Genomic DNA, 72,089 nt, shown 5'->3' with positions numbered 1-72,089 from the left:
ACGTGTCCCAGCTCCTTTCCTGGGCCCCTGGCTCAACGCAGTGCCCTCTTCTCAGGCAGGAATCTGGACAAGGTAATGAGAGAGAGAGAGAAAGGGCTGCCTTTGTTTCTGCCCAGAGACCATCGCCTCCTTTCGTCTTCATGCGAACATTGTTATAAAAGGCCCCTCCTTTATTTCAAAGATGATTTTGCAGAACTGATCTCAGTTGGGTGTGTTCCTGATTCAGCTTCTTTTTCCAATTGAGAGAATTGGTTTACATCGATGTAAAACAGACCCCTTCCATCCCCTTTGTCCCTTAGTCTCCTGTGTTGTAGATTTGGTTCATTCCTTCATTCTCCAAAATGTTGTACCTGCCAGGCATTGGACATGAGGACTCACCAGGAACACCAGCAGCTAGTCCCGTGCTGGCTGTTTTAGTCTGTACTTTACCTGTCTATGCACATTTGTAAGTCCTCAGATATATTGTAAGTTCACTGGGGCAAAGCCTTGCTCTTCTTTGATCTCCGACAGTGCCGATAACAGTGACATATAGACATGTGACAGTGCCCACAACACTGACATATGCATATCGGCACTTGTGTGCACTAGGCATCTCCCCACTTAACTGCTGAGTAGGGGAGAGATAGAAAGAATGAGTGCCTAGACCCCAGCAGACAGTTGGTCTACGCTATAAGATGAAATCAGTGTCCCAAGGGGTGGCAGAGTAGATCTTTTGGTCTATACAAAGTGGATTTTTGACTGTTTCTCATTTAATAAGCCAAGCACTCAGACAAGAAGATGTGGGCCTGAGAATGGATCCCAAACCACTGGAAATGAATTCTCAGATGCCCACGTCACCTTGGGAGCATGTCACATAGAATATCGGAGCCGGACCCCTGCCCACTCTAACTAGTGATCTTGGGCACATTACTCCCTTTCTCTATCCTTCTCTTTTTTACCCTAACACGGGGATATCAATAATCCCTTCACAGAGATCGTGGTGAGAATTAAATGGAACGATGTGCAGAAGAGTCGGCATATTACATGTACAGAAGCAAATTAATTCTGCGATTTCAACTATATGTGTATAGCAGAAAACAATTTTTAAAGAAGGGCATGGAAAGAAAAAAGCTTCCCAAATTAATATAAAATACAATGAAAAATATAATAATATAATTCTCTGGAACAGGAAAAATAATTTAAAAGTTTAGATGGAAGAATAAATATTCAAGAATTGCTAAGAAAATTTTTGGAAAGTCATAGTGAGGAGGAACTTGCCCTAGGAAGTATTAAAACTTAGATCTGAAGGCACTACAATGAAAATAAGTCTGATTTTGCCACCAAAGGAAAGGTGACATTTCAATTCAACGGGTTGAATAGTTTATTTACTAAATGGTGCCCGTATAATTGGCAGTACACCTGCATTGAATAAAGTTAAGTCCTTTCTGTACACTGTCTACAATAATAAATTCCAGATGAATTAGAAACTTAATGTAACAATTAGAAAATTAAAATAAAACGTAGGAGTGGGAAGTATTTAATTAGATAAGGTATGACACCCAGAAACCATAAAGAAAAGGAGGGACAGATTTAATTTTATTAGTGTTTGATTTTTCTCTATAAAAAATGATGCTACTAACAAATTTGAAAGATGAATACTATACTGGGAGGATGTTTTTCTAACACATATGCTAAATAAAAGTGTGCTTGTAAAGATCTCCTACATATTGGAAAGAAAATGACAAACAACCCAGTTAGAGAATAGATGAAGAAGAAGAGACTTCCATCTTCAGAAATATTTTGGAACAAGTATTCAGAGGAACCCTTCTCAGTATGTACAGATCTAAAAATGCATGAGAGAGTATAAGTAATTTTTTTCTTTTTTCTTTAACATCTTTAATGGAGTATAATTGCTTTACAGTGTTGTGTTAGTTGCTGCTGTATAACAAAATGAATCAGCTGTACATATACGTATATCCCCATGTCCCCTCCCTCTTGCGTCTCCCTCCCACCCTCCTTATCCCACCCCTTTAGGTGGTGGCAAAGCACCGAGCTGATCTCCCTGTGCGATGCAGCTGCTTCCCACTATCTATCTATTTTACATTTGGTAGCGTATATATGTGAGGACACGGGGAGGGGGAAGGGTAAGCTGGGACGAAGTGAGAGAGGAACATTGACATATATACATTACCAAATGTAAGCAAAATATTTTTAAAAGCATGAATGAGCTGGCAGTAAATTCAGAGAAGCAGTGAGAGGGTGGGAACTATAAGAAAATGCTAACCAGAGGGTAAGCAAGTGCTGGAGTCAGTGTTTATTCAAAGATTTCTTAAAAAATGAAGAACAGAACTACCCTATGACCCAGCAATCCTGTATCTGGGTATAAATCCACAAGAACTGAAGTCAGGATCTCAATGACATGCCTGCACTTCATGTTCATTGCAGCATTGTCCACAATCGCCAAGGCATGGAAGCAACCTAAATCCATCAACACAGAAAGGGATAAAGAAAATGCGGTATACACATACAATGGAATACTATTCAGTCTTTAAAAAGCGGGAAATCCTGCCACTTATGACAACATGGCATAAACCTGGAGGACATTATGCTATGTGAAATAAGACACAGGACAAAAACTATATGATACCGCTTATATGGAAAATCAAAAATAGTCAAACTCATAGAAGCAGAGAATAGAATAGTGGTTGCCAGGGGCTGGGGGTTTTCGGGGGGAAGGTGTTAGTCAAAGGGTGTAAAGTTTCAGTTATACACAATGAATAATCCCTAGAGCTCTATTATACCACATAGTGTCTGTAGTTAACAATAGTGTACTGTATACTTAAAAGTTTGGCACATCTACTGTTGTGTTCTTCTCACAAAGAAATAATAATAATAATATAAAGGGTGGAAGAAAACTTTTGGAGGTGATGGATATGTTTACAGAATAGATTGTGGTGATGGTTTCACAGATGTATACTTATTTCCAAACTCATCAAATTGTATACATTAAATATGTGCAGCTTTTTAAATGTCAACTATACCTCAATAATGTGATCTAAAAATAAAATATTTTTTTAAAAACATCTTTTTTATTCCTGGTGGTTAAAGCCTGAGTTTTAACAGGCCAGGAGGTGCGAAGGACGGACACAGAGCCTGGGACACAAGGGGTAGGGAAGTCACATTAGAGACCCCAGATGAAGTCAAATTCCACAAGACAGTGTGTGAACTAGAATATACCTTAAACATAAAGACACAGAACATTTAAATGAAAAGAGTGGAAAATGATAAAATATGCAAATTTGAGCCAGATAAAGACTGATGTGACTATACCTCAAAAACTATAGGCCAAAGAAAGCATACTTTACAACAAGAAGCATTTCCAGATAGAGGGACATTATGTAAGGATGAAGGGGTAAATATACGAGGAAGGTATTACAGCCCTAAATCTATGTGTCCTCAATGTCTTAACTTTAAAATGTAGAAAACACAAATTGATAGGCCTTCAAAAATAATAGGAAGAGACAAACTCACAATCATAGCAAGAGACTTTAATATACTTTGCTCAGTTCCTGATAAAACAACCAGACCAAAAAAAGAAAAATTAAGAATATAAAAGATTTGAGAAATACATTTAACAAACATGACCCAATTAATCTATTTAGAACACGGCATCTGACAGTGACCAAATCCACAGATTGTTCAAGTACATGTGATACATTTGCCAAAACTTACTGTATGCTGGTTCATTAGAAAAAGCCTCAGATTTTTTCAAAAGATTGAAAACATTTAAGGTACAGGTATATTTGCTGATTACTATAGAATTAAGCTAGCAATCAATAACAAAAAGATAACTGGAAGATTACCAACTGCCTGGTAATCAAACAATATATTTTTATAAGTCAAAAAGGAAATAGCAACAGAAATTAGAAAATATTTTTAAATAAATTGTATGATGGTTAACCTTCAACTTGACTAGGCCATGGTGCCCAGATAGTTGGTCAAACATTATTCTGAATGTTTCTGCAAAGGGCTTTTTGGATGAGATTTCCATTTAACTTGGTGGACTTTGAGTAAAGCAGATTACCCTCCGTAATGTGGGTAGACCTCAACCATTTAGTTAAAGGCCTGAATAGAACAAAGACTAACCTCTCCCAAGCAAGGGGGAATTCTGCTAGCAAACAGCCTTTGGACTTGAACTGCAGCACCAGTTTAGGTCTTCATAATCACGTGAGGCAATTCCTTAAAATAAATCTCTCTTTATAAACATACACATATCCTATTGGTTCTGTTTCTCGGGGAACCCTGACTAAAACAATGACAATAAAGATAAGGCATATAAAATGTGTGAGGTAAAGCTAAAGAAATGCTTAGAGGAAAATGTATAGACTTCAATGCATATATTGAACATTAAGAATGAAATCAGTGGTCTAAGCTCCTATCTCAATAAGATAGAAAAAACAGCTAATTAAACCCAGTGAAAGTAGAATGGAAATAATAAACACAAAATCAGAAATCAATGCATACTCAAAATCGAGACAAATCGAGACGAATTAAGACCAAAATGGTTTCTTCGAAACGATTAATAAAATGTTTAAACTTCTAGCAAAACTGATCGAGAACAAAGAGAGAAAACAGAAATTACTGACACGGTTGACCCTTGAACAACACAGCTTTGAACTCATATGTGGATTTTTTCAATAGATACGTATCACGGGACTATACCATCCCTAGTCTGGCCGAATCCCTGGATGCTGTACCACATATACAGACGGCCGACTGAAAATTGTAAGTGGATTTTCAACTACACTGGGGGTCAGTGCTCCCAACCCCCTGTGTTGTTCAAGGATCAACTGTAAGACACAAAAAGGATGACATCATTGCAGGTTTTACAAACCTTAAAAATATAGGAAGAAGACATTATAAACAACTTTACTTTAGTAAATTTTTAAAATTTTGGTGAAACAGACAAGTACCTTAAAAATAAAATCTTGCCAAATGACCAAAGGAACAAATAGAAATTTTGGATTGTTTTGTATCTGTTAAATAAATTTAATCTGTTAGTAAAAAATCTTCGCAGAAAGAAAACCTCGGTCCCCAATGGCTTCATGGGAGAATTCTTTCATATGTTTAAGGCAGAAATAACACGAATCTTACATAAATTCTTCTAGAGAGTAGAAAAGGAAGAAACACTTTCCAACTCATTTTGTAAAACCAGCGACACTTGGATACCAAAAACTGAAAAAAAAAAAACTTAAAAAAACCTATAGATAATTCTTATTTATAAACATACATACAAAAATCTTGAAATAGTAAATCAAATACAGCAATACATAAAAAGAACAACACATCGTAGACAAGAGAGGTTGATTCTAGGTATGCAAGGTTGCTTTAACATCTAAAAATTGATCAACGTAATTTATCACATTGGTAGACCAAAGGCGAAAAAATTAATATGACCACCCTGATAGATACATGAAAATCATTTGATAAATATTAATAATCACAATAAAAAATAAAACTCTTAGCAATCTAGGAATAGAAAGGAATTTCCTAATTTGATAAAGGGTAGCTACAAAAAATCTACAGAGAACGTTATACTTAATGGTGAATGTTGGAGGACAGAGAAAGGAAAAGTGCTTACCGAACTGAGAAGGCGTACTGAGACCGAAAAACGGGGCGGGCAGCTCCACAGAGCAATGGGTCAGTTTATTGTAGGGTAACTTACTCACAGGGTGGGATCTGGATTAGGCAGACAGGGATCCAGGAGCATTCCCAGCTGCACTCCGCACGGCCAAGGGGCCACTGGGACAATTTTCTGGTTAACCTAGGGTATGGGGGTAGGTGCTTGGAAACAGGACATGCATTGCTAAGTCAAGATTTACAAATGGGTAACTAGTCTCGTGGGTGCCGGGAATATGTCAGGGAAGGTTTTCTTCATTGTGTGGGGACTAACAGCGTAGAGGCCACCTAGTCCTAATGATTATTAAACAATATCTATTAACTCCAAAGCGCTTGATGACAGAGAAGTGATTTACCGCACAGTACAGTCCTGGGTAGGGTTAGTGAAAGGGCTGTAAGGGCCCAAGATGTCGTCAGTTATGCTACCAGCCATTGAGTGAATTATTATAGTGAATTATTGAAAGCTTTCCCCTCTGAGAACAGATGTAAGTCAAGGATGCATGCTATAGTCACTTTTTCAACATTGTATTGTAGTCAACATTACACTAATGCTATAAGGCAAGTAAACAAAATAAATGATGTAAATATTGGAAAAGAAGACATCAAACTATCATTATTTGTAGAGGATATGACTGCATATTTAGATAATCTAAAGACTCTATAGCTAAACTATTAGGATTAATTAGTAAGTTTAGCAAGGTCACTGGATTCAAAGCTTTTAATACGAAAACTCAATTATAAATCTATGTACCAGCAACAACACACAGAAAACAAAAAATTTTAAAGTGAAACCTTTTAAAGTAGCACCACAGAACATTAAATATCTAGGAATAAATTTAATAAAATGTGTGCAAAACCTTTTCACTGAAAACCATGAAAAATTATTGAAATGAATTAAAGATGTAAATATTGCAATGATGTCAATTTTCTCTAATTGATCCAAAGACATGTGAAAAGGTGCTTAACTCTGTTATCAGGAAATGCAAAATAAAACACAATAAGAAACTATAACTCACTTACCAGAATGACCAAAATTTAAAAGATAGACAATATCTACAGAGCAAACAGAGCATTTATACATCGCTAGTGCGATAATAAATTGGTGGAACTACTTTGGAAGACTGTTTGGCAGTATTCACTGAAGTTGGACATACACCCATCCGATGACCCCCAAATCCCTTCCTGGATAGATGCACATGTTCACCAAGAGACATGTGCAAGTATGTTATTAACAACACTATTAATAAGAGCAAAATACCAGAAACTACCCAAATGCCCACCATTTAAATGAGTAAATAAATTGTGGAGCATTCACCCACTATGGAATATCACACAGCAATAAGAATAAAAGAGCTCTTCCTACACGCAATAGCTTGGATGAAGTTCGCAGCATGATGAACGTTGAAATAAGTCAAATCAGAACTGGGGAAGATAGGAAAACAGCTCTAGATTCGGGGAGACTAGAGAGACATAATGGGCAAATGCCGTGAAATCCAATGGAATTTCTGATTTTTTAAAAAGCTATAAAATACGTTTTGAGGATAACTGGAGAAGTTTTTGGATGGGCTGTATGTTGGATGAAGTTATTGATATAATACTCATGTTCTTAGGTGTGGTAAAAGTGATGAGGCTGAATAGGAAGATTCTTGGGAGCTGCAGGCTGAGGTGTTTAGGGGTGAATACCATGACGTTTGCAACTCACTTTTAAATGGTTTGGTAAAAGGGAAGTGTGTGTGTGTGTGTGTGTGTGTGTGTGTGTGTGTGTGCGTGCGCGCGTGTGTATTTATATAGAGAGATATGGCGTCAGTGTGGCAAAATGTTAACAGTTGGTGAATCTAGGTGAGAAGGTAAATGAGTACTCATTGAATTATTCTCTTAACTTTTCTAGGAGCTTGAATTGTTTTTCAAAAGATAGTTAAAGGAAAGACGAGTGCAATGCCTACCAATTATAGAAAATGTGTAAAATAAAACATAAAGAAAAAAGAACAGAAAATCCAAATAGACTTTTTATGGTTATAACCTGAAAATAAATTGCATCAGTAGAGCAGAATATCTGCTATCCTTGTCTTTATTTAATATTGAATTGGAGGCTCTAGCCACTCAGTAATAAAAGAAAAAAGAAATAAAGATTGAACAGGAAGAAACAAAATTATCTACACAGAAAACTCAAGACTCTACAGACAAATTATTAGAACTAAGAGAGTTTGCCCATGATTGCTGCATATAAGATCACTCAGCAAAAATAAAATGCATTTCTATATCCTAGCACCATAGAGCTAGCAAAAGTAATTTAAAAAAGATTCCATTTATAATAGCAACAAAAATAAGTAAGCAAAAAAGAAATCTAGCAAAAGATTTACAAGTTGCTTTATGTAACAACCAGTGAGACTTTATTAAAAAAAAAAATTAAAGAGGGCCATAGTAATAGAGAGATAAGCTTTTCTCAGAGATGGTAAGATTCAGCATCATAAATATGTCAAGTTCCTCCAAATTAATTTCTAAATTTAATTCAATTCCAATCAAAATCTCCAAAAGGTTTTTCATTGTACTTGGCAACTGGATTCTAAAAATACATATAGGAGAGTAAGAATAGCCAAGACAATTTCAAAGTTAGTGGCGTTTGTCCTGGCAGGTGTTAAGACTTAATATAAGGCCAGTATAACTAAGATAGTGCAGTGGGCTTCCCTGGTGGCGCAGTGGTTGAGGGTCCGCCTGTCGATGCGGGGGGCGTGGGTTCGCGCCCAGGTCAGGGAGGATCCGACTTGCCGCGGAGCGGCTGGGCCCGTGGGCCGTGGCCTCTGGGCCTGCGCATCCGGAGCCTGTGCTCCGAGACGGGAGAGGAAAAGATAGTGCAGTGTGTTAGGTGCAAGGATAGAAACGAGAACCAGTGGAACAGAATAGTGAACCCAGAAACACATATGGAAACTTTATATTCCCATCTGAATATGGAAACTTTACACTTGACAGAGGTGGCATGGCAGATCAATATGAAAAGGACCGGCTAGTCAATTAATCGATTATCTTGATGGAAAAAATAAAGTCAGGTCCCACCTCCAATCAAGCACATCAGTAAACCCTGGTGAACTCATGACTTAAATGTGGGGGAAGAAGTTTGAAACTCCTGGAATAAAATATTTATAAATATATATAAATTATATATTTAAAAATATAAAAATATGGTAATGTGTTCATTATTTTAGAATAGGAAAGGTTTTCTTAAGCAATTCACAAAAAGTACAAACCATGAAAGAAAAACCTTGACCATCTTAACATTAAAAATGTTTGTGTGCCCAGAGTCACCACAAAGTGAAAAGATGATCTCTAATTGGGAGAGGGAATCTGTCACACAGCTGACAGACACAGAATGAGGGTCAGTGACACATGAACAACTTCTGTGAAGCAGTAGGAAAAAGACAAGCAACCATCAAATGGGCAAAATCCACGAAAAGATTCTCAGAAGCATGAAAATCACCGATAAAAAGATGATCATCTCATTGGTCATTAGGGAAATACAAATTAAATCGCATTATGAGTTTCCATTTTCCTCTCATTATTAGTAAAACTCTAGAGTCAGATCACACTCTATGATGGCAAAGATGAAGAGCCATGGAAAATCTCATTTGCCACCATGGGTACAACCTTGTCAGACAGCATTTCTCAATAATTTAAGGGGTGCATATCTTACAAAGTTGCCGTCCACTCTCGGGTACATTCTAGAGAAACTTGTGCAGAAGGAAGACATACAAGAATGTTTAAGTCAGCATTATTTATCAGAGCAAAAACTGGAAACAAGTTCACTCTTCATCAGCGGGAGAACAAACAACTACTTTTGGTACACTGGAAAAATAAACTATTACACACCAATAAAAATAAATGAACCAAGGCTATAAATACAGCATGAATAAATCTCACAAACATAAAATTGGGAAGAAGCCAGAGTTAATAAAAAATGCATACAATCTAATAATATTTATATGGAGTTTTAAAATTTGAAAAACACTATAAATGGTTTATGGATACTCACATATGTGGGGAAAATACAACAACACACATGAAAATAATAACCATCAAATCCCAGACTTTCCGGATTCCCCTTGGAGGGAGCAGAGGGCTTGATTTGTATCAGTAATGGTTTCTCTCTTATCCTGGGGGTGGGAACACAGATGCATATTATATTCTCCTCTGTACTATTTTTGCTATGTCAAAATATTTCATAATAAAAAAATAAAGAACATAAAATAAAACACAAAACCTGATAGAAAATGAACAAAGCTACTTGTAAATGGTAGAGACTGGCTCCACCCTGAAGGGCATGGAGAGGATGCTGCAAGATGACTGGTCCCTCCTTGGGCAGGATGGGGGCAGGAAGGAAAATGAAGAACACACTCTTCATCTGGCTCAGGTGTTTGATGCACAGGATGGTGGTGAGCCCTGGGATAGCGGGAAACTTCTGTTACATCACGAAGCTCAGCCACCTACCAGAAGTCGTGAACTGTTTGAAGTCCTTTCCGGGCCCATCCCAGCTCCAGGGAATCTTACCAGCCACTTATTCGCAATTATGACAAATATTTATTGACTAGTCACTATGGGACCAAGAAAGTGGAGAAACAATAGAAAGGGAAATGGACACAGTTCCTGCCACTGAGATGACAGGCTAGAGGCCGAGATGGGCCTTAATCTAATGGTCACAGAAATAAATATGTGTTTCCAGGTTGTGATAAGTGCTATGATGGAAAAATCACAGGGTGCTATGAGAAAGTCCACAAAGTCACCCCCATATAGTTTGGGGGTCAGAAAAGCTAGCTGAGGGAGGGACATTGGAGCTGAGATGTGAAGGATAAGAAGGCATTAACCCAACAAAGAACAGAGTAAAGGGATCGAGGCAGAGGGTTTCAGGCAGGACGAAGCACCTGGAGATAGATGCTGGGGGAAGGGCAGCGGGCCTGGAGCACAGGCCACAGAGGGGTGAGGCCAGAGGAAGCAGGAGAGGGGACACAGCAAGGTCGGGCAAGGTCTCCTAGGACATGTAAAGATCTTTAGCCTAAAAGCAATAAAATGACATTAAATTATTCTGACATAGTCAGATTTGTATCTTGAGAAGTTCGCTCTGCTGACAATACCAAGTGCTGGCCAGGGTGCTGGGCACCGAGAACCTTCCTCCATTGATGGTGGGAATGCACAATGGGTGGGGCAGCTTGGCCGTCCTCATACATGTAGCACATGACCTAAGAGAAAGGAAGGCTTATGTTCACACGAAAACCTGTACATGGATGTTTTATTTATCATGGCTAAGAACTGGAAGCCACCCAAATGTCCTTCATCAGGGGTAAGGATGAACAATCAAACAATCTGTGGAATACACGTACAATAAATAAATCAAAGGGACAAACTACTGCTCTACGCGACAACATGGGTACATCTCAAATGTATTTTGCTAAGTGAAAGAAGCCAGACACAAAGAGCTTCATTCTGGGGCATCCTGGGAAAGGCACAGCTATAGGACAGAAAATAGACCAGTGGTTGCCACGTGTTGGGGTCAGGAGGATGCTGTAGATTACAAAGGGGCACAGGGTGGGGAGCACTTTGGGGTGATGGAGATGTTCTCTGTCTTGATTGTGAGAGGGTCTACACAATTATGTGCTTTTATCAAAACATATAGGACGGGGGCTTCCCTGGTGGCTCAGTGGTTGAGAGTCCGCCTGCCGATGCAGGGGACGCGGGTTCATGCTCCGGTCCGGGAAGATCCCACGTGCCGTGGAGCGGCTGCATCCGTGAGCCACGGCCGCTGAGCCTGCGCGTCCGGAGCCTGTGCTCCGCAACGGGAGAGGCCACGACAGTGAGAGGCCCGCGTACCGCAAAAAGAAAAAAAAAAGAAAACGTATAGGACTGCACACTAAAAGGGGGCAGATTCTACTGCAGGTAAATTATGCTTCCATAAAAAGAGAGGAAGAAAGGAAGAGGGAAAAGCCCCACCCACCTTGCCCACGGGAAAGCGATTAGAGAGACTTCTGATCCATATGGCGGTCTGAACTTCCATTGGAGCTCCCCTCCCCCTCAACACAGAGTGCTGGATGCCTACCTCCATGGGACTGCAGGGCTGAACTTGAGAGCAAAGAGAGGGAAAGTGCCAGGTGCCGGAGTCAAAGGAGGTCCCAGAAATCTGGGAGGTTAACTTCCCTGCCTGCTCCCGGCCCTGCAGGAGCTCTTGGTGCCGCCTGAAGCCCTTGGAGAGCATAGATTTAGAATGGTCCTAGCACTCTGGGACCTATACTTGGAGAAGGAGGGTGTGTACAAAGAAAGCCTGCCCAAGCCGCTCGCTATCCTGTTGGGAGAAAGCCGTACCAGCCCCTTGGTGGGGTGCCATGAGGTACCTTCCGTGCACCCAGCTAGCAGGGGCAGTCACGCATCACATCCCAGGGCTCACAAATGCAGCTTAAAGGTTTGGGTGTACGACATGACCTTTTTGATGAAGACAGCGTAATATGTCCTGGGATGACCCCCTGCCTGTCTGTATATGTTAATTACCCATCTATCTACCCACCTCAGTCTCGTAAAAAGCTCATCCACTTGCCAGCATGAGGGATGGCGAGCCAGAGAAAGAGTTCATTTAATTTGTCACCGTTGGCTTTTGAGCATAAGGAGGCCCTACAGGACCCCCACGGGAGTCACCTTGAGTGTCCTTGAGAATGCAACCAAAAGGCCAGGGCTCTGCTGAGCAGGGCCGATGCAGAGAACAGCACGGGCTCTGACCGTGACGCACAGCTCCAGGGCACATTCATACCTGTACTCCAAGGTGAAGGCGGTGCCCGGGAGCTGTGCAGGGAGGTGGTCTTGCATCCACAGGCATCTCTGCTTTTGCAGAGCGGATGACCGAGTCCGAGCTCACAGCTCCCTGGGACTGGGTGTGTGACTGCAGCCGGGACAGACGAACCTCTGAGGACTTCTCCAGACTCTCTGTTGTGAAAACTCTGAGGTTTCCACTGTGGAGAGCACTCTGGTCATCTATCCACAGGCACCACCCCCCACCCCCATACTGCCTCTGCAGTCTCTGGAGTGACAGGGAGGAGGACAGCGTGCCCATCCGCAGAGCGTGAAATGTGATGTCCGGAGAGCAGCTGAGAGGGGTTTACGGCATGTCTATGCCAACTGCCCCCTGGTAGAAATTCCCTCACAGCTTCCAGAGGTACTTGGAGCGCTTGCCTAGTGCTTGCGTCCCCTCTTGTCTGCTAAAGGCATGCAGCCATTCCTTTGATCTCGGGTCTGCCACCTCTCCACATGTTTCTCATGAAGAGACAGACCCTCACATAGTCCTTCCCTCAGGCCCTGTGATTGGTCCAAGGGGCCAGCACACCAACCAAGCTGGGCCAATCAGGTATCTTCCCTAGGATTTTGCACATGGGTGTTGGCAAAGAGAAGACTGTTCTTTCCTGTTAAACCAGGCGCTTCAGGATTGACCTCCAGACCTGCCAGAGGATTCTGAAGGAAGGGGAGGTCAAGATGAAACGTGGAGAGACGGAAACAAAGGATCTTGATCCTGCTCGCATCCCTGGATCCCACAGACCCTCAGGATAATTCTGCCCCTGCCTTTCGTTGGGTAGGGTGGGTGAGTTAACAGTTTTCCAGTTTTGCTTGAACTAGGCTAAGATGGGTTTCTGTCCCTTGTCTCTTAAAATTACAGACGACTCACTGCCCACAAGGCAGACTGTCCTGTTGGTGGGCACTCGGATGTGGGAAGATTCTCCCCAGGCTGGAATGAGTCAGAATCAGCCTCCCCCATCACTTCTCCCAATCTCTTTGGAGGGAATTGGACCAAATGTCCTCACTCTCCAGAGATCCCTACAGACATCTGTAGGGAGCCGTCCTGGTGGACGGTGCCCGGCAAGGTCCCTCTGGCTCTAACTCTCTGGACCTCTAGCTCACCCCAGACACCTCTTCTTGCCTTACATGCCGAGTCCTCAATACCTGTCACAGACTGTGGCTTCTTCATCACTGTCGGGGCACTGCCTGGTGTCACATGCAAAAAGACATTGGTGGCAGGTCTCTGAGGGTCTGCAAGAAGTCAGAGAATTTTGCTCATCTCAGCTGCCCCCTATAAGAGGATCCACAGGGTAATCACACATCTCCTGCCCCATTCCAATGCCACCACTGTCACCACTGGTTACCGCCACTACTAGTATTGCTAGCTACCATTTTCTGATTGCTAACCAGGTGCCAGGCCATGTGCTAAGAACATTTCCCATATTGCCTCCTTTGATCCTGACAACAATTATGCGGTAAGTATTATTAATCCATTCTACAGATAAGGAAACTGAGGCTCTGGGACAAGCTTCTTGGCAGGGATCCTATAGTTAGTAAGGGGTGGAGCTGGATTTGACCCAGTCTGCTTGACTCCGAGCCTGTGCTCCAAACTGCCCCCCTGGACTGTGGTCAGTGATGGGGTAGGAGGCTGCCTATATACTGCCTTTCCAGGCCTGGGTTTCTCCAATCTGTGAAATGGAGCTGATGGCAAATGCACACACAAATACCCACCTTGGCCAGATAACGGAGCTCATGGAACTTGAGCTGCTGAAAATAAAGATGCTTCATAAATGATTATTAGCTCGAAACATGAACGAATAAAGACTAGCCTCATTGGCCACTTTTATTCGTTCTCAGAGTGTCAGGCAAAGAAGACTCAAGAGAGAAATGCCAACTTCTTCCTTGATGGGCAGGGAAACTGAGGCCCTAAAAAGAAGGTGGCTTGCCAGAGGTCACCCAGAGACTCCTGGCTCGCTGTTTAGTGTGCCCTCAACTGTACACCAAACTTTCTCTTAATCGTATCCCCCAGAGAAATATATTCCAGGAAATGAACAATATTCAAGACACGATAGGACACCCAGTGGGTCTGTCTTAGAAACCCAGGGGCTTCTGTCTGGCTCAGGATCTTCCTTGCTTCTACTCTTCCTTTATCTTTTTCCTTTTCTCCACCTCTATCTCCCTCAGAAAGTCATCGAATACCCAAACCGAAGCCTGACACTGGAGGCGCGGGGATACATGAGACAAGCTGGGTGCCCTTCAGGCGCCCTCAACCCAGCAGGGGAAGGCAGGTCCCATACGGGCGCCTAGACCTGTCCTCTTGTTTCAGGTGGGCGGTCAGCATCACGCCTGGTGGGAAAGCACAAAATAGGAGTGACTCCAGTGGAGGCTATAGAAGCTGCAGCGTAGAGGGGAGTGTGCAGAGGGGCTGCCAGAGACAGGGGCCCTTAGAGAGAAGGTGACGGTGTGGGCCAGGCTTCTGAGACCTTTCACCCCAGTGGGGCTTCCTAACGTGAGGCCAAGGGGTGCGACCCGAGCACAGCGTCACCAAGGCTGAGGCGTTCCTGGGGTCGGCGGCTCCTGCCGTCGCTTCGCCCTGAGATGGGCCCACTTATGTACCGTGTGGCGAGCGGAGGGGGTTGATGCTACATGTTCAGGGTAAGACATACCGGGCCCTCGAGACCACCACTCCCAACACACAGTCCCGCCCGTCCTGGGGGGCAAGGCTGCGTCTCCAGACACCGGTCAGTGGAAGAACCAGGCCTGTCGAGTCCACAGCTGGGTAGCAAGTCAGAGGAGCCTGCAAGGCGGAGCCGAGGGGCGGGAGGTGCTGTCAGCAGGCCTTTGCAGGATGTTTGTTAACCAGCCCCGTGGCACCGGGAGTGCGGCCCGCTGACCGTGGGGTGTTTACAGGCTGCAGCAAATCGTTATTTTATGGCTGGGGGGTGCAGGCAGGAAATTGGAGTTTTATGGCTCACTAAACATCAATAACAAACCCAGTTAGAGACTCCATGGCTCTTCACAGGCCCAGAGCACTGAACAAATATTAAGTAAGAAACCCACCATCCCAGCTCCCTTCTGGAGAAGCGCATCCGCCTAATTCCAGCCCAAGCCTTCTTCCTTCCAGTGGGAGCTGGAAGGCCAAGTCCTCTTCGTTTGGTTTAGCTAGTTTTAGTTTTCCATAGAAACAAAGATGTAACGATGCTTTTGGCTGGAAAAAAAAAAGAAAAACCTACCCCACCAAAGGGATGAAATCAAAGGATGAATCATTACAGTATCGACTGCTTGCATTTTATAGCATTTTACAGTTTTTAAAGGGTGAGCACACTCAGCCTCTCACTCGGCCCTCACTGCAACCCGCGAGGGAGGCAGGGATCCTCACCTTCATTTTGCAGATGAGGAAACTGAGTTTGAAAGGAGGAAGGACTTGCCAAAGGTCAGTACGTAACTGGTTAGTTACGTTATTTGGGACTCCGTTGGTTGCACATAATAGAATTTCTTTTTCAAACTGGATAAGACAAGGAAAAAAAAAATTCAACGACTCATGTAACCAAAGGTTGGGCTGATTTCAGGCATAACTGAATCCAGGAATTGTCGTTTCCTCTCACCTCTGGATTCTGCTTTCCTTTGTGGGCTTGTGTCTCAGACAGACCCCCTCTACAAGGTGGCATCTGGCAAGTACTGATTTGCATTATTCTTAACAGTCATAAATCCCAGTAGAAAGAGCTTCTTTTTCCTTTGGTCTCAGTAGAATTCCTAGAGTTGAGTCTCATTGGACCAAGCGCCTACTTCGAAGCAGTCACTGTAGCTATGGGGATGGGATATGCTGGCTGCCCAGACCTGTGCTGTGGCCACTCATGAAGTCCGTGGGCTCTGCAACCTGTCATTTCAGAGTCTCCTGGTGGAAAAACTAGCTCCTTGCCCTTTGACAGTGAGATCAGGTTCACCAGTCAATGAGTTAGGTATATAGCTCTCTATCACCTTTTTATTGCTTCATCCTAAAAAACAAGTGAGCCCCCAGGGAGAAAAGAGAGAAAAACTTGCAACATGGAAGAGAAAGTGTTGGAGGACAGAGAGAAGGAAAAGTGCTCACCGAACTGAGAAGGCGTACTGAGACCGAAAAACAGGGCGGGCAGCTCCACAGAGCAATGGGTCAGTTTATTGTAGGGTAACTTACTCACAGGGTGGGATCTGGATTAGGCAGACAGGGATCCAGGAGCATTCCCAGCTGCACTCCGCACGGCCAAGGGGCCACTGGGACAATTTTCTGGTTAACCTAGGGTATGGGGGTAGGTGCTTGGAAACAGGACATGCATTGCTAAGTCAAGATTTACAAATGGGTAACTAGTCTCGTGGGTGCCGGGAATATGTCAGGGAAGGTTTTCTTCATTGTCTGGGGACTAACAGAGCGTAAAGGCCACCTGGTCCTAATGATTATTAAACAAAATCTATTAACTAGAAAGCTCTTGATGACAGAGAAGAGATTTACTGCACAGTACAGTCCTGGGTAGGGTCAGTGAAAGGACAGGAGAAACAGTAAGGGCCCAAGATGGCATCAGTTATGCTACCAGCCATTCAGAAAGCATGTGATAAATAAACGGGAAAGCTGACTCTAAAGGAAATGGAACTGGTGCAGGTAACAGACAGTAGTTGCCAAAATTTCTGAAGAAAGCTTTGAGAAGATGTGGTTCCAAGCAAAGCAAAGTTGCTATGATCAAACAAAATTAAAGGTTAATTAAAAGGTTGATTTATAAAGTCAAGGGAATCCCTAGAAGGTAGAACAAAAAGACAAAAGGATAGAAAGTATGAGGAAAAATAAGTGACAGGAAAGACTCATTCAGAAAACGCAACATCTGACTAATTGGAGTTCCAGAAAAAGACTTTGGAAAACGAAAAGAACAAAAGTATTCCCCAGGGCAACAGACCAGGTATTTAGACGGAAGGGCCCCCAGAATGCCCAGCACAATGAATGGAAAGGGACCCACATACACTGTGGTGACGCTTCCAAACCCCAAGTGCAAAGAGTAGATCTTGTAAAGAGTAGAACTTCTAAAGAGAAACAAACAAACAAAAAGATTTCTATCAAAGGCATTAAACTCAGATCGGCATCAGAAACTGGAGAGTAGAAAAGAAAATGGAGCATACCTTTAAAATTGTGAGAGAGAACAGTCTCCAATCTAGAATTCTATGTTCAAGTGGTCAGTAGCACTTATTAGAGTCTTAAGTTCAGAAAAAAGACATTTTCAGATTTACCAGGACCCAGAACATTTGTCTCTCATAGTCATTTTTCTGAGGAAGTTACTTGAGGATGTGCTCCAGCAAATGAAGTCTTCTTCCTTGGACTAAAGAAAGAAAAAAATGTGGCACACAACCTAGGAGGTTGATTGAAGGAAGTTTCAGAATTCCAGCTAAAAGAGTTGGCCTGGAGAGCAGTTAATACAGTTGGAAAGAAAGAGTGGGACGATTCTAAGAGGAAGATACTTAGAAAATAGGGAGTTGAGATTTTATATATTTATAGAATTTGGTACCACATAAAAGGGTATTACAAGCAATTACAAAGAAAAAAAAAGTAAGACAATGAACCAAACAAGAAGTTAAGGAATATAACTCCCTGAAAGGTTTAATACAGAGGGGAAGACAATGAACTCAGAGCCAGACTGCCTGAACTGGTGAAATCCAGCTCTGGAACTTATCAGCTGTGTTAACTTACATAACCTCTCTGTGCCTCAGTTTACTCATCTGTATAATGGGGATGGCATTCATACAAAATAGGACTGTTGAAAAAATTACAGGAATCAATACATGTAAGTAATTAGCACAGTGTCTGTCACATAGTAAGAGCTCAGAACGTTTTAGCCATTATTATTATGGGTTTTCCTGAAAGAATCTATTGGTGAATAAAACCAACCAATCAAAATAAAACACTCAGAACTGGAAAAGCTGTAGTGATTATTGTGTCCATTTAATTGTAGAACAAGAGTACTGGTTAAGGTCATGTAAATTATCTTAACAAACACACCCCAAATATATATGGGCTCAAACATGATAGAAGTTTCTGTCTGGATCACACACATTCCAAAAGAGTTGTTTCCTCCTCGACAGCAGCTCTTCCTTAATTGGTGATTCAGGGCTCCAGGTGTCTGCCCCATGGTAGTCAGCATGGGCATCCAGGTGCCCTGGGTTTGCATACATCCAGCCAATGGGATGAGAAGGAGCATGGAGGATCACCCACTGCCGTTTTCACGGGCCAGGGAGTTGGCACAGGGCACTCCTGCTCACAGGCCATCATCTAAAGCGCAGGTGCATCTGAGCGCAAAGGACACTGGGGAGTGTAGTCCAGTTGTGAGGGAAGAAAGAAAGGGTGAATGATTTGGTGAACAACATCCGTCACAAGAGGCTTGTGGTGTCAGACAGAATGTCGATGCTATAAACTTGGACAAAGTGAATAAAAATAGTATTCAGGGGTGGGGAAGGAAAGTGTGAACATTATTAAGGGTGTTAATTTCCTCCTCTTTCTTAGCAGGGTATCAATCTCTTCTGCTTCAAAATGAAACATGGAGTTTTAAAAAACACTATAATGACTGTAATCTCCTAATTTTTCCATGCTCTGTTTTATCACCTTAAAAGAATCTCTTCAATTAATATCTTGTAGAGAAGAGCAATTTATCTGAAGTTCAGCAATTCATTTAGCATAACCTCAATTTCCTTTCCTTCTGTTAAATTCAAGTAAAATTAAATTCAGTTCTTGAAAATTTTTTTGACGCATACACATCTTGATCTCAGAGCTTACTTCACACTTCTCTGAGCCTGAAAGTAAATCAGTTCAGACCTGCACCCCTGGAAAAGCTCAAGGAGGCAAGTGGGATCCCACTACGAGCATGAAGAGCCCTCAGTCACTACTTGGCTGAACGATGTTCTGGGTCCACTTCCAAGGCCTGTCTGTCAGCCGATGTCATGTGATCTGGAGAGGAGGCTCGGCTCGTGAGGGTGCGGTTTCTAAGGGCAGCACCCCTAGTCTCCGCCTTGCACCTTCACGGTGCGTTGGGTTTCATGGCTCTGCGGGAAGGTGCAGAGGAAGTGGAAGGGAGAGGTTGGGGCTGGGAGGACCCAGGCCTCTGCCTGCTGGTTTCCATGAAAAGGATTCTGGGCCAGAGTTTAGGGGGTTGCTGGAACTCGCTGGTGTGGATTCTCTTCTCAAATTTGCAGAAATGTTGGCAGGTAGCACTTTCCAGGGCAGGAAGTGATCACCAAAGGAAAAAAAAAAAAAAAAAAACAACCAGGGAGAAGGCTGGAATCAGCAGATTCTAGAGGATTTGTCCTAAGTGCTTTGCAACCAACCCTAGCACCCCGTCTAGCCCCCATCAAGACCACTCAACATTGCCGATGGAAAAATAACCCAACTGATGTCCCCCAGGGACCTGCACACCAGAGACGTGGAGGTGACTCTCCGCTCTTGAGGGCTGCTGTGTGAGAGTTTTCTGACTGGTTTCCTGGAATTGTATGCTTGGTGTAGACTGCATGAGCCCTTGATCCACCAGCCAGCCCCCTGAGAGGCCTGCATCCCGGGGCTCACCCTAGCCCAGCCCTCTACCCCAACTCAGGCTTGGGACCCTTTGTCCCAGGATTGATGAATCCTTCATCAAGGGAAAAGGTCTGCAGTCAAACCGTGCGCTGCTCACCCAGCCCCACAGAGGTCTCTACACCCTGAGAGCCTTGACTGTCATTCATTCACGTCAGTCATCCATTCAGCAGGGATTTATTGAGAACGAAGCACTTTGCTACAGTCTGGGGGTACATCGGTGGACAGAGAAGCAGCCTCTGTCCTCGTGGAGCTTATATTCTAATCAGAACGGGGATTTTTAACCTCAGCACTATTGACATTTTAGACCGGATAATTTTTTGTTGGAGTGTAGGGGCGGTGCTGTGCCTTGTAGGATGTTTGCAGCATCTCCACCCTTTACCCAGTACCTGCTCCCCCTCTCCAACAGTGACCACCAAAAATGTCTCCAGACATTGCCGAATGTGCCCGGGAAGGCAAAATTGCCCCCAACCGGGAACCACTGGATTGGAGAGACACACACACACTCACGCGTGCACGCGCACACACACGCACCCCTGACAATACATCTAACACAAGGCTTACCATACAGAGGGTCTTAGACAAATGCTGGGTCCCAGGGTTTGCCATCAGGACTCTTACTAACCAGAGCTAACACTATTTTGTTGCCAGGCACTGTGCATAGATTACCTGATTTATTCCTTACAACGTGACAACCCCCATGTTAACCATCCTCACCCCATATGGCAGATGAGGAAACTGAGGCTTAAAAGAAGTTAAGCAACTCACCACGGCTAGTAAGTAGAGTAGCTGAGATTTGAACCCAGGCAGTCTGACTCCGGACCTGGCCCTGTAAGCAGCAGTGTGTTTGCCTAAACCGCACCCTCAGGATGTCAAGAAGTTGTGATGAGATTGTGACAGGAAAGCACAGGGCAAACTAGCGAGAGAGATGAGCAATTTAAAGGTGAGCGTTTCCAGTTCGGGTGCTGGGCTGGCAATGACAGAAGCCATAGAAGAAACCTGGGACCCATTTTTGTTTCTGCTCCTGGTCTAATTTAAAACACGTTATTTCAGGGCCAGTAAAAATCTATGGTGGATGAAAGTGCAAAATCACATTACTTCTTTAGGATAAAACTATTGAGACTTCCAAGAAAGCGTACGTTTACTGCAATCCTTAGAGAAACTCTGATTAATAATAACGACAACAATAATAGTAACAACTAGTATTCGTGAGCCCCTTCACGTGCAACGATTGCTGCTCCAAGCCCTTTGCTTGTGTCAACTCATTTAATCCTTACAAAAGCCCATTAAATATGTGCAGTTTTAAAATATCAATTATACCCTAAAATCTATTTTGAAAAAAAAGAAAGAAAATGAGGATTAAGAAATTGGGCAGTGTGCACAGATGCACATTTCTCATTACTGAGTAATCCTAGTTATTTAACTATAAAATAAATATTATTTTTCTTTTTTAAAAAAGCCCTATGAGGTTGATTAAGGCAATCAGGGGCTGGGAGAGGGAAGTGACTTTGCTATCATTTCCTGCAGTGAGACCCACAGAGAGCGTGCAAGCTCAGGCCCGTGCTGGGTATCTCTTAGCCTCTGAGGTCAGCGGATGGAGCTCCCAAGGAGTGGGTGGCTATGGATGGAGGGCACAGTGAGATGCCCAGAGCTGAGGCAAAGGCAATAGCAGCAGAAGGCAATGGAGGGAGGGTGAAGCTTTCTGGACAGAGTGTGAGGTGGGGGCCCCAGGAGAGCAGAGAGGACCTGGTCCTTGATTCTATCCTGAATCCAGGTGACTTTCCTTCGGGGCAGCTAGAAAAAGCCTGGAGACAAGACACAGGCAGGGATACGGGTAGTGTGCAAAGATGGAGCTAGGAAGTTGGTGGAGTGTAGGGAGACAACGACAAGAAAGAAGCCAGGGCTCTGCTCTGCCCCCTTCCCCAGGCACAGACAACGTACTGATGTTTCACAAATTATGGTCCATGGACCGTCCACACCAGCACCATCTGAGCAGTTCTCTGGAAAACATATATTTCCCATGTGAATTTAAATGACAAAAGACTTATTTATTAAAATAAGAAATCTTACAGAGTCATGGGCTTGTATATTTGTCCCATTATGTACGTGGGAGAAGAAAGTCTAGCGGTCCTGTCCTGATCTGACAGAGCATCTTACAAGCGTTTATGCTCTTTACAAATACAGAGATGTCCATTACAGCATTATCATCAGGGAAATGGTTGGTCCAAATTGCAGGTTTCTCTTTAAAGATTTATTTTCACAGGACATGGCAAAAAAATCTCCGAAGCCTCAGGAGTTTTACAAAATCCTTTTGTTCAAATTATATTTCTTCAGAAAGATTTATATCAACAGGAAACAGAATACATGGGCAACAGGGTCACAAATATTGACGTGCTCTGGTTATCTATCGTGATGTAACGAATAGCCCCAGATCTCAGTGGCTTAAAACAATACTTTGCAATTACGTCTCATGTCTCTGTGTTGACTGGACTCAGGTCTCACTTGGACTCTCTCAGACAGCTGCACTCAGGTAGCAGCTGGGGCTGCTGTCATCTGAAGGCTCGACTGAGCTGGACATCCCACGTGGCTCACTCACAAAGCAGCCCATATGGGCTGTTGGCTGGGAGCTCGGCTGGGCTGTTGACTGGAGCTTCTATGCAAGGCTTCTCCATGTACGTGGCTTTCCCAGAATTTAGAAGCTGGGCTCCTGGAGGGAGTATCCCCAGTGAGCACTCCAAGAGGCCCAGGCAGAAGCTGGGAGGTTTCCTATCATTTAGTCTTGGAAGTCTCAGAACATCACTACCATGCATTGTGTTGGCCGGCAAATCACCAAGGCCAGCCCACATCACAGGTGAGGGAAATAGACTCCACCTCTCGATATGGGGCAGCTAGCAATGGTGGGGAGGGAAGGAATGGATGGTCATCTTTGGAGATTATCAGTCACATCCACCAGTCTCCACAATGCATGGAACCAAGATGGGTATCTTCATAAATGATCTCAGTTTTACATTGTATCAAATGAGATTATTTGCAGAAGAAAGACCTCACTCTTGCTATAATTATAGAAGAGAGGGGACGTCACCTTCATTCATTTCTGAGATACTTTGGTTAATTATGAACACTTCAAACTTTGAAGGTAACACCTAGAATGTAATTAGTGTTACAAGCGATCAATAAATAACTCTCAATTCTCTGACAGAACCAGAGCAAAAGATGGTAAGGAATTTTCCTTATGAGCAGCAAAGTAAGGGAGAGATCTCATTCATCTTTAACGCTGGGTGCACCAGTGACCCGAAAGCAGCCTCCTTAGTAGAGGTGGGGCCCAGAAATTGGCACTCTGTCATCTTTATTCACGGTTTTTATTCATAGCATTAATTCTCCTAATTAGAATCCCTCCCAGGCCTGTTGGTTAATATAAAGTGTCAAGATGATATTGATGACGATAAACGTCTTGTTATTTATTTAGCACTTAGCTACCTTCAAAGTACTTTTCACCGATTATTCAATTTTGTTTCACAATAATTCCCCAAACCTCCTTTGGTGTCTTCGCTCTGTGACATCAGATTGACCCTGGCTTTGTCTACAGAGGTCCTCGAATTCACCAACTTGACTTTGCCTGTGAGATTTCTTCTCCAACATGGCATTAAGTCTCCTCCGAAACACCTCCCCCTTCCTCCTGCTCTACCTCCACCTGGAAGCTCACGGTGATTTGAATGAGGGGAAAGGACATTATTCTTCATGAGGACCCCTTAGGCCCTTCACTAAACAGCCAAAAAGTAAATTTGTGAAAGGTCTGGGGGGCAGCAGAGAGCCTGGGGGGAACCCTGGATGTGAAGTCAGAAGGTCTGGAAGCTCGGCCCAGCTCAGCTACAACGTCCTGTGACCCGGACAAGGCCCTTCTCCTCTCTGGACCTTGGTGTCCCCAGCTGTGAAATGAGGGTATCAACCACCATCAGTGGCTTCATGGGTTCTTAGGAGCGGCTCTGAAGCTCCTCGGAGGTGCTGCTGTGTGATGTAGGGCCCCACGTGATTCTCCTCCCTGCTCCCCCTTCTACCAGAGCAGCTTGTCTTTGGTTCACAAGTCGAATTTCCACATAAAACTGTGTGTGTGGAAATGTTTTTTAATAACAACAATAAACAATGCTTCTCCTGGACCATACGACCTCTAGTTTTCCTTTCAGCCCTAGCATTTCAATAGAAAGGTAATAATTTCTAACAGTCCAGTGCTAACCATGGGGTCAAGCACTTCCCATCCGTTATATTACTTAATTCTCTCCGTTTACAGATGTCAAAAGCTGAGCCTCATTAAGATAAAGTGCTTTGCCAGCTGGTTCCCAAAAGGGGTCTGGATTCCCTCTGGGGTAGCTGGTACCACCCTCTGGCTTGACCACTCATGGTACTACTTACCAGCCTGACCACTGGCCCAGACTGCCGCACACCAGGTGTCCAGGGGTTCCAGGCCCTCCCAAGGGTGGGAATAGGGCCTGGGGTGGAGGGAGTGCAGTGGTGAAGGGGACTTGCCTAGGGCTGTGCATGAGGGCGCAGCAAAGCCTCAGGGCTTGGGTCAAGGCCCACAGGCAGGGCTGTGGGGCAGATCAGGGTCCTCTTTGCCCACTCGCCATATTTACTGAGGGGCTATTATGTGCCAAGTACTGTTACAGGGCTGGGATACATCAGAGGATAACAGACCCATATCCCTAACTTGCTAAGGCCTATATTCCAAAGTGGAGACTCAGGCCATCAAGACAGATAAGAAAGGTAAGGAAAATTATGTGGACTATTAAATAATGTTAAAAGTAAGGCAGGAAAGGGGAGTAGGGAGTGATGGGGCAAAGGGCAGAGGGCTGGTCATTTTAGAACAGAGAGGCCTCAGAAAGAAAGAGGGTGATGCAGGGAGTGAAGCCCTGGAAGGGAGAGTCCATTCCCCCTGTGTCCTCCAGGTGGCAGCATCCTCCCATCCGTGGACAGCACTGGCGGGTCCTCTTCACAGCCCCAGCTTACCATCCGGGGAAGCTTGTTTAAGTCTGACACTTTGGGAACCAGGGCTGCTGGGCCCATCTAAAAATGCTGGTTAAAATGCGGAATCCTAGAAAACAATACACAAAGAGCTCCTGGGGTGTGAGTTTTCTTCTGTGCTTTGATCTGGGTGCTGGATAGAACGGGTGTGTTCATTTTGTAAAATGAACTAAGTTATACTCATGATCTGTGCTCTTATGGCCCATGGGTCATGCTTCAATAAAAAGTTAAAAATGACACACACAACTCAAGGATTCTCTTTTAGTGTAAATCAGTTTTTATTATTTATCCCATCTCTTGTTAATTAGCGCTCTGTGCCATCTTTCTTAAAGTTTGTGAAACGTATTAGTACAGATAAAATGCTCAGAGCCCTGCATGACATGTAGGAAGCACTTCATAAACGTTAACACCGTTTCCTTTTGTACACACCATGATGGGTCACCTGTGATGTCCAGTCTCACTTTCTTTACAGTGGAGGAAGAGCTTAGATACTCTTGCCTGACAATTTGACGGCAGAATCCTAGAATTTTACAATTCCCCCCAACCCTTTGCAGATAACTTGCTGGTACTTATTATAATAGAAGTTCTGAAGGCAACTTACCTTTATAGGTCTTTCCAAAGTATTTCTCTTCACGCTTCTATCTCATTAGTTGACATATAAAGTAATTAAAGTATGTAATTCAATAATGAGATCAACTGGCATAAAAAGATTTGGAGATGAACACAACGGGACTGGAGGGCTTGGACTAATCTGGAAAGTTGGTTCCGTGGAGGTTGGATCAGAGAGCTCTTACTTACCATTTTAAGTATTAGCGTCCCCAGGATTGATTCTTACACGATTATTAACGGGTTAGTGCACCCATCAGGCATTGCTGAAAGTGCTTGGCAAGGTTGCCTTTGGGAGCCAGGAATAATGATCAAAGTCATTCATTACACCCCTTCTGTGCACCAGGCCCTGTGCTAGGTGTCTTCCACACCCTCCCGGTAATTCTGTGAGGCCTAAAATATCATCTACCACTTGAAGTTCTTGATGTGGAACAAACACTCCAAAAGTCAGTGGCTTAAAATGACTCATAATCTTCATTTAGCCCCTAATTCTGTGGATTGGCACGTTGGCTGGGCTCAGCTGAGTGGCTCTTCTCGTGTTGGCTGGGCTCAGTCCTGTGTCTGTGGCAAGTTGCCAGGCAGCTGCACAGCTCCGCTTCTGTGTGGGCTGGGGTCATGCAGACAACTGGGCCACTTGATCGCTCATCCTCCAAAAGGCCAGCCTGGGCTTCTTCACATGCTGGCTGGACAGGATTCCATGACAGAGAGTGGAAGCATCTAAGGTCTCCTTAGGCCTAGACTTAGAATTGGCACAATGTCATTTCCACCAGTCTATCAGCCAAATTAAGTCACAAGGCCAGCCCAGATGAAAGCGTGAAGCAAGAGACCCTCACTTTTTTGGAAAGTCATAAGATTGCAAAGAATTATGGGCATAGGAAGGGGAATAATTGCAGCCACCTCTGCAAATATACCACACTAACTTTATAAATGAAAAAACTAAAGCTCAGGCAGGTTAAGCTGACTAATCTATCCAGGGTCTCCCAGCTCATAAGCAACCTACAATAAAACATGCCTGTGGGACTTCAATAACTACTCTTTCCACGAAGCTAAGCTGTTTTATTGAGAAATTAAAGGGTCTGGAGCAAATGGGATCATTTTAATATTCATTGAGTATCCTCTATTATTTACACAGCTTTAGATTATCCTCACAACATCTTCGTGAAGATGATTGTCCCCATTTTACAGATAAGGAAATCAAGGCTAAGAAAACTTAAGCTTATCTGTCAATGGATCATATAGTCTAGTGAACACAAAGACAAGGGCATTGAATCTATTTCTTCTGATTTCAAGTCCACTCTTCTTTCAGTCATGCCAAAGATTTCTCTGGGGCTCTGGGGTCCATGAACTTCTAGAAGGTGTCACATGGTCCTTGAACAATTTAGAGTTACACAAAAAATTTCATATATATTGCATACAAACACTTTTCTGAAGAAGGAAATAGCTTTTGTTCAACTCTTCCTCCCAACCAGGCAGGAAAAATCCTCCAGGCAAAGCCCCGTCATCTTCATATATTCCAGAAATCTAGACAGAAAGGGAGACTTTAGGTCAGCTCCATGAGATATTAGATGTAGTTGAGGAACTCTACCCCTGAGAATAGGAATATGTTGCTTCATCGTGTGCTGATATGGAATCGGGGGGGTTGAAAGAACACTGGGTTGTTGAAGGTGACCTGCCAGGGCACGTGGCATCAGCAGTGGTCAATAAGCGAGGCTGTGATTTGCTCAACTCCAGAATATTTTTCTACCTTTCGCCGACTTGGATTTCTGTATCAGGGGCCCACAGATCCAACCCCTTCCTCCTTTCTGCCTTACGATGTGGCCCCAGAATTGCTCGAAGCTGGCCGCCGTCGTCCTGGGAGTGGGTCTCACTCCTGGACCTCGATGGAGTCCCTCACCTCCTTGCCCCTCTGCCAGGGTCTAGCCCTCCGGGGCCTGCATCACTCAGCTGGGGGCCCAGGATACCCACCCCCTTATCCCAGGCAGCTTCTTGCTGCACATCTTGCCTTTAGTGGGGCCCAGGGCTTGGGGAACCCCCGGTTAGCAGTGGTCCAGCTTGGAGAACCACAAGGTCACCAAATGAGCGAGCTAACAATGCAGCGCTGAAAAGTGGGCTCCGGCAGAGAGGGAAAGTGACTGGCCCGCCATACCTCCCTCTGCTCGTGCCACAGACAGTGCCGGACCGTCATACGGCTCTACGTGTCGTGGAGGAAGCTTGGCAGCCCTCTCCTGGGTGCCCACTGTGGCCTCCTCTCCAGTGCACCAGCATCCACATGGTCCCTCTTCCATCTGTGTTCAATACTGCAGCCAGAAGAGTCTTTTCAAAACACGAATCTGATCGCATCATGCTCCCCTGCCTGAAAACACGGAATGCCCCTCCCTCACGGCCCACAGGCCCTGTAGCCCGGCCCGCACCTCTCCCTCCAGGCTCGTCTCACGCGGAGCTTCTGCCAGTTGTGTGCTGGAGCCGCTCCTATTGGTGAATACTCAGGAACCTTTTGGCAGCTGGAAATTGACCATGGTGGAAGTATTTACACCAGAGTAATCAACAAATGCTAAAAATCAATCCCTGCCCCCCAGCTGGCTGGCCAGCACACTGCTCCCCGCTGCCCGCTGTGCAGCTCCATCACAGGGTCCCTGCATGTACTGTTTCTCTGCCTGGAACACTCTTCCTTCTTAGCTGCATTAACTTAACTCTTTTAGACCGAAGTCCGAGTGCTACTTCCTCTGGGAAGCCTTCATTGGTGTCTCAAAGTCAAATCTCAACCTTGAACCTCTCCTCCTTAGCTTGTATCACAGTTGTCATTTCACGTGTATTCGTGTGATGAATGATTATTGTCTGTCTTTCCCGTGGGAATGTAAACTCCATGGCAAGAGAGACCATGCTTGGTTTTGTCCCCTCGCTTTGTTCTATCACTGAGCACGGTGCCTGGTACATGGTAGAAACTCAAAAATGTTGTTGAGTGAGTGAATGAGTTAGAGAAATATGCACTGGACAGGAAGTCCTAAGCTCTGGCTTCTGCGGCAAAGACAACTTCTGCTTCTTTCTCCTCTGTATTTCCCAGTCTCCTCTGTTATGTTATGGGATGTCATGTTATCAAATTCTGACTCATCAATGGGGTGAAAGCCATGTACTGTTTCCAGCTATGGCCTCTGAAATGTCACAAGTGGTCTTCAATTCCCTCTCTTTTCTCTGTCTGCATGGCTGGAAGCAAAGGAGTCACAAGACAGAAAAAGCCCAAATTCCTGAGTCACTGATTAGAGATGAACTGCTCACACAGGTCCCCTGACCCTCCTTAAACTGTGATAGGAGCAAGATATACTTTTATTGAATGAATCCCTGAGGTTTGGAGTTATTTTTTATTGTGGCACAACCTAATCTACCCTAACGTAAAACACCTTCCCAGCTCTGCCATTAACTCCTTCTACCCTGCGGCCAGCCACCATCTCTCTGGGCCCCAGGTTTCCTCTTGGTAAAACGAAAGGATTCCACACAGTAATCTCTGAAATCCTTCTGACGTTAAAATTCAGTTGTTCAGTTTGTATATTTCCTCCCTCTTGCCTAACGCTATAGGCAGACACCATAAATGTTTGCTAAGTAAGAGTACCTCTTACATTTGAAATCCTTCCCCACAGATAAAAGCATTTTAATATCTTAGAAATTCAAAGCAGTTGCTCGGAATATTTAAACAACAACATCCAGCATCCAGCAAGTAAACTAGCCATCAAAATCGCACGGTGCTGTCCTCATCAAGAGGCTGCGGGGGCTTCCCTGGTGGCGCAGTGGTTGAGAGTCCGCCTGCCGATGCAGGTTCACGGGTTCGTGCCCCGGTCCGGGAAGATCCCACATGCCGCGGAGCAGCTGGGCCTGTGAGCCGTGGCCGCTGAGCCTGCGCGTCCGGAGCCTGTGCTCCGCAGCGGGAGAGGCCACAGCAGTGAGAGGCCTGCGTACCGCAAAAAAAAAAAAAGAGGCTGCGGCACTGCCAGAGGTCTACTCCTCAGCCTTCCAGAAGCCCCCCAAGCATCCTGCTCTGTCTTCCCTTGGCGGTCTGGTGGTCCCAGCGTTCCAATTATGTGCAAGCCTCATCCTCGGACTCTGTGTTTAGCCAACCCTCTCAACGGCCTTTCTCGATAGAGACGATCTCATTTCTCAAAGGATCCCACTAATGTCTTTTCTTAGAGAGTTGTCTTTAAGGGCTGCTGCCTGGATATCAGTAACCAAGAAGCGAAAGTCACATCTTTGATGAGATGTAGCCAAGGTGACCCAGAGTCCTAATGACTTAACTGTGTTTCAGATCTCCTGAGGTCTAGCCTAGCTCTGCCATGGGTTCACTGTGTGTGAAAGAGGCCAAAGCCCAGCTGCTCTCCTTGGGCTGGGGTCCCTCTTCCCGTTAAAAATGAAGGTCATTGCAGCTGCTAACATCTCAGTAACCATAGTAACACAGGACCACATGACAGATGTCTGATCTCTATCAGAAAATATCTGGTATTAAGTGTTCTTCATCCTTTCCCTCACAGCCCCCCCCACACACATCTTGTTAGGTGGCATTGAAGTTCTCCCAGGGGACCAGCTCAGGCATGGGAAATCCGGACTGAGAGCATTAATTAAACCTCTTATTTCCCCAGAACATTTTGCATTGCCAGGCCCGGGAGCCAAGAAAACCTCCCAGGGAAGCTCTTATGAGAGAGGATGCTAACTCCACCGCCAGGGAAAGAGGCACTCCAGCTCCACAACTGGCAGCAAATGAAGCTCAGTAGGAAACTATGCCTGGCATACAGCAAGCACAAAATGAATACTTGCAAAAGAGTCAGTTTAATCCAGTGGAGCTCATTTAGCAAATGGGATTCCTCTTGAGCCACTGGAAGTCCTGCATGAGATCACGTGAACCATTTACCCTTTTCAACAGTTCCTGAGTGCCTGCTGCCTGCACGCATGGGTGACAGTACGGAGGCTCTAAACGTATTCATTTGCTGAATGAATCCCATGTCCCTGGGACTGTCTGGGGCTCGAGGACAGGTTGGGAAGTATGTAGAGGGCAAGGATCACATCACAAAGGGGCTCTGGATTCAACTGGAGTCTCTCGGGTTTATTGCTGCAGAAACTTTGAAAACTTTTATGCATGTGAGTGACAGGATCAGCTCTGCATTTCAGAAACATCCTTCTTTTTTTTTTTTTAATAAATTTATTTATTTATTTTTGGCCGTGTTGGGTCTTCATTTCCGTGCGAGGGTTCTCTCTAGTTGCGGTGAGCGGGGGCCACCCCTCATCGCGGTGCGCGGGCCTCTCACTATGGTGGCCTCTCTTGTTGCGGAGCACGGGCTCCAGATGCGCAGGCTCAGTAGCTGTGGCTCACGGGCCCAGTTGCTCCGCGGCATGTGGGATCCCCCCAGACCAGGGCTCGAACCTGTGTCCCCTGCACCGGCAGGCAGACCCCCAACCACTGCACCACCAGGGAAGCCCCAGAAACATCCTTTTTGATGCCCTGTAGGGAAAGGATTAGAAGGAGACTATTGTTTTGACCCAAGATACAGTGTTCTAGGACTGCTGAACCCAGACCTTAAGGGAACTGGCAGCTTCTGCTTCCTTCCTCTTAGAACCTGGCTGTCATGCTGTGAGAAGCTCCAGCTACGTGGAGGAGAACCCAAGTGCCCAACACACAGCCCAGTTGCACTCTGGGCAGCAGCCAGCACCTGCTGCTTGCCATCTTGGATGTCCCAGAAGACATCAAGTTGAGTAGCAAAACCGCCCAGCTGAGCCCAGTCAACATGAGAAGTCACAAAAGAACCGTTCTTGGGTTTATTTACCACGTCACGGGTTTATTCTGCAGAAGTAGATAAACGCTGGGAGGTACCAGATGGTGGTCATGTCTTGGGCTCAGCAGAAAAGGTTTGGTTGGAATGATCATAGATTTGGGAGTCATCAGCTTCACGGGAAGTTGAGAGCCCTGTTTCAAATGAAATCACCTCCACTCCTCCTCACGCATGTCCGGCATGCTTAGAGCACAGCCGACTCGCAGCAAATGCTTGCTGAATTAAATGAAACCCTGCACAATGAAAAACACTGGAAATCCCTGTTTTGTGATTTGAGACAGTCCTCCTCATGCCTGGAATTCTAATTTCCCCTCACTCTAAGCACACTTATGTTCCCCCTCTCTGAATCAACGTGTGTACTCCGAGCTGCTGCATGCGATACTCTTTTATCATTCTAAGAGAAGTCCTTTCCTTGAGGGTGGCATGTGGACTTGGAATCTGCACACCTGAGTTTGGGTTCAGGATGACTGGATTTTTCTAGCTGCCCCACATCCCCTCTGAGCCTCTGGCTTCCTCATCTGTAAATGGAGATGAGAATATCTGCAAATCTGATTAGGTAATAATGGTAGAGTACCGGGTCACGGCTAAAGGAAGTGCAGATGTGAAGAGAATCATTGCAGTCATCTCCACCAGGATGCGGTACAGCCCCTCTCCCTGGTGGTAAACACAGGGCAAGTTCGGGAGAAAGGAAATCTCCAGCTTTGTGTGTTTGAAAAAGCTCCTGTTGATTTTCCAGCCTCCTCGGCCAGAGAGGGTGAACAAAGGGTTAGCAGTCTGGCAAAACGACCCCCTACCCGGACGGAGTCTCAGGCCTGGGTCTGAGCCCCGGTTTCCCTGCTAACCTAACGCACAGTGTGACCTTGGCCAGCTCCTGCCTTTCTGGGACCCAAGTGTCCTTCTACGTAAAGCGTGAAGGATGGCCCGAGACGACCCTCACGTTCCTTCCACCTGAACGGCCCCGGCTCCGCTTGGGGTCGGGGGTCTGGTCACATGCTGGAGGGGAGGGATGCTGGTTGACGCGGAGCTGAGTGCGGGCGCACCAGCTCGCTCCGGGTCCAGCCTCCTGCTCTGACGTCCTCGAGCCGCCCTCTCTCCCCGCCCCCCCGGCGGCTGGAGAGCGGCTGGCGCGCCCGGATCCCAGGCCCGGGAGGTGCGCGGCGGCGGGACCGAGCCCCGCGCGGGGAGCGGGCACCATGGTGCTGTCGGTGCCCGTGATCGCTCTGGGTGCCACGCTGGGCACGGCCACCAGCATCCTCGCGCTGTGCGGGGTCACCTGCCTGTGCCGGCACATGCACCCCAAGAAGGGGGTGCTGCAGCGGGACCTGGACCCCGATCCGGAGAAGGCGAAGCCTGGCGTGCTCCGGTCCCAGCAGGTGAGAGGGGGCGGCGCCTTGGTCTCCCCGGGCCGGGTGGGGTCTCCCCGGCAGCGGCGGGGGAGTGGGTGGCAGGGAATGGTCGGCGTTCTTCTTTGCACGATAGAGCATGGCGGGGTGTGGGGACGGCGGACGTGCTCGGGGACCCTGGGTGGGAGGGGGGGCAGTCCTGAAGGCCTGGGGGTGGAGGAGGGGTCGGGGAGGATAATGAAGGGTATGGGGGGCTCGGGGGGACAAGAGAGGAACCGGGACAGCGAGCGCTAAAGGGGCGGGCATGGGAGGGAATAGGGAAGCGGGCTTGGATGGGAATGGGACTGGGAGGGGAGCTGGGGGCTGGGGGGCGAGCGTGGGGATCTGGGAGGAGTGATAAGACCGGGAAGCTGTGAGGGGGCCCGGGGAGCGGGCGGTGAGGGTTAGGGGAGACTGAGAAGGGAATGTGCAGAATGAGAAGCTCGAATTGGGGGGAAGAAGAAGGGGGTCTGTGAGAGAGAGGACAGGGGGCCAGTTGCGGGCTGGCACAGGGAGAGCACTGACAGAGTCGAGAAGGGGGAAATCCACCACAATCCAGAGAGGAGGCGGCCGCTGTCGCTGCAGTGGGAGCTGGGGAGGGGCAGTTGTGCTGGGTGTGCCTGGGGTCTGGAGAGGCAGATGAATATGGAGGGGCCTGGAGGACCCTCACCCTGTCCTGGCAGCTCTCAGCTCCAGCCAGACTGAGCGAGTAGCTGAGACCTCCCCGAAGGTGTGTCTGGAGATGCCCCTGGAGACAGGAGGGCTTTTATCCCATGCATCAGCTTGTCCCCAGAGCCTCTCTGGGCAGGAAATGGGTGGTGTCCCCATTGTATAGAGCAGCAGAAGGGGTCTGGGAAAGGTTTGGAAGGACAGCGCTACATGGGCTGCGATCTCCAGGACACATTCCCAAGGTGGTGAGTGCAGAATGTCCTCTGGAGACCCGGAAGGAAGTATGGCTGGAAGGACTGGAGGAAGGCAGGCCCTAGGGCAGGGGGTGACTTAATGACTTCCCAAGGCCCTCTAGATTCCTTCCAGAGCTTAGAGTTCCAGGGGAGGCACTATAAAGCTGTGATTCCACCTTCCCTTTGCCAATTAATTATTCAAAAGCTCAGACCCAGTTGCTCGGGGCCTGTGTCAGTCATTGAGTGTAGAAAGAAATGGCTGCTGTCCTTGACACACTTACAATCCGAGAAAAGTGACATTGACACCGACAAGAACAGGAGACAACTGGGCAGTGGGATGTGGGACCCAGAACCATCTGAAATGGGAGTAGTGGGCTACCCACTCCAGGCGGGCACAGGGCGGAGGAGGGGGCGTTGGATGAGCCCTTCTCCAGACGTTGGGTCCTCAACCTCCTCACCCATCCGGCACGCTTCAGGGACAGCCATTCGTCTGCCTTTCACAGTGGTGCTCTTCAGGCACTGTCTCCTCCCCTTCCCAGAGAGAACCGCTGAGGATAGTGTTGGTGTAAGTGACCTCCGGGGTCCCTTCCAACTCTTTGTCTTACTGAGGACCAGTAGCCCACGCAATGGCCAATGATCTGTTAAAGACAAACCAGATCACGCGTCTCCCTGGCTTAAAATCCTCCACAAGTTCTCACTGAGCTTGGAACAAACACAGCAAACTGGAGCCTGGCACGTACTCTGCGCCAGGCTCCGTTCTAAGTGCTCTACACTTAATGCATTTAGCAACTCAGTGAAGGACATATATGATGAGCCCGACTTAAAGCTGAAAAAGCTAAAGAGAGGGCGAGTGACTTGCCCAAGGCCACACAGCTCGAGCAGTTTCAGAGCCGGATCCTAGTCAAGCTGGTCTGGCTCTGGAGTCCGCGCTGTTAGCCACTGCACTTCTTCACCTACTCGATATGGCAGGTGTTTACCTCCCCAGCCAAGCTCAGGCCAGGTGCCCGCTTCACGGGCCGTCTCAGCTTCCCTGGATTTTTTGATCCTTCTTGAAGACATCAACCCTTCCCATTTTCCTCTGGCTTTTCACACAGATGGCTCCTTCTCATCCTTTAGGTCTCTTTCTGTTAGGATCTTACCTCCTCAGGGAGGATTTTGTCTACGGCCACATGTAACAGAGCCCTCCCGCCCCCATTACGTTCTCCATACCATTCCTTCCCAATTCTTTTGTAGCACTTGGGACAGTTGGATGTGATTTTTCCTATCTGCTCACTTGTACAATATTTATTCCCAGCACCTACTCAGTGTCTGGAACCTAGTAGGTGCCCAAAAAGCAATTGTTGACAAATAAAGGCATCCCAGTGTCCAGCCGTTGGGTTATTTCTTAAAATGTGGATGCATTTTGCAGCCCCTGTGCAACCCAGGGCTAGCTCGTAGGGACACAATAAACATTTGTTGGTACGTGAGACCCATCCATTCACATCCCTCACTTGGTTCCCTCAGTGACAAGGATTTGGGCCCCTGGGGCTGAATGTGTAGGTGTGAACGTGATGAAATTGAGATCTCACAATGTCGTTTTGGCTACCATTGTGCTCAGACTGATTCAGCTGCTGACCCAGATAAAGTACACAGAGAAAAGACACTATGTTGACATTTCAAAAAAAGTAAAGGAGGTGGGTATTAGGGGTGGCAGATGGCAGCAGGGTGATGGGCGTGGCACATGTTGACAGAGAGGAGGAGAGTCAAGTAAGGAAGGCTCTCTGAAGATGTTCCTTAAACAGAGAGGGCATGGGGGCTGGGGAAGAGGGTTCTAGATTCCTGTAGCCACTGGGATTTCTCTAGGATATAGAGTGACCGCCCGTGTCTCTATAAGTCGCTGATTGTGGCTGCTGGAAAAATTCCTTGGATTTGTTGGCCATGCCTGGGAGTCCAATTTCTGGTCATGAATTGTAGTGATTTTGAAAAGAACTTTGAAGCTTTCCCTGAGGGTTCTTAACCTGAGGTCCACAGACCCCAACAAGGAGTCTGTGGCTAAACTGTAAGGGGTTCTTGGTCTTGGAGAGGAAAAAATTGTATCTTTCTTTTCATTAACGTCTATATGAAACTTAGCATTTTCTGTAAGTAGGAGTATAAACAACACACCACAGGAATATTGGCCATATCTGTGACTAGGTCCTCAAGGGAAATCACAGATAGTTTCCGAGCACATCACAGCTGTTGCAGATGCTTCACGATACCATTGACGCTCGCCTCTAATTCTAAATTATGTACTTATTAAATCCCCCGCTAGATCCTATTATTTAATGAAAGAATAAAGAGGCACACAGATAACCATTTCCCCGACTGATTTTATTAGATGTACCGTCGTAGTCCTATGTCTTTTATTTGCTGCTTTTCAGACATTCTTCTCCAGACAGCTGAAGGGATCCATCCAGCATCTCCACCATGTGGGAGGTGGCAGAGGGTGCAAACCCTCAGTCACCGCTGTTCATGCCTCCAGCTAGCTTCAGTTCATTATTTTTCTTGGCTTTTCTGAAATATACACTGTGAACCCTTTATCCTGCCTTCTTACACAATCCCTCAGCCTCACCTGCGTGCAGCCTTTCCAGGGAGGAGAGGGATTCAGTTTCACTACGCTGTCCTTGTGACCTGGCAGCATCACCTGGGACCTCCCTCCCTGTGGTCAGCCCATCTTTCAAAGCTCGGTTATTATGCAGTGATTATTGGATGCTTGAGCCAGGAGACAGAGCAGAGAGGCAGACACGGTGTGTGTGCGTGTGTGTGTGTGTATGTGTAATCATCTTCGCTTCACCGCTGCTGCCGCATCTCTTAGCAAGAGGCAGCCAGACCCATTGGTTCCTTCCCCCAGAATTTCCTTTTCATGCACGTCTGCACAGGATGTCACTCACAGCATTTCTGGGTCCTTGCAGAGGAAGCCCTCCTTTCGACGAACCTAAATAACTACAGAGCAAGTAAGGGGAACTGCCCTTCCCCACAGCTCAGTGCCCTGACACTTTAGCACGAGTTGCAGTCCTGTTCTCAGAAAGCTTTCGTTTCAGGTCTGATTTTTCTTCCCATCTGGTGCTTACCTTGCTTACGTGAATCTTCTCAAATGAGTCTCAGAGTAACCCTGCTGCTGTCCCCTTGAAGTTATGTGGTCAAAAGCTCCTAGCTCCCAAAGCTACTTACTACCAAACTATAAAATCCTACCCTCCTTCCAGCAGAGAAGGGAAGTGGCTTTTGATGGAACACGATGTTAGTTCATTCAGGCTGTTATAAGAAAATACCACAGAGTGGGTAGCTTATAAACAAAAATTTATTTCTCTTAGAGCTAGAAGCTGGGAAGTCCAAGATCAAAGTTCTGGCCAATCCAGTGTCTGATGAGGACCTGCTTCCTAGACTTTTGGATGTAACCTCACCTGATGGAAAGGGCAAGGGAGCTCTCTCCTTCCACTTTTATAAGGGCACTAATCATACTTATGAAGGCTCCACCCTCATGGCCTACTCACTCCCAAAAGCCCCACCTAATCTATGACAAAGGAGGTAAGGATATACAATGGAGAAAAGACAGTCCCTTCAATAAGTGGTGCTGGGAAAACTGGACAGCTACATGTAAAAGAATGAAATTAGAACACTCCCTTACACCATACACGAAAATAAACTCAAAATGGATTAAATCCCCACCTCCTAACATTTTCACAATATTGATTCTTCCAATCCAGAAACGTGGTACATCTCTCCATCTGTTTGTGTCATCTTTGATTTAAGGGGGCACAAACATTCAGACTACAGCAAACACTAATAGATTCAAAGTTTTTAAGAAATAATTTAAACATATGCTGTATTTTTATCAAACAACATATGTATAGTGGAGTCTTCCCCCACATCCCCAAGATCAAGGAGTGTATTTCATTTTCCTTGTATCCCTGACTATAGCCGGTGTGATAACGGGCACATGATAACCCTTCAATGTATATTTTGAGTTAAATCATCATATCGTGACATAACACTGAATAAGAGAGTGAAGATGCAAAAGAATGCACGTGGTTAAGCTTCCATTTCCACAAGATTTGAATTCAAGCCCATTTATGTCTGGGGTTTCTGCTGGGGGCAGGTAATGACTGGGGCAGAGTCGGGGAGCTTCCCAGCTTTTGTTTATAAGCTCTGCCTCTTGATGTGGCGCTGGTTACACAGCTGTGTCCACTTTACGAAAGAAAATTTATCCAGCTCTACATTTATGATTTGTGTACTTTTCTGTATGTAGTTATAACTCAGTAAAGTTTTTATTATTTGTCAAGTTGTGATGGAATGTTTGTGAACGCTGATTTAGTATCAAGCTAGTATTTTTTTTTAACATCTTTATTGGGGTATAATTGCTTTACAATGTTGTGTTAGTTTCTGCTCTATAACAAAGTGAATCAGCTGTATGTATACATACATACATCCCCATATCCCCTCCCTCTTGAGCCTTCCTCCCATCCTCCCTATCCCACCCCTCTAGGTGGTCACAAAGCACCGAGCTGATCTCCCTGTGCTATGCGGCTGCTTCCCACTATCTATCTATTTTACATTTGGTAGTGTATATATGTCCATGCCACTCTCTCACTTCATCCCAGCTTACCCTTCCACCTCCCCGTCAAGCCAGTACTTTTAATACCAGGATGATTTGGGGACTATAATCAAGAGACGTGGCCCTCCTTTTTGTGGTCCATTATGCATCATCTCCCTGGCCCTGTCTGCCTTCTTCTGCTACGCCTGTGGCCACCTCCTCCTTCAGACTAGGGACTGGAGAACATCAACGTGGCCTGATTAACTCTCCCACCTGTTTTCCTCTTCCTTAGAGCACTGGAGCAACATCCTCTCAGATCACTTGTCTGAATGCAGACTTGTCAGAGTGAGGATGGATCAGAGCCCCAGTCTGCATTTCATCAGCTAATAAGCTCATTCACTAAAGGTTAATGAACACATGCTAGGCACTGGGATGCAGCAATAAAAAGACAGGTGCCTGCTGTTCCTTGCAAGTGGGGAGGTAGACAGTAAAGCCAGCAGTTGCCGTGAAGCGTGTTACAGTGCTACCATGACAGGCGAGGTATGGGGGGCCATGGGCCCAAAGGAGAACTTTCTCCAGTTCTCGTTGGCTATTCTGACGAGGTCTCCCCTCTACATCAGTGATCGCAGGAGGCCAACATGAATTGCTAACCCCACTCCTGGAACTGATTTGACTCTGGACTGCCGTAAGGTCTGACCTCCTTGGATTCTCAGTCCTTTTAAATAATTGATTTCTCAGCTGATCTCCTGGCTGGTAAACTTTCCTGTTCATATAAACAAACAAACAAAAAATAGACCCGTTTCCACAGAATAATAAAGAATAGTGATAGCATAGCTAACATTTATTGAGTTCTTTATGTGTGCCAGCCACTGTTCTAAGCTCTTTAACCATATTAATTTTATCCTCACAATAGCCCTATGAAATATGCACAATTATTACTTACGTTTTACACATGGGAAAAGTAAAACACAGAGTGCTTAAGTAACTTAGTGGCAGAGCTGGGAATCAAATTTAGGAATTCTGCTTCCAGAGCCCACACGTCTGACCACTAGGCTGAAGATTAGCAGAAAAAACTAGTCAAAATTTTACTTGAGCCACTGCGTTTCCCCAGATATGAAATAAAAGTGTCTACAGTGTATGAATCTTTGCAGGTCAAAGATCTGCAGAAACCTTTCCCAAAGCTTTGGAGGTCTTTGCTGCCTCTTGCTTCCACCATGCTTCCAGCACTGGGTGCAGCCCTGGGCCCGCCAGAGAAATTTACACAGTAAACATGTTTGGGCTGGTCGCTTAGCAACAGGGAAGACTATGAATTTTGCGTCAAGAAATTAGCATAGATTACTTCAAGGAGATGAGTGCACACCCACTGGAAACCCTTGGCCCTTTGAAACGTACATAATGTGGACTTTTGGTCTGTGTCCATCAATCCCTCCTGGTGGCAGGTCCCAGACCCGTCACATCCTTCTCCCTGTCTAGTTTCTCCTCTGGTTCAGCATGTAGATAATTCATGTTCATGGCTCTTCTCTTCATGTGATTGACGGTTCACTAGCACCTTTTGTTAATTCCAGCAGAAAGCACTGCTGCATCTTTTTTTTTTTTTTTTTTTTGCGGTACGCCGGCCTCTCACTGCGGTGGCCTCTCCTGCTGCGGAGCACAGGCTCCGGACGCGCAGGCTCAGCGGCCATGGCTCACGGGCCCAGCTGCTCCGCGGCACGTGGGATCTTCCCGGACCGGGGCACGAACCCGTGTCCCCTGCATCGGCACGCGGACTCTCAACCACTGCGCCACCAGGGAAGCCCCACTGCTGCATCTTTTGAGATTTTTAGATTTTCAGATACTAGCCCGGATTATCTGGGGTACAAGAAGAGGAGTAGAGAGCCCATCAGAACACAGTGGAAGAAACACCTGGACGAGAAATCAGAGGGGCTTAAGTTGAAGGCAGAAGGAAGGGGAGAGACTGGCAGGATGGAGAAGCAGCAGACCCAGAAGACAAAGAAGAGACAAGTTAAAGAGTGACTGACTGTCCCAGAGTCAGACGCCAGAGGGAGGAATCAGAATATGTGTGGATGATCCCTGCCCTGTCCACGCTGTTGACCTACAATTTCCCCCAAACCAGTAACAGCTCATGTCCTACTTGTTCCTCGATATTACTGCATTCATTACGTCCGGAGCTTATTTCTGCTAACACACATCGGGAAACCCCACTTTGAGGATGGAGGAGAAGAGCTTCACAGAAACAGGTTTTAAGAACTAAGAGATTCTCGGACTTCCCTGGTGGCACAGTAGTTAAGAATCCGCCTGCCAATGCAGGGGGCGCGGGTTCAAGCCCTGGTCCGGGAAGATCCCACATGCCGCGGAGCAACTAAGTCCGTGTGCCACAACTACAGAGGCTGCTCTCTAGAGGCCGCGAGCCACAACTACTGAGCCAGCAAACCACAACTACTAAGGCCTGCGTGCCTAGAGCCCATGCTCCGCAACAAGAGAAGCCACAGCTATGAGAAGTCTGCACACGGCAACGAAGAGTAGCCCCCGCTCGCTGCAACTAGAGAAAGCCCGCGCGCAGCAACGAAGACCCAACACAGCCAAAAATAAATAAAATAAAATAATTTTTTTAAAAAAGCTTTAATTAAAAAAAAGAGAACTGAGGGATTCTGAATCAACACACGTGCATACAAAGGGCCCCCTATAGCCAATTTGTTAAGAAATCATGAGTTAGGAGATTTCTAAAGGAAAACAGATGAAAAAGCTAGATCTATTCCTTCCTCCCATCTCTCTCAATTATGTTTATTGAGCGCAGACCTGTGCCGGGTACTGTGCTGGGGCTGGGGATGCAGGAACCGCCCCCTCCTCTATGACACAGTGACCTTTCTCAGCCTTCACGAAACTTACATTGTAATGAGGGAAACCAGAGTTAGCAGAAGAAGAGCACAGATCAATGAAAATGTGTGATGGTGGCAAGTGACCTAAAGAGAAAATTCTGGTGCTATGAGAGGGTAAGGTGGAAGTGATACAGGCGAACAGGTCAGGGAAGGCTTTCCTGGAGGGAGTGATGGCCAAGCTGAGAGCTGGCGTAGGAGGGGAAGTTAACCAGGGCAATGGGGAGGGGTGTGAGGGGTTTCAGATAGGAAGGAGGCCGTGCAAAGGTCCTGGGACAGGAGGCAGCCTAGCACTTAGGAGGGCCCAGGGAAAAGTCAGTGTGCCTGGAGGGCAGAGAGAAAGGATGCCCAGTGTATGATGAGGCTGGGAGGTGGACAGGAGCCTGAGCAAGCAGGGTATTGCAGACTATGGGCAGGTTCCTCCATTGCTTTATTCATTTATGTATCAAACATTTATTAAGGCCTACGTGAGGGACACTGACCTGTGTACTGACAGTGCGAAGGCTACAGTTACTTTCAAAGCTTTTTAAAGTTAAGGTGAAATTCACATAAAGTCAACCATTTTAAAGTATACGAATCAGTAGCATCTAGTACATTCACAATGTTGTACAGTCACTACCTCCATCTAGTTCTAAGACATTTTTATTCCCCCTGAAGAAAACTCCATCCCCATGAAGCAGACGCCGTTCCTCTCTCTCTCTGCCTTCAGTCTCTGGAAACCACCAGGCTGTGTTCTGTCTTTACGGATTTGCCTCTTCTGGACGTTTCATGTATTTGGAATTTTAAAATCGGTGACGTTTCGAGCCCGGCTTCTTTCACTTAGCGTAGTGTTTTCAAGATTCACCCGTGTTGTCGCGTGTATGAGGAGTTTATTTCTCGTTATGGCTGAATAATAACCCATTATATGTACAGGCCTCACTTTGTTTATCCGTCCATTTGTTGATGAACATTTGGGTTGATTCCGCCTTTTTGGTTATTGGAATAGGGCTGCTACGTACATTCCTGTACAAGTATTTGTTTGCGTACCTGTTTGCAATGCTTTCGAGTATATACTTAGGAGTGGAATTGCTGGGTCCTATGATAATTCTGTGTTTAACTTTTTGAGGAACCTCCAGTTGCTTTCCGCAGCAACTGCACCTTTTACATTCCCACCAGCGAGGCGTGAGAGTTCCAGTTTCTTCACATCTTTGCCAACACTTATTATTTTGCCATTTTTTGTTGTTATTTTTTGTTATTTATTATAGCCATCCTAGTGGGTGTGAAGTACTTTCTAGGCTTTTAATTTTTAAAAAAAATCCAAACTCTGATTTTTAAAATCTTCATCAGTATCTTGCACGTTTTCAATGAGCATTTCTGCTCTGTATTGAATGCCAATTACAGAGAATCCACATGGGCACACCCGTGAAATCATGTCATGGCTCCTGAGCCTCACAAGAGGAGTGGAGTGTGCAGCGGTGCTGGCTCCCCTGCTCTCCCAGCAAATTTGCACCTGCTACTCCATTCTTTAAATATGGGGCATGTTATCACTGTCACCTTCCTCATTCTTTGCCCCAAGCTTTCGTCCCTCATGGGTCCCGATCTGCTTCACCTAGGTTCCTGGGGGAACCTACAAACCCAGGTCCAATTGGAGTGCTATTTACTACCTTTCAACATCATTTCCTCATGTTGGCATCATCAGGGCAGTGTGATGCCAGGAGGAGGAGCCTTGGTCCCCTACCGTATGCATTCACTCCACACACACAAACTTTCCCACCAAGGAGCTCCCTAAGTGCTAATTAAACAAAGGGTGTTTTAATTGATTCATATTATAGAACATTCCTGGGAGAGTTTTACATGGTGTTTAAGAGCACTGCAGCAATACACAGTGGTATTTTGGGAAGCTGATTGAGGTGGACTTGGAATGCATTGTAATTTTCTCCATTTAAAATAGTGGAATACAAGTGACTGCTCTCTGAAATTCACTAGCCAGCATGTTTCCATGAGCAGATTAGAGTCAAATAATGAGCGGTGGTTGCATGTTTGAATATGTGCATATGCATGTGTAAATGTGAATATGCACATATGCATATATGAATGAGAGAAAGGGGAGGTGCAGCCCATGGAAAATCTGTGAAACTGAGTCAGTCCATCTGGCAGAGACCCTAGGGTACCTTGACATATTTCATTGACTCCCTCCACCCTCCACTCATTAAATCCAAGACATACTTTTCCTTCATAGAAAAACTGAGCAGGCTTTGCAGAGAGCAAGAGAAGTGGGGAGAAATGTTGAATGACTGCATGAGTCATTGGACGGATGGATAGATGAATGGGGAGGAGATTCATGGGGCCCCCGCCTCTGCTTGCAGCCGGAATAAAAATCACAAGCACAGAAATGCAGGGGAAGGTGCTGAGCTTGTGGAAGAATCTCTGTGCTCACCTTCAGTGACACCGCATGGGATCAAGACAAGCCTGGAGGGCGTGGTGGCTTCACTTTGTATTGGCTTCCCTCCCTTCAAGCCTCTGTTCCTGCAGCTGACATTGGAGACAGTTTAAAAACTCTCCCGTTGCAAAGACCAATGAGATAATACCCTGGGGGGACCACGTTTTACTTGGAAAATCATTATAAACCACGTAGTTTTGGACTTGCTGTTAAGAGTGGCCTGATGAGAGGGATGTAAGTTACTGAGGCAGGAGAGTGAAGACTTTGCTTTTCAAACAGAATTAAGAATGATGTTTTGGTGAGTTCCCTGATGGTCTAGTGGTTAGGATTCAGCAATGTCACCACCATGCGTGGGTTCAATCCCTGGTCGGGGAACTGAGATCCCATGCAGTGCGGCCAAAAAAAGAAAAAAGAATGACGTTTTGGAGAGGAATGCATTTGAAGATGAAGAGAGGGTTGGGGAAGAGCAGTTTGGTTGGGCAACTAGAAGACTTGCTGGAAACAGCTGCAGAATGAAGCTTAGAATAACTTCAGAGAGCTCTAAGCTCGTTCCGTGTTTCAGATCCCGCCTCCCCTCCACCTCTTCTCACAGTGCACTCCCCAAGCATCTTAGAATGTGTTTTTATTTCCAGCACCATCTGTTCACAAAGAAAGAGCAACGATACCAGAGAGACGTACATACAGTGAAGGCAGTGATGGTAGTCAAGAGACGAAACTCCGGGGGAAAATGTCAACGTGGTCTCAGGGCATTTTGACACATTCCCTGCAAATGCATCATCTAATAAGCCCGTCTCTTACCTTGCAAGTGGGACGGATCCTTCAAGTAGCAACAGGACTGTTGCCCTTTGTGTGACAGCCTCATTACAAAACTTGCAGAGACAAAGGACGGAAAGGAATGAACAGGAGCATAGGTATCCCATTGGTAACCACTACATGGTAGACTTGTGTTTCTTTTTGGATACCCACCAGTATTAGTTTTAGGTAAGAACAATCTAGTTTTTTGAGACGACTCAAAAGAGGAAATTACCTCTTAGAATGAAAATGTTCATTTCAGGATCAAGCCACTGAGATATAACAGGAAGCAAATTAGACTTAGACCCCAAACCTGAATGTGAATTCAACCTCCAGCTAAATGACCTTGACCATTCCAAATCCCACTTTCCTCATCGACAAAACAGAGGTGATAACAATAAGATTCTCTACGGTAGTATTAAAGACTAATTGAGATAATGTTTTTGAAAGCACCCGACACTGTCGGCACCAGTCGCTACTCAGAGTATATTTTAGGTATCTCTGAATCCTTTTCTTATTTATCCTTTACCAAAGCAATGACTTGTCTGTATGTTCATTGCATAGGAAAGAGAGAGTTCATAAAAAGTATTCCAGATGTGAAAAATGAAAGCCCTCTTTTGGGATGGGAAGGGTGGGCATGAACATTACACTTCTAGGATATTCATTCATTCAAAAAATATTTCTTGATGACCTATTATGTGCAAGACACTGAGTTAGCAATAGGGACACCACAGTGACTGGGCAGACAACATCCCTGACCTCCTGCAGCTCATGTTCTACAGGTAGAGATCTTCATTACACCGTCGTACAAATGAATATAAATCTAACTGTATCAGGTGTGGTAAGGGAAGCGAGAGTTCTCTCAAGAAGTGATAACTCATTAGTGCTCCAATCTTAACATATTTGGAGACTCCCTTCAGTAAAAACATTTTGAGCTTGTACCCCTTATACATGTATACTTAATTCTTTGTGCAGCATATGTAGGCTTCATATTATGTATACATATTGCTCTACTAATATATTGTGTCCATCATAAAACATGCACAAACATGGCCCTTTTAAAACAATAATGCAAAAATAAATTATAAAATGAGATTCTGTAATTTTCTTCCATACACCAGATGGACTGTCTTACACACCCCTGTAGCATACAGTTAGTGCCATTTACTAGGTAAAGGTATTGGGGATGAGCGTTTGAAGTCTTCTAGGCATAGGGCACGTGCAAAGGCCCTGTGGAAAGAAGAAATATCACTTAGGAGGGACTGAAAGCAGGTCAAAGAGGGTAGAGCACAGAGGGCACAGGAGGGAGTGACTGCAAGCAGGCGAGGTGGGTCAGGCCAGAGAGCACCACACAGGACCTTCTGGGACACCATTGATATTTGGATATTTATCCCAAGAGCAATGGAAGCTACAGAAAGGTCTTAAGTGAGATGCGACGTGGTCAGATTTAGGCCGTGAAAACATCCTTTTGGGTGGGGAAAGAGTAGAAATGCGGATACCAAGGAAACCCTGGAAAGAGACCATGATGGCTTGAGGCACTATGATGGCGGCAGTAGTTTGGAGAGATGCTTGGGTGTGGGCTTCAGGAAGAGAGAGCAGTTAGGGACGACACTAAGTGTTTCACTTAGGATGGTGGTTGCAATCAATGAAACAAGGATGAGGCCATGAATTTTAAGTCATGAGTTCACCTTTGTGCAGGGCAAGTGTGAGGAGCCTTCGAGCTATCTCCATGAAGGTATCAATTGTGCTGGTGGTTCCACAGTTCTGGAGCTCACAGTCTGGCTGTGATATATATTGGGGAATAGCAACCACAGCCATGAGTATGGCTGAAACTGTCTGGGAAGAGTGCAGAATGAGAGGGAAGAGGGCCTAAGAACAAGTACCGAGGACGCCAACATTTCATGAGACAAGGAGGGGTGGCCAGAGAGGAAGGAGAAAAACCTGGAGAATGTGATATCAAAATAATAACAATAACAAGAGAAAAACTTTTGAAGAGGAAGGGAATCACTGAGAACTCAAATAAGGTAAGACTGAAAAAACCCATAGGAATGAGACAGTGAAGGTTACCAGTGACCTTGGAGACCAACAGTGACCTTCAGTGGGCTGACAGGGCCTCTGGGAAAGTGTTGTAGAGTGGCTGGAAAGTGAGGAATGAGAACAGCATTGAGTGTAGGCAGTTCTTTTGAGATGCATGACTGCAAAGGGGTGGAGAGGGCTAGGGCTGGGGCTGAGCAGGGGAAAAGAGGTCAAAGGAATATTGAGCACAGTTGAAAGCTGATGGGAAAGAGCCAGTTGAAAGAGAGGATGAACATTCAAGAGAGAGGGAGAGAGAGATTAAAAAAAAAGAAACAGCTAGTGTAAGGCCCCCACATGGGCAGATGGGGCGCAAGGCTCTGATGGAAGAACTGGTCCTGGAGGGAGGGAGAGTGGGAGACACCTCCTGCAGTGTCACAGAACAGGGATGCACACAACATCTGTCTGGAGAAGAAGGGCAGGTCGCTGTGTCTTAACAGGACGCTAAGGGGCTTCCGTTCTCTTGGTTTCCTTTTTCTCTATGAAGGAAGTCAGAGGAGAGAGAGAAATTCCAGAATGTGGACTTGAGGGAGGAGTTAGGGAAACAGCAGGATTTCCGGAGAGGACTGAGTTTAAGGTTGGAGACCATGAATTTATCCTGGAACCATCCACCCTGTCTAGGTGACTCTCTTGCAGCACAGGGCTATTTGATGCAGCATCATGGTTTAGCGGGGCTCATCCACCACTGGAGTTTCACCACGTGGCATCAGGGAAAGGATGGGGAGGCAAGGGAGGGTATTGTTGACATCATGGCCCATTTTCTCATTTGATCCAGCATCCAGTATGGTGCTTTGCCCCTCTCGAAGTTTTGAATACGTGCTTGCCAAACAGACACACCTGTGGGTTGGAAGCTTCAGGGCTTGAAGCTTGAAATGAGCTGAGGAAAAATGTTTGACCTTTATAGTAAATTGGAGCCAAATATTCTGATATTATGGACCTTCCATGATCTAATCGTATTTTGTGACAACATTGTGTAGACTGCTCGAATGTTGGCCCTTGTCATGCAGAAGGGAAATCCAATAGATTTGGATCCCATTTAAGAGAAGGAACAGCTACATCTAGGGATGATACTCACCAGCTTCGAGTCAGCCAAAGTGACAGCTGGGAAGAGAATATTAGAAGAAGCCCCCTAGTGGCTGTCCCTTCCTTGAAATCTCCATGAAAGTCCCATGGTAAAGAATTAAAAAAAAAAAAAAAAGTATATACATAACTGAATCATGTTGCTTTACAGAGAAATTAACACAACATTGTAAATTAACTCTATTTCAATTAAAAAAAAAAAAGAAAGTCACATGGAAGAACCAATCTGTTGCCCAAACATTGCTGTGACTGTAGACATCCAATGACACTCAGAGATTGTTTTTTTGGAAAAAGAAAGAGACCCGAGAGGTAATAATGGAGGTACTTTTCATTGATGCAGCTCTCTTGGATTCTTCCTTCTCCCTACACGTCGCTCCACCCCTAAGCATTGTCAACTCTACTACCTGGGAGAAGTCTTCAGCATTGGAGGCCCTTCACAGCCTGGCCTCACCATTCCTTTGCAAATCCATCCCTCAGCCCCAACTTTTCTCTTCAGCTGGTTTGCCAGACCAACCACACCCTGAGCATGCTCCCCTCTGTACCCAGGCTGCTGCCTTTCTCTCCATTTGAGATACCTCTGCCTCTCCTCTCCATAGTTATCCTTGAATGTTGGGCTGAAGCTGCTTCTCCAGGAAGCCTTCTCTGATCTCACTGACTTTGAGGAACTCCTCTTTAGGTCTTCTGTAGCACAGAGTCCAGACCTTTGGCCTTTTAATTCTACCTTCTTTACTTATCTCCCTTTTGTAAAGTATGCATCAGGAGGAGCAAATAGCTTTCATCTTGCATATCCATTCTTATTAATTGGTAGTGGCTTCCTGGATCCCTGAGCTGAACAAGCTGTGTCTGATCACAGCAGGAAAGAACACTTTGATCGATTAGTCATGTCTGCCATGGGCAGAGGGTAGAAGAGTTGTAGCATCAGAGCCTCATATTTCCATTTATGGACTATCTCACCTCCACCATTGGATGGTAAACTTCCCAAGGGCAGAGAATTATTCCGTGGTACGTAGGGTGGTTGACTGCATAGTTAGCAGGCAACAAGTGTGTGCTGATTTCTGTTTGGGCAGAAATCTGAAGGTTGGTTAATTGGAGGGTTTTGGCTTAAAACCAAAGTATAAGGAGAATCTAGTTAAACAGTCACTGTCCTGTTGTGAAGGCTCGTTTTACAACTTGGCAGTTTTTTATACCACTGGTTAGAAATTGATGTGCTTTCCAAGTGTCTACACATGAGTGGAAGGAAGTCTTCAATTAGTGGTTTTCTGCATGGTTTTTCTGAGCTGAATCACCTTTGATGGGTGCTATTCACATACTTGACGGGTTCTGCAGAATTCATCTCCTTTCTCTCCCACTCAGAAAAGTGTATTAGAACACAAATGTGTGAAAGAGGTATTGTTATAAGAGAAACCCTGAATGTGCTCTAATCAATTTTTAAATGAGTCAAAAACTATCAAATATCAGTACTTCAGCCATCATGCGTAGTACACCGGCATAACAACAAGGTTGGAAATTGCTGCTTTTGTCAATGGTTTCATCAATCATCCAAGCATCATAGAATCAAGAAATCCTGTAACTATTCCGAATCAAGATCCTGAATTCAATGTCAAAAGGGTATATAACCATATTTTCCAACCTTTAATACCAAACTGCCTGTCTGACATTAAAAACATGGCTCCCATAAATCAGAAACTGAGAAAAAAATTCTAAAGTATCCAAATGGACACTGTTGCTTAAGACCATGAGACCAATACCAAGTAAGCATGTGTGTTCCCATCTTATCCAAACTGATGATGATACAGGGCTGAGATCCCCCTCCTACACATGGACTCAGCTTAAAGAAAGACCTTTTGTTGTTGTTGTTTTTGTTTTTTTTACGATACGCGGGCCTCTCACCGTTGCGGCCTCTCCCGTCGCGGAGCACAGGCTCCGGATGCGCAGGCTCAGCGGCCATGGCTCACGGGCCCAGCCGCTCCACGGCATGTGGGATCTTCCTTCCTGGACCGGGGCACGAACCCGTGTCCCCTGCATCGGCAGGCGGACTCGCAACCACTGCGCCACCATGGGAGTCCCTAAAGAAAGACTTTTAAGTCTCTAGTGAACCAATACAGTGGAAGGGGCAGCGGAATTTTAAAAGTTAAAGGCTGGTTGAGGGACTTGGCTCAGAGATGAAACCCATTGTCAACAGCCGTGCTATCATAGCTGGAGATGGGAGGATAAGGACGGATAGATGGAGAGGGAAGGCTGGGTTTGAGCCCCAGTTTACTGACCAGGGGAGTTTTCTGTGCCCCTTTAAAATAACCTAGCTTTGAAACAACGCTTCTGACAAGTGTTGATTAGGTTATAACAAGGTCTTGACCTTATCGTAGCTCAGGTCACAAGTGAAACACATTTTCTGCACAAGGAATGTCAAATCCAGATTCAGAACTGAGAGCAGGAACAGAGCTGATGCCCAAACACCCAGGCAGGTCATTACACCACTACCAGGTGGGGAGGGGCATGGGGTCATCAATCTAATGATGTGAGATGTGACAGCACATCAAGTGCAATGATCTGGACGTTTCCATTTTTACCAGTTTATGGCTGGTATCCAGAGACATAGTCCACAGGGAACCATGTTGTGGAATGTCATTTAGCAGCACTGGCTTCGTGGTGGACTCGTGGTCCACGCCTAGAGCTCTCATACATTAGCTGTGGGATCCTGGACAAGTTTCAATGTCTCTGAGTCTCAACTTCCTCCTCTGTAGAGAAAGGAATTAAGTTATTTTTATTTATTAACACTAGGGTATAGAAAAGAGAAAACAGTGGGCACTTATCTCTAGGGTTGTGTGAGGGTCAAATGCAGTAAAGTCTGTTGCGCTTTGCAGAGCGTCGGGTGCAGAGGAAGTGGTAGAGAGATGGTGGCCATATTGCCCTTTTAGGCTTTGTGATGTAACTGATGGAGTCAATGCAGCACCACCTACAAGATTCTCTGGGTGGGATCTTGCCATTGTGTGGTTTCCAGCCCTGTGGAATTATAGTTTTTAAAATCTGCGTTTGAATTCTGTGTCTTCCAGAAGAATGAGGATAATGGCAACACTCATCGCCCCTCCTTTTCTCGTAGGGCTTTAAGCTTTGGTGGTACCCGCTGTTCTCTGAACACACTGCAGACTTTCATGCGGCTGCCTTGACCCAGAAAGCCCTTTCCCCACTTCTGCACCTGTCAAACTGCTGCCCGGGCTTCGGGGCGGGGCTGGGGGGCAGCAACCAAAAGTCAGAGTCTCTGAATCGTTATGAAATTCTCCTCCCATTATACACCCCACCCCACCCTGTCCCTTCCCCGGGCAAAGTTTGATGTGCTTCTACGCACTCTGTCTCATGTTTCGCTGGTCTCCATCATAGTGATTATTATTATACTAATCGCCCCACCACCCACCCTCCTTCACCAGCCATCCACGCATTGATTCCATCAATCATCATTGAACTGTTTGTGGGGAGCTGAGAGGACGTGACAGAAGGAGGTCGCGTCTGTGAGCAGCTCACCACACAAGAGGACGTTTCTCCATCTACCCTGCCTGGCATTCTAGGACCTCCCCAAAACCAGGGCGTTTCCACGTGAGTCTCAGGGACCACCTGTGTCACAGTCACCCTAGGGAGCTTCTTAGACACACAGATTCTTTAGGATCCACCTAAGACCTCTGAGTCAAGGCAGGGGAGGCACTTGGGAAGCTGATTTTTACATTCTCCCAGGTGAAATTTCTATACATCGAAGTGTGGAACCAGCACTTCAACTCTCTTCCTCTGACTAAAGGGCATGCAGGGGCAGAGTAAGGGGTGGCGGGGCCAGGCAGTGGCCCAAGCAACAGTCTAAGGGGCACAAATCATGGGTGAACAGTAAAGGATGACTACAAATATGAGGAGGTGGGAAAGGGCTGGAAGCACGACAGAGCGGGTAAACAGAGGACTCTGGAGAGAGCCAGCCCGGGTGTGAAACTTGCCTCTACTACTCACTAGCTGGCTGTGCATCCTGACCTGTAAAGTGGGATTGATCATAGCAGCACTTCCTGATAGGGTTATTATGAGGATTCAGTGAGCTCATATTGGAACAGTACAGGGCACAGGTGGGCAGAACCACAAGATGGAAGAGGCTGGGAGGACTCTGAGTTTGGAGAACAGCCAGCAGACTCTTTAAGACTGAGAGAAATCAGCTTTTATTGTGTTCAGCCACTGAAGTTGGGGGTTGTTTGTTACATAGCAGGTGGTCTTCCCTGACTAATACAAGGTCATGAACAAGTGTCCTGCTAGCCAAGAAGGTTCAATCAGTGGTAGGTGCGTGCAAGGATGCTCCACAGAGGGAATGGGCAGAGAGGATCAAGGCTTTGGGTTGTTAAGAGCTTCTATAGCTGCACTTCAAATTCTCTTTAGAGGAGTTATCTATACAGTTGGAATGAAAATTTGGACAGATGGTTGTTCACACAGACTCTAGGAGTTGGTCCTTCCCTGGAAGAAAAATGACTGTTTTTCTCAGTTAACTTCTAGCTTGATTTATTGCGTGTTGTCCAACATAGGAAGAAAGAGTCCTGCTTCTCCACTAGAGCACGCATGTGTGTGTGTGTGTGTGTGTGTGTGTGTGTATGTGTGTGTGTGTGCGTGTGTGTGTGTGTGTGTGTGTGTGTGTGTGTTGGGGAGCAGAGGGAATGTGGTACTAGCCAGTGTCCTGTGAAATATCCCAAGTCACAAAATAAGTAAGCGAAACTTTTCTGTCCTGATGGTAATTTAAAACATTTTAATACTAAAACAATAATATGGAGTCAAATACAAAAAGTCACATGAACTTTAAGATAGAACTGGAGATTTCAAGAAAGAATCCCAATTACGCCAGAAGACTTCCCATTCTCTGGAGTACGTGTTACCTTCGTCTGCCTCTGGTGCTGCTTTGGAAGGAAAGTTTGAGAAACACTGACCCAGAGACCAGTGGATCCTAACTACAGGTCCACAGACAGGTTCTGGGCTGGCCATGTGTAGGAATCACTTGGGACACTCACTCAACATTCAGATTCTTATGCCCACCCCAGAAAGCCTAATTCAGCAGGTGGGCAAGAGGCATGTGTGTGTGTGTATGTGTGTGTCTATCTAAATTTTATTGAGGTACTGTTGTCATATAGTGAAATGCACACATCCCAAGTCACTAGTTTGATCAATTTTGACAAATCTGTCCTCTAGGCTCTAACCCACACTTCTACCATGCCTCTTACCACTCAGTTCTCCCCAGTAGCCATCAGAACCACGGTTCTGATTTCTATCACCATTCATTAGTTTCACCTGTCCTAGAACGTCATCTCCATCAGTGTTTCTCAATCCTGGCGCTATTTACATTGAGGTGAGATGATTCTTTGTTGTGGGGGGCGGTCCTGTGCATTGTAGGATGATGGCTAGCAGCATTCTGGCCTCTACCCGATAGCATCCTCCACCTCCAGCCGTGACAACCAAGAATGTATCCAGACATCGCAAATGTCCCCTGAGTTGAGAAACTCTGATATAAATGGAATCACACAGTATAGACGCTTATGTATTATGCCTTCTTTTTTTGACCATGTTTTTGCAACTTACCCTGTTGTTGAGTATATTCACAATTCCTTCCTTTACTGTTAAGGAGTCTATACCATTGTAAGAATACGCCACGACGTACCTACCCGTTCTCCTGCTGATGGGTACTTGGGCTGCTTTCTGTTTGGGGCTAGTATGACTAAAGTTACTGTCAGTATTCATGTATAAGTCTTTCTGTCAACATATATTTTCATCTTCTTTGGAAAAATACCTAGGAGTGGAATTGTTGGGTCATAGGGTAGATATATGTTTAACTTTTAAGAAACTACCGGTTGTTATTTACAAAGGCTAAGACATGGAAGCAACCTAAATGTCCATCAACAGATGAATGGATAAAGAAGATGTGGTGCATATATACAATGGGATACTACTCAGCCATAAAAAAGAATGAAGTAATGCCATTTGCAGCAACATGGATGGACCTAGAGATTATCATACTAAGTGAAGTCAGACAGAGAAAGACAAGTACCATATGATATCACGTATATGTGGAATCTAAAATATGATACAAATGAACTTTTTACAAAACAGAAACAGACTCACAGACATAGAAAACAAATTTATGGTTACCAAAGGGGAAAGGGGGTTGGGGGAGAGATAAATTAGGAGTTGGGAATTAGCAGATACAAACTACTATATATAAAATAGATAAACAACACGTTTCTACTGTATAGCACAGGGAACTATATTCAATATCCTGTAATAAACCATAATGGGAAAAATATGAAAAAGAATATATATATTCTTTTGTGCTAAACAATATGAAAAAGAATATAGATACTGGCCCCAATGCATAAATCAAAAACTTTACATAGACTCCAGGGTCAAATAAGTATTTCCAACATTGGCCAAGGGCTTGCCATGCCAGCCTCTGTGCTAAGAGCTTACACCCAGTTGTCTTTTCTACTCCTCAATCCAACCTCAGGAGATAGGTACTATTATTAACACTCCCTTTTATAGATGAAGAAACCGGGGGCACAGAGAGGTTAATTAATCAGATCCAAGATCACACAGCGAGTAGCTGGCAGAGCCTGGACTCCAACCAACCTGTCTTGTTTTAGAGCATGAACTCTGACCACAAGGCTGTATTTCAAACTCTTGTACACATGTTAGTATGCATAATTGCCAGTATCAGAGCCCAGAGTGACAGAGGCGGTCAGGTCCCTGTCCTCTGACCCAGCTCCCCTCTGAGGGGGACTTTGCTGTGCTGAGCCTCAGACCCCAGCCACAATGGCCCATGTTTGGCGTCGTCTGAAAACTCTATATTCAACTCTCTCTTACTCTGCCATCTCTTTCTTTAAAGTTCAAGTATAAAGGGCAAAGCCATCCGTTTCCATTTCCAGTTGGGACTGTTTCCCCCACCCGTAACTTCTGGTTGCTGTGATGCTTTAATGTGGATGCCCCAGAGTGAAAACCCGAATTCATAAACAGCCTTTAGGTGAAAAAATTAATCATGTCACAAAAGGGGTCACCTAACATCTCTAGTAAGGTTAAACATTTGTTTACAGATCATTAACTACATAATTAATTTCCTTTTTATCAACATAAGCCCCATAAAAAAAGGACAGCATCTGTCTCGTTCACTTCGATGTTCCTAACACTTAGCGTAGGACCTGGCCTGTCGTAGGGCATCAATAAATACTTGTTCATTAAATGAAGGTTTGTCCCTCCCCACCCATGCCATCTGTCTTAGCCTGGATGACAGGAAAGCTGAGCCTGCCAGAGGCCTCCGGGCTTTTCTTCATCAGCAAGTGACATCCAGGGATGCAGGAGGGAGGAGGGGGGCGGGGCACACACAGGGAGCATTACTGAGCCGGCCACCAGCTGGTGTCCAGGGCGACTGCTGGATCTCGAGGTGTCATCTTCTGAAATGTCACTGAACTGTTTGGGAGGAATAGCGAGGAGGAGGGAGGAGCCCACAGTGGTCGAATTCCCCCCACAGAGTTTCAACTCTTGACACATCCGGGTTGCCCTTGAGTGGACCCAGAGTGCCCCTGGGTGTCTCACACCTCAGCAGCCACAAAGAAGTCCAGGGCAGGTGCAAGAGGAGTGTGGCACGGGTGTGACATAAGACACTTTGGGGCTGTGCCTGTGAAGCTGGTCGGTGTCCACGCAGAGCTGGCCACGTGGGGAGAAGCAAGTGGCTCATGGCCCCGGAGACAGGTGAGGAGGGAGAAGCCAAGGATACGAATCAGAAGGGGCTGCTGCTCCAATGAGGGTGTCTCTCGCATCTCTGTACCTGCCATGCCAAGCACAGCTGGGCATTCCCTAATCGTTGAACACTTGCCTCCACTGGAAACCTTCCCTGATTCATCCTGCATCTCTATTTCCAGACCTTCTTTTCTGGGTTCAAAGGGCATTTAGAAAGAGAATCCCACTTTGAAATCTTACTGCTCCTACACTGGCGGTGTAAGGCTTGAACTCAGGTCCTCCCATGGGCTTTGCCCTGATGAGCACCTCGTTCCTCCCAGGCATTCATCCGCTCCACCCGTAATCCCTTCCCAGGCTCCCTCCCTCAAGTCCCAAACCTCTTTTCTGCTTCTCGGGCTTTGAAGTTTAAGCTATTTAAGTGGAAACATAGATGCATTTGAAAGATGTGGTGGAACCAGGGTTTTGAAACGTAACAAATAAGATTGTACAAGGGAACGAGATAGGTAATCAGCTGCTGCTTTCACTACTTGGAGAGGTTCATGTAGTGGTCAGCAGACTCTGCTTCTCGCCTGGTCAAGGGCTATAAATCATTCTCCACTAAAGGCAGCCTTTGCCGTACAGGATCTTACCAAGGCAGGACGAGGATAAACAGTAGAAGAGGATGCGTTTGGCTGGATGCAGAGGGTCTCAGGGAGATGTTTGAGCCTAGGTAGAGTTTCTCTACACCAAGGTCATGATCTCCTGTGATGCTCAATAAAAAATGCATTGCATCAGTTCAGGATGCTTTGGGCTGCAATTCACAAAGACCCCAATCCAAACGGGCTTCAACAATAAGAACAACATTATTCATGTAACCAGAAGTACAAAGGTAGGACAGCTTTCAGGCTCAGTTGAGTCGGTGGTTTAATGACACTGTCATCAAAAACATAGCTTCCTTCTGTCTCTCTACTCTGTGGTCCACCTTGTCGGCTCTGTTCTAAGACCGGCTCACCTTGCTGTCGCGAGGCAGGGCCACATACCTCGTATTCAGCAGGGGAGAGAATCTCTTCTGGTGCCGTGCAAAGCAAATCCTTTCATTCTGTCTGGGATGGCTTCCCCAGGGCAGAAACAGTTCCCAAGATGATGCCAAGAACGATTGGAATCAGACCAAAGAGAACCCCCCTCCCCACCCTTGCCCCGGAGCTGGGGTGGGGCCCAGAAAGCCTGGTGACCTGGAGGGAAGGTAGAGGGAGCAGGGAATGGATACTGACGGACACCCAAGAAAAGCCTAGCCCGTTACAGGCTCCTGAGGTTCTCAGGGGCACACAAAGTGAGACCCACTGTGTAGGGAGGAATTCGAACTCAGGCTCTGCAGAGACTTGAGCTGACACAGACTGGACCTCACTCAAAACTGAGCCCAGTGATTATTTCCCCATTAAAAATGCAAAGTCAGCCAAATTTGATCTAACTGGGAATTAATCAACATAGCCCTTTTCTAAAATGATTGAACTGAGATGAAACCGAGTGTAAATGTAAAAGTGTTCCCTAGACCAGCCCAAAAGCCTCAGTTCTGACCGCAACAAGTGACAGAACAGGGTGACTCTGAGAAGAGGATGTGGTCCAGTGGCCTGCGGGAAGCTGTGGGAAGCTGCCGCACAGGAGGGAGTCTTGGCAGCCCGAACCCCGTGATGCTGCAGTTGCCACTTAGAATCCAGCATCCAAAACAAATAAGGACTTATTTTTTTGAAAAACAGCTGCAAGGCAGTGGAAATGACACAAATTGGAAGTGAGAACTGTCTGGAGGCTTGGTTATAGACTGCACATCAGTGGTATGACCTTGAACTTCCTCCATTCTCCGTTTCTTTATTGTGAAATAGTATAATTAGCATAAGTCAGATGAAATGTTAGAGGCAGGCAACACTTTGTGGAGGACAAAAAGACATGGGGACATTGGCCATTGCTCTGTGTGTCTCCTCCCGGGGTCCAACCTTCCTCCCCAGCCCTCCCTCTGCCTTCCAGACCCCCTGTCCTTCAAGGTCTAGCTCACGCCCTGGCTCCTCCCTGACCTCCAGGACTCCTCTGCCTGCCCCCTGCAGGTGTCCTCTGCTCTCTCCCACCTGTTATTTACACAGGCTGTCTGCCACCTGCTTCTGTACGGCAGTCCCAAACTGTCAAATATACTTTTTTTTTTTTTTTTTTTTTTTGCGGTACGCGGGCCTCTCACTGTTGTGGCCTCTGCCGTTGCGGAGCACAGGCTCCAGACGCACAGGCTCAGCGGCCGTGGCTCACGGGCCCAGCCGCTCCGCGGCACGTGGGATCTTCCCAGACCGGGGCACAAACCCGCGTCCCCTGCATCGGCAGGCGGACTCTCAACCACTGCGCCACCAGGGAAGCCCCAAATATACTCTTATTTACTCTCCTGTTTGTGATTGTCTCCCCAACTCACCTGTACCGGCAAATAAAGAACAGAGTCTCCCACCTCTTTGTAGCTTGGCTTGTGGGAGTGAAACAAGCCTTGAAATCACGTTGCCTCTTGAGCGATAACTCAGAGGTGAAATGACCTGCCAAAAGTTCCTCAAGCTCAGACGGTTGGGTCAGTACTAGAAGCCAGGCCCCTGGATGCCCAGTGACACTCTCAATGTGGTGGAGGTGCAAAGGGGGGCCTGACTTTACAAATCATACAGCTCCTCCCAGGGTGCCTAGTCGAAATGTGTAATAATGACAAGCGTCTCTGAAGGGTGGGTGCTGCCTGGCAAAGGCTTGAAGGCAGAAGAAAGGTTGGGGGCCACTGGGGCAGTGGGCTTTGGGGCCAGGCTGGTCTAGGCTTGATCTTGTCACTGCCCGCACTGTCTGGTCCAGGGCAACCTTGGTCCATTGAAGTCGGAAGTGCTTTTCGAGCTCATGCGTGCCAGATGCGCTCAGCAGAGATCAGGATAGAGGTGTCCTAGCTTGGGCTGCATTATAGCCTACTGGGCAGTGTTTCCAAGCGGGGAATGAAGGGTTTTATCCTCTCTAAGCCCCTTAGGGAGTTCTGAAGGATACATGAGGCAATGCAGGGGCTGCAGCCCTCAGGGTGCCCGCAGGAAGTGGGTGCTCAGGAGAGGCTGGCTCGTGCTTCTCACCCCTTTCGCACCTTCTCATGGACTCTCCGTCCATTGTCTAGTCAATGAGGATAGTTAGGAATGCTCCCATCATCAAGTTCCAGCCTCCTTCAGGAACGGTTGGGGACTGAGTCTCAACCAGGGAAGAACGTCCAGGGGTTGTCCTGGGGCAGTGAAATGTACAGAGTGGAAACACACTAAACCTGAACTTTGAAACGGTGCAGCCACCGCCCCCTCCAGGACTGCACACTCGTCCCAGCCTCTCAGCCACTCCTGCCACTGGGTAGAGCAGCCTTGACGCCTGGCCAGCCTCTCCAACAGCGGCAGAGCCAGGGGGGCAGGAGGACAGCAGGACAGCATGGAGGGCAGGCAGCTCCTTGGGGGCTCTGCTGTGGGCTGTTACCTGCCTCAAGCTGAGGGCCGTTTTGTGGGCTGCCCACCCGGTGCGCCAGCAACTCAAGCTCTAGATCTGGTCGTCCACCCTCAATTTCCTGGGGACTGGACGGGTCCTCGGTATTGCTGCCTGTTAAATAACTTTGAATCCCTCAAGTAGGAGAAATCTCAGTCCCCAGTGGAGGCAAAGATAGGAGATTCCACTCCTGTATGAGGCAGCCTTGCTCACCTAAGACTTGACAAGCAGGTGGGTCTTTGTGTAAAGAAAAGATGGACTTTCCCCGAGGTGGACTCAGCCCTACCCCAGGGCACATAGCTGGGCAAGGGGTGCACAAATTGCATTTCAGCCCCGACTTGCTCCGCATCCAGACATCTTTGTGCAGTGCACAGAGCACACAACTGAACATGGCAGCCCTAGCCACAAGTATGTATTGTGTGCACCCCGTGAGCCGACACTGCAGGAAAAAGACAAGACATAATCCCTGTGCTTGTGGAGCTCACATACTAGTGGGAGAGACTGACCACAAACAGGTCAGGCTATGGTGAAAACAATACAGGGTGAGAGAGATGCTGTAAAGCAAAGCTGGATGTGGTGATAAGGAGGGACAGGCTTGGAGGAGGGACTTAATTTAGAGCTGGTGGAGGTGGGGGTGAGTGGTTTGCGGGGAGGAGTTGGGGGCCAGAAGCCAAACCCAGAAAGAGTTCAGCCTGTTTGTGAAGCAGGTTGCTTAGTGGCTGGAAAGGGGTTTGGGGGCAATGTCAGAAAGATGAGCAGGGCCAGGCTGGGCAAGCACTTATCGGTCACTGCAAGGAGTTTGGATGTCTTGCAAATGTCTGTGGGGCCACAGACGTTTCTGAACCATTGGGTGGAGAAGTGGAGGGGGAGGAGGAATAAGAGAGAAAAACTAGGAGGAGGGAAAACAAAGAGGCAGGTGGCGCAGATGAGAGCAGTGGAGGGAAGGCCACCGTGATAGGCCTGGGGCACAGCTGTAGGGTGCATGGGGGATGGATGCGGGGGATGGGCGAACAGGGCTGGCACCGCAGCGGGCCCCGGCGTGGTTCATGGTGTTGGGGGTTCTGCTGCGCTTGGAGGTGACATTTTGCCTTCCCAAGTCATGGTCCTCAGAGCAGAAAGGAGCCACAGCCCTCCCTCTGCCTCCCCTGAAAGCTCAGGTCATCTACTGTCATTTCTGGGGGTGGGAACAGGCAGGAGATCCTCTCGTGGACTAATCAGAGTGATTTGTGTGTGCAGTTCAACGTCAAAAAGTCCACAGAGCCCGTTCAGCCCCGAGCCCTCCTCAAGTTCCCAGATATCTACGGCCCCAGGCCGGCTGTGACGGCCCCCGAGGTCATCAACTACGCTGACTACACGCTGAGGACCACAGCGGAGCCCGCTGCACCTGCCAGCCCCCAGGCCCCGAATGACAGCCGCCTCAAGAGGCAGGTCACAGAGGAGCTGTTCGTCCTTCCTCAGAATGGTAGGGGTCTCTGCCCCTCACTCTTCCATGGGCAGTACTCAGCGAGGGGTGAAAGCATCTCTGTAGATGGTGGGCATGGCCAGCCCCAGTGTCCGTGGCATTGGGCACTGGGCAAGCAGTGGGCACAGCACCTTGGAGTTACAGCCCTTTAGCCCTTTATTCCCTGCATGTTCCCACATGGCATCTCCCCGAGGCCTCCAACTTTCCACTGGGAAATGGAGAGGCCCTTTCTAGACATGGGCACCACTATAGAGAGGGGATAAAGAGCTGCGGTCAAACTACGGGCTTCAGAGTCATGGGTTTAATCTCTCCCCTTTTATATACCCATTGTGTGACCCTGGTCACGTTGCTAATCTTTTGGGGGCCTCGATTTCCTCGTATATAAAATGGGATCATACTATCACCTGCCCAGTAGGGTTGTTGTAAAGTATAAACAAAATAATGCATAGAAAGTGTTTAACTCAGAGCCTGGCACAAGGATGTAATCAAAACATCATCATTAGTATTGTTTCTATTCTCCTTCTCATCACCATCAACATCAAGAATGTCACACCTTTCTGTGTACAGCGCTATGCTGGACACTGGGGCAGATATGCAGGCAGAGACAGTGCCTAACCCAAGGGAGCATGCAGACTTTCATAAGGAGACAAGAAATCCAGCCAGGAGAATGGATCGTTACATGGTTTGTGTGGTTGGAGAGGGAGATGGTGCAAACAGAAGCAGCGTAACTGGCTAAGGCATCTTCTGGCCTGGGGCCAGCACCACGCTGGCCAGTGAACAGGTGCCCCCCCACCAACCCAGCCCAGAACCACAGTGATTACGCTGGCATTTCTTCAAGAACAAATACAGGTAGTGCTGGTGGCAGGAGCGAATCCTGGTTGGCTTTTAGCCTCCAGGTTTGCCAGCTCACATTTTAAATGAAAATAAACCCATTGAGGCCTTGAGAGCTTAAGCTTGGAGGGTGGGGAACAATTTGCATGAGGACCCTTGGGAGTGGTAATCAGAATCAGAAGCAGAATCACAGGAGGGCTCCTTGGGAGCCCCAGACTTCTCGAGGCTGGGATGAAGCCAGGCTTGGCCACTCTCCACCAAGGACAGCAGCAGGGTACTTCAGAGTCTGAAACTTTGAAGAATTCACAACACATCCATTTGTTTTCTCTTTCTGGTTCCTCATTCCTTTCCCCACCACAGAAGGCAACAACCAAGTCCTGATTCCACTGAAATCTAAGAGCTGTTTGGTTCAGCAAATACTGACCAGAGGCCAGGGTGTGCAGAGGGAGAGGACGCCCGATTAGACACTGTCCCCATGATGTGCGCAACTCAGTCTACTCCCACCATCAATGATTCTCATCAGCCCCTTTTAGAGCTCAGGGTCCCGATTCTTTTTTTTTTTTAATTTTTATTGAAGTATAGTTGATTTACAATGTTGTGTTACTTCCTGCTGTACAGCACAGTGAATCAGTTATACATATACGGGGTCCTGGTTTTTGAAGGTGAAGCTGCTTCTGCATTTCCCAGGGGTGCTGGGTTTGGTTTGGTCTCGGTTTGGTTTTGATTTTGAAGGCTGAAGCAGTCTGAGACCCGAGAGCTCTGGTGGGTGTTCGTTTGGCTTATACACATTACGCTCACATCCTGGCCAACCCATTCCTTGCTTAGACACACCAGGGAGAGTCTTCACTACTTGCAGGAACCCAATAATGAACCATTTTGGAAATTAAATACTCTTTTATATTTCTGCCCTTTAAATTAGTCCTGAAAATCAAAAAAAAAATTAAATTCCAATTTGCTACAAGTGGAGTCTCCTCAGCTGCTGGATCCTTTCATTCTCATTATGCTTGACTAATGAGAATCTTAGATGTTTGGCTCCTGTCCAAGTGAGGGGCAGAGTGAGCATGCTCTGAAGTCAAATCCACTATCTCCAGCCTTGCCCTCCAGTATCTACTCCTGCCTGACTAATTCTCTGACATTTATTTCCAGCCATGAACTCCTGGGGAGCAGGGATTGGACTCTGTGAGAGAGATGGAGCTGGAGATGGGCTGGGGAATGATTTGCTTGAAACAGGATGATCAGGACCACACAGTCTGTGACAGTTTCCCCTGCTGAAAGCTCACCAGGGGCCAGGCCCTGGGCTAAGCACTTTTCTCACTTTATTTCATTTAATGCTCACAGGAACTCCAGGAAGAAGGAACCGCTATCATTCCCATTGTAAAGATGAGGAAACTGAGGTTCAAAGAAGTCAAGTAACTTGTCCAGGGTCACATAACTGTTATGTAACAGCTCATGTCTGACGCCAAAGCCCATGTCTTGCCCACTGGGCTGTGATGGTCCCTTGAATGGTAATGCCCGGGACCACAGGTGGTCCCCTGGTGCAGCCACCATGATTTTGCACCTGGTTAGGAAGCTTTGGGTTTGGATTTGTGGCAGAGATGGAAAAGGCATGATCTGGAAAACAGGACCCCAGCGTGGGTGGGAGTAATGGCTTTACCTTCTTAACAGGTGTGGTGGAGGATGTCTGTGTCATGGAGACTTGGAACCCAGAGAAGGCTGCCAGATGGAACCAAGCTCCCAAACTTCACTACTGTCTGGACTACGACAGGCAAAATGCGGAACTATTTGTGACTCACCTGGAAGGTATGTTCTTAGCTGACTTTCACGGCCTTCTTTGTGCTTGTCTCCCCAGAGCATCTGGCTGGAGGTAGCACTGGGTACTAGATTAGCACTCTGTAACAAACAAGACCCTGACGTGTGTGATGCTCAGACACACAGGGGTTTTTCCTCTCTCTCATATACCAGTCCAAAGTGGAGATTCCTGGTTGGTGGACATCTTTCCTCCAAATAGTGATTCAGGGACGGGGCTCCTTCCACTGAGGCCTCCTTGTCATCTGTATCTAGCAGGTGGAAGGATGGGGAGAACAGGGAGAGGGCACAACTGTTCCTTAAAAGCCGTATCCTGCGTAAGGTATGCATCACGCCTGCTCACTTCCCATTGGCTGGAACTTGGTCACATGACCACTGACTGCAAAGGACGCTGGGAAATGTGGCCTAGCAGGTGCCCAGTTAAAAGAAGGGAATGGGTTTTGGTGAACAGCTAGTCGTCTCTGCCATAGATGCCTTTGACATTGGACAGGGCCTGTGCTAGACACAGAGGGTATTCTGAATGGTCAGCAAAGCTTTTGTAGTCCTAGAACCAGGTAGTCTTTCCTACAGGGTCAGGATGTCCCTGGTCTCCCCACCCTGACAATTCACTTTACCATCAGCAAACAAAGCTAAGACTTTGCAAAGGAATCGGGGCTAAAAATGAGCTACTCTGGGGTTCCTGGAAGCTAGAAGCTGGGGACAGGATAAACTGGACTTTTGTACTTAATTTTATTTTTTTGAGGGTGTGTTTTTCGTTTTTACTTCTTTTAAGATTTTTTTTAGTGTTTCATATACTTTCTTATATTTGGACTTCACAGTAGTTCCATTTTACAGTTCGGAAACTGAAGTCTAGCAACGTCAGGTGACTTGTCTAAGGTCACTCCAGCTAACTGGTGCCAGGGCCAGGACTAAGCCCAGTTCCCTTGAAGCTCAGTGCAGGGCTCTTTCTATTAGGACACATGGCCTCAGTTCTTCATCTTCTCTGCCTGGGTAACGCCAGCTACCACTTCTCAGATTATCACTGAGGAACCAGTCATAAAAGCTCCACAGGTGCAAATTTCCACACGGGGAAGCCTTAAAAACCCCAAAGTTCAGAATGCAAGACAGCAGTCATGAGGTAGCGGCCAAGCGATTTATATCACAGGTAGTTGTGTGGTAAGTATTTAGTGTAGAGAGCAAACGAATTATGGAATCAGCAGCAAGACGAATGAAAATCATCAGCAGTTTGTGGGCCCTGGCGCCTTGGGGAAATCTCAGAGTCATGAGGAAGATCTCCCATTTCTAAATGTTTTACTGAAAGGCGATTCCACGAAGCCAGTGTCGTCAGCCCCGGCGGGGTCTTTCAGACGCCCGAGGTCATGACGATTAAGCCGGATTCTGCAGCTCACAGCAGGGCCCTACTTCTCCCTTCCCCTGGTCCTCATAAGCCCTACATCTGGCTGCTTTCTCCCCGGCTGCAGCTGTGACCAGTGACCATGACGGAGGCTGTGACTGCTATATCCAGGGCAGCGTGGCCAACACGATGGGCTCCGTGGAGGCCCAGACGGCCCTGAAGAAGCGGCAGCTGCACACCACGTGGGAGGAAGGCCTCGTGCTCCCCCTGGCAGAGGGGGAGCTCCCCACAGCGACCCTGACACTGACCCTGAGGACCTGCGACCGCTTCTCTCGCCACAGTGTGGCCGGGGAGCTGCGCCTGGGCCTGGATGGGGTGTCGGTGCCTCTGGGGTCCGCCCAGTGGGGCGAGCTGAAGACTTCAGTTAAGGTAGGGTTGCCTCTCTCCGGGAGAGGTAAAACCTGTTAGTGGCACATGGGATGCAGGACTGGGCCAGTGCTCATGGAACAAACTTCGGAGAACTTCCCAGGCTAGGGGCGGGGGTCTGGAGAGGGAGGCGGGTTATCAAAGTGAGGTGGAGTCTTGAACAGGGTGGGGGGCTGGAGCAGACTGATAGCTCAGGACTGGGGATTCCTGGTGTCTAGTTTTGCTTCTAGCTTGCCACGCACACACCCACCCCTGGCCTCGCCATCATGGAAAACATCGCATTGTGAGTGAATTGGCTCTGGTGCTAACAATATTATCCCCATTTACAACCGTTCATACTCCCCCTGCACCTAGTGTGAGCCAGGCAGTGCAGGGGAGAGGAGCGCCGGGCAGAGCCCCTCTACTCGTAGAAAGTACAGGCCTGAGGGAGAAGTTGGAACAGATGACGATGACGGTGATGATGGCTATGATGCTGATGACATCTGACATAAGGCATCTAAGAGGGGCCTAACTGAAGCGCTCAGACGGGGAGTTCTAAAAGGCCTGGTGTGCAGTGGTGCTTGTGCTGGGCTTTGAAGGACCGATCAGGGCTAGGGGGTGTTGGTTGTAGCCTGGGATGGTTCTCCCCACCCTTCTGCTGCTGCAGAAGCCGTGAGTGGGAAACAAGCGTCTGCTGAGTTGCCTCGCTGTTCAGAGAGAGGCTCCTTGGAGAGCAAACCATCATTCCCCACAGGCCAGGACAGTGAGGGGGGGTCGAGGAAGGTCAGGGCTGCAGGACAGTGTGCGGCTATTGAGGCCCCCAGGTCCAGGCCTCATCCAAGGCTCTGCCGTGACGGTGCCTAGAGGGAACCTTCTGGATGACCAGTCTCTCAACCAGCTGGTCAGTGCCTTATCTGGAGACTGTATAGCCCACAAAGCCTACGATAGTTACTACCTGGTCAGCAAAAGTTTGCTGGCTCCCACGCTGGAGTAATAAAGATACTAACAAAGACACTACTTTTTGAGCTTTTGCCGTCTATCCGTTGCTATGCTTCAAACTTTGCCAAAGTTCTGTCCCTAATCAACCAGGCGGAAGTGACACCAGGACTATGGCATTTACAGGCAAGAGAACTGAGGCTTAGAGTAGCTCAGTGACCCGCGTGGGGTCGCCCACCTGGGAACTGGCAAGCTCGGTCCTGAGGCCAGGTCAGTCTGGTTGGAAATCCCGGGTCGTCCTCCTGCCGCTGTGGGATGTAAGTGCCCGACAATGCCCGAGACAGCAGTCAGCGGCGCCTTTCCTGATGAACCCCGAGGGAGGGGAGAGTACGCTTTCCCGCCCCACCTGCTCCACTTCTTGCTAGGATATCTTCTTCGCCTTATCTTCCTCTCTTTCCCAGCCTCAGCAAATTGATAAACACTGACAGCCACGCTCAGCTGGACCCCGGCTGTTCCCGAGCACACTCTCTAATTGGTGTGTGATTTGGGACTTGTGTGGAAGCACAGCCTGGGCCCCCCGGGGAGGAGGAACCCGACACTTTGGTTTGTTCAGCTGGTAAACCAGCTTCCTCAGGAGATGGAGGGGCTCCACCTCAGGGCTTTGGAGAGTCTGGTGCTGCTTCCCAATCGTAGAAATGCAGCCTATCTGGGCAGAAATCCCAGGCACCTAACCTGTTTCCATCCTTTCCCCCAGAAGAACAAAAGTGATTCATTCATTCCACAAATACTTTGCCCGGTTCCCACCGTGTGCCAGGTACAGTGCTGGGAGCTGGGGACACAGCAGTGATGAAGACAAAAGACCTGCCCTCACGGCTCATCCATCCTAATGATCGTTACACTCATCGTAGCCGTCACTGTTCCGCAAATATACTCGCACGTCCACTTGGACCGCTGGCCTGCTTGCCGCGAATGTGAGCAATCTCAGAGGGCGGCGTGGAGTCAGAAGTCTGGGATGGGGCTCTCGGTGTATGAGAGCCCCAAGGCCAGGCTGGGAGCCCCTTGCCCCCACTAGCTGGAGGGTGCGGGCCGATATGAACAAAGTGGGCGGAGCCACCAGTTGCTGGAGCCCACGTGGTTTTCTTCTCTCGGTCAGAATGGGTTAAAGGAGGTGCCAGTGGTGCCCCAGTTCTCACCGGAAGACACTCAGCCAAAAGTGGCATGTGCGTCACCAGGGACCACGGAGTGACCCACTCCAAGGGCGGCTGGAATGATTCATTGAGAACCCAAGAGAAAGACGCAGGGGTGGTGCGTGCGGGTATAAACAGAGAAAAGATGGAGAAAGAAGGCGGGTTATTTTTGTCAGCAGGTACTTTAAACAGCAGAGCCGAGGGGGCAGATGCTGTTCAAATTCTCCAGCTGCGGCACAGCCAGCTGGGCTCATCTGGGGCTCGCGGCTCCCTACACAGAGGTGATGAGCCCTTCACGGGCTGATGGGCCCAGGCTGCTCTCACTTGGTCACCCTGTGGCCACAGCCCAGGCCAACAACTGTGGACCTCCAATAAGTGATCTTGAATCAGGAGGCTGCTGCCCATCCCAGCTCAGCTGCCACCCCTCAGTACACATGCCTGAACTCAGTTCCTTTACTGTGAAATGAGAGGTCTGTCCACCGAGGATGCTGGAGGACCACGGGTTTAGGACTGGGGCTTTGCTATTAAACCAGACCCCCGTTCAAGGCTCAGTTTTGCTACTTACTGGCTACATGACCTCAGGCAGTGAAGGGCCCTCTCTGAGCATCAGGGTCTTATGCTTAAAATGGGAACGAGGTCAGTATCCCTCTTACTCTTGTTGTCAAGGTTAAATGGGGTGTCTCACCCTTCCTTCTCACAAATATGTATTGTGCGTCAGCTGTGTGCTAGGTGCTGGGGATGGCTTTGTGGAGACGAAGGCTTGGGGGATAGATACTGTAATTGCACCCAGCACAGAGTGTGTCATGTTAGCTGCTACCCTTAATGCCATTACCAAATTCCTGGCATCTCCCAGAATCATTCCATCACATAACTAGCCACTTAGGGCTAGTTGAATCATTCCGATCCTATTGAAGACATGTTTCCTGGATGAAAGGTGTGACCCCGGCAGAGGGCTGGCCAGCTACTCCATCCAGCTTCACTCCCTAAGCACAGACTGGCTCCCATTCACCCAGAAACAATGTTCCCACTTAATCAACTCAAGAAGTAGTCATTGTCCTTTCTTGATAACTAATGGTAATCGTCAAAGCAAGGGGACAGATGCTGTCGTGTGTGCCAGGCACTGTTCTAAGCCGTTAAATAATTACTCATTTAATTTTCACAACCCCATTGGGTGGAGATATTATTGTTCCCATTTTACAGATGAGGAAATGGAAGTCTTGGAAAGAGAAATAACTTGCCTAAGGTCACACAGCTAGTAAATGGTAAGATTGGAACTGAGACCAGACAAACAATTCTAGCGTCTATACTCTTAGCACTACCCTTGGGCTGTGACCTGCCTCCTGTGGTGTCTCTTTCACTCGTTTTCGTCCCTCAATGGATTTGTTGAAATTCCAAGCAAACTCTTGTAGGAATTTCAGTGGAGACACTCTGTAAAGCTGCCGGTGGGGGATGGACATGCTGGACGCTTGCCGGAGGCATCAGCACCTCCTGCAAATCAGTTACTGCCAGTGTCTCTGGTGTGGTACCTCCCCTCACAGGCCCGGCCTTTTGTTGACACGGTTGGCTATGCTGTTGACCAAGCCAGGCCCTGTTCAGCATTGGTACATCGCATTATTGACTCTCTCAGGCCTGCAGGGCCTGGAAGGGATTATTTTTTCAAGCAGAGTAATGTCTTACAGCAGCCCGCTGCCCCAGGGACCTGATCACTCAATGCAGTGGTTCTCAAACTCTGTTCCCTAGAACGCTAGGGCTCTATACAGATGCCCCAGGAGCCGGGGGCGGGGGTGATGGAGGTGAGAGGGGGTCCAGGCCCTCTGGCCCTGCCACATCCTGAATGGCATCTCTTTGATCTGTTTTATATGTTGGATTTGAATGTAAACTATTTGGAAAATCACATTTTGTGGCAAGTGAAAAAAACTTGTATTGAAACACATGCTACACGGAACTCTGTACCTTCCTCCCTTCTGCGAGGGTGGAGACAGCAGTGCTGATGGGTAAACTCTTCCCAGGATGCCCGTTGGATACAAGGCCAGTGTGATCCCAGCCTCAGCGATAGTGAGGGAGTCAGAAGGCATCCCTAAATGAGACTCACCTCGTGCATCCCCTCTTCTGTTTCAGGAGCCGTCTGCAGGCACGGGAGAGGTCCTTCTCTCCATCAGCTACCTCCCGGCTGCCAACCGCCTCCTACTGGTGCTGATTAAGGCCAAGAACCTCCATGCTAATCAGTCCAAGGAGCTCCTGGGGAAGGGTGAGTGAGGTGTGAGAGGGGAGCTAGGGCCCCTCCCATTGCGGGGGCGGGTGGCACCTGGGAGGCAGTGGGCACAGGTGAGCAGGGATGTGGAACATGAGTGCGTTTGTGGAGTCAGCCTCAGCTGTGTCCTCCACCCCAAACATACAAACCAATTTGGAAGGACACACTCACTTCTCTAAAGTCACATGCATTCACTCCTGGGCCAATCCCACCCCCTGGGGCCCAGGAATGAGCTACCTGGGGCTCCCTATGTTGCAGACCCATCACGAGAAGAATCAGCCTTACCCGTGGGTCATAGGAAGCCAAGAATCAGACTGCAGCCAGGGAGTGGAGTGTCTGGGCTGTAGGGAAAACTTAGGCCAGCCCTCATCAACCAGACCTGGCTGGACCCACCTTCCAGGCCGGTGTCGGGAAGCCAGGGTTCTCCCTCCCCAGTTTCAGCTAGCCACCACTCTACTCCCCACACCCACCCTAGGCTCCCCTCTCTTCCCAGCCTTTGCCAGCCTGCCATCCCCACACCAGCTGAGTGTGGGTGACAGCAGACGGCATGTGGGTGCACAGGCTAAGGTGGCGTCTGTGCATGTACCCAAATAAACATCTCTTCAGCACTCTGGAAGCCTTGGCTTCTCCTTCTGGATACCCCAGCACAGGCCCCAAGTCTTAAGGACCAAACAGCCTCTCTTGTCAGAGCAGAAAAGCAACATTGGTCAGCCCTAGGATACCTGGACCCGGAGCCAAGTGCTCAGAGCAGGATATAAATAAATAGATATTTATAGCAGCAAACAAATAAAGAATTGCCTCTGCATTCAGAACCTTTGAGCAAGAGATTTTTGGCGAATGAAATCAGAAGAGTTGGTCTGGCTGACAGATTCCTGCGCCAAAGGTCAGAATTCATTGCAATTTCCTCATCCCTTCCAGACAATACTTTGCCTCCTCCTCCGTTTTTTTTTTTTAAATTTTTATAGCTCCTGTCAGGACAATTACAGCTCAACACTTTATCTCTCAAATATCTCTGCTGAAATAACAAACTAACCACCTGGGGGTGATAATTATAGCAATAAATACAGAGTAACAATTATGCTCACACTGGCTTCGGAAACCCTGACTCATGAAAACACAGTCTGAGTCCTGAGCCTCGTGATGTTACGAGAAAGCTTGTCTAGTGACCTGCTGGCCAGTCTCCTGGGGTGGAGAGCTCTACTGGGGGTCAAGGCAGGCTGCCCTCACCCTCCGCATGAGGTCGGGATCCTCAAGTAGAACTTGCAAAAGAACAGATGAGAAGAACTCAACCAACCAGCCGGAGACCGACTAGCTTAGGAACAGACAACAACGCCTGGACGGAGAACCGAGCGGATGAAGACATAGGGATGGCTTAGTGTTTCTGGGCTGAGTTTAAAATCAAGCTGCAGGGGCTTCCCTGGTGGCGCAGTGGTTGAGAGTCCGCCTGCCGATGCAGGGGACGCGGGTTCGTGTCCCGGTCCGGGAAGATCCCACAGGCCGCAGAGTGGCTGGACCCGTGAACCGTGGCCGCTGAGCCTGCGCGTCCGGAGCCTGTGCTCTGCTACGGGAGAGGCCACAACAGTGAGAGGCCCGCGTACCGCAAAAAAAAAAAAAAAAAAAAAAATGAAGCTGCAGGACGTCTGAGCCATCATCCTGGGCCTGGTTTGATGTGGGACATGAAGGCGCTCGGAAGGGCTTATGACGAACCTTCCTGGCTGTACCTTAGCGTGACCCAGTCATGGGCCGCCTGATGACCAGCCATATATATTGTGCTATGGTCTGTTCTCCACACTTGAGGCAGGAGCTTCTGCCGTATCCCCATGTCTAGATCAGTGTCTGCCGTATGGTGGGCATTTAATAGCTGTTGAGTGAATACATGGCCCATGAGGTGGGGGAGGGGTGGTAGAGAGGGTGCCTCAGTGCAGATCTTGGGCCAGAGAGCCTGTCTCTCCATCCCCAAGAGGGAATATCGTCCCAGGCCCCACCACGCCCCAGAAGCTCACTCTCGGCCCTTCTCTCTGTCTCTGTCCCCCTGTCTCTCCCCAGATGTCTCTGTCAAGGTGACCTTGAAGCACCAGGCTCGGAAGCTGAAGAAGAAGCAGACGAAACGCGCCAAGCACAAGATCAACCCCGTGTGGAACGAGATGATCATGTTTGAGCTGCCGGATGACCTGCTGCGGGCCTCCAGTGTGGAGCTGGACGTGCTGGGCCAGGGCGCCGAGGGGCAGAGCTGCCCGCTTGGGCGCTGCAGCCTGGGCCTGCACGCCTCGGGCTCCGAGCGCAGCCACTGGGAGGAGATGCTGAAGAACCCACGCCGGCAGATCGCCATGTGGCACCAGCTGCGCCCGTAGCCAGCCGCCCAGGCCGCCACCCTCCTCGGGCGCAGCCCGCTCCCAGCCCCACTGTCCTCTACGACCTCCTCTTGTGCCCCATTCGCATTCTGACACCAGAAGACAGATGTGTGTGTGAAGACCAGGACCCTCTTCCTCTCCCATCACACTCCTGTTTCTTAAAAACAAGCAAGGCCGGGCAGGGCGGAGACGGGACATTTGGGTCAGGAGGAATGCGTTTTGCTTCCCTGTGTGATTGAAGAGACGCTTATCGTATACGGTCTGTGTGCAGGTTTTGCAGCGGGGTTCAGGCCAGATGCAGGGAATGCTTAATCTGGGGAATAATGGATGCAAGGAATGTGGCTTTTTAAAAATAAGTGTGTCAAAAAGGATGACAGAAATGATGTATCCTGGATCATCTCATAAGAATCAGAGATCGTCAGGGCGGATGGAATCTTAGCCAGCATGAAATCATGCTACTGACCCCAGGCACTAACTAACCCAGCAGTTCTCGAACCTTAGTGCGTGGAGAATCACCAGCAGATTCCCAGGCCCTGTTCTAGACATTCCGAATCCGTAATCCTGGCTGCACCCCAGGAGGCTGCATTTTTAACAAACACAGAGCAGTTTGCATGCCAAGGTTGGAGCGCCGCACTTGGAGAGATCCCTTTTACAACATCCCAGGCAGGATTTCACAGTCCTCGTCAGGCCCCCAGCACCCTGGGGCTGCCAGTGTCGATGCTGGACATCCTAACTGTTCGTGTAAAATATAGGAGCCTCCGTTTTTAATGTCATCA

General features: G+C 47.3%; 1 protein-coding gene across 1 annotated transcript; it reads left to right on the top strand.

The window, feature by feature from the left end:
- Positions 1-32,654: 32,654 nt before the first annotated feature.
- On the top strand, positions 32,655-71,313 carry SYT13 (synaptotagmin 13; the record flags this gene model as incomplete). Its single annotated transcript, XM_082844756.1, has 6 exons — positions 32,655-32,834; positions 59,988-60,213; positions 62,710-62,844; positions 64,311-64,612; positions 68,830-68,959; positions 71,009-71,313. 6 exons carry the CDS (start codon positions 32,655-32,657, stop codon positions 71,311-71,313), a joined length of 1,278 nt encoding a protein of 425 aa, XP_082700882.1.
- Positions 71,314-72,089: the final 776 nt, after the last annotated feature.

The sequence above is a fragment of the Leucopleurus acutus genome (assembly GCF_964270905.1).
Source record: "Leucopleurus acutus genome assembly, chromosome: 8".
NCBI classification, from domain to species: domain Eukaryota; kingdom Metazoa; phylum Chordata; class Mammalia; order Artiodactyla; family Delphinidae; genus Leucopleurus; species Leucopleurus acutus.
The sequence above is the reverse complement of the archived record's forward strand: the minus strand, read 5'-3'. Positions and strand labels throughout refer to the sequence as shown.